This window comes from Carassius auratus, unplaced genomic scaffold, assembly GCF_003368295.1.
Source record: "Carassius auratus strain Wakin unplaced genomic scaffold, ASM336829v1 scaf_tig00041487, whole genome shotgun sequence".
Lineage (NCBI taxonomy): Eukaryota > Metazoa > Chordata > Actinopteri > Cypriniformes > Cyprinidae > Carassius > Carassius auratus.
Genome location: NW_020526652.1, coordinates 1 through 72,089, shown reverse-complemented (window position 1 = coordinate 72,089; position 72,089 = coordinate 1). Strand labels below are relative to the sequence as shown.

The 72,089-nt window shown below is 36.5% G+C and overlaps 3 protein-coding genes across 3 annotated transcripts in view; all 3 read right to left on the bottom strand.

Annotated features, from left to right (window-relative positions):
* The window catches only part of LOC113085423 (beta-1,4 N-acetylgalactosaminyltransferase 2-like), a 22,497-nt gene extending 5,898 nt beyond the window's left edge, over positions 1–16,599 (bottom strand). Inside the window, exons 1-7 of the mRNA XM_026255126.1 lie at positions 16,595–16,599; positions 12,665–12,715; positions 12,437–12,574; positions 12,257–12,363; positions 11,862–11,899; positions 11,218–11,398; positions 3,422–3,508 (exon numbers count right to left, since the gene is read on the bottom strand). Of these exons, the coding sequence (XP_026110911.1) occupies positions 3,422–3,508; positions 11,218–11,398; positions 11,862–11,899; positions 12,257–12,363; positions 12,437–12,574; positions 12,665–12,715; positions 16,595–16,599 (607 nt within the window). The remainder of the gene's footprint in view (positions 1–3,421; positions 3,509–11,217; positions 11,399–11,861; positions 11,900–12,256; positions 12,364–12,436; positions 12,575–12,664; positions 12,716–16,594) is intronic.
* Positions 16,600–44,420: 27,821 nt separating this feature from the next.
* On the bottom strand, positions 44,421–47,429 carry LOC113085422 (sialic acid synthase-like). Its single transcript, XM_026255124.1, has 6 exons — positions 47,273–47,429; positions 46,171–46,386; positions 45,942–46,041; positions 45,403–45,557; positions 44,719–44,985; positions 44,421–44,624 (listed from the first exon to the last, which is right to left on the bottom strand). The coding sequence occupies exons 1-6, from the start codon at positions 47,402–47,404 to the stop codon at positions 44,436–44,438; spliced, it is 1,059 nt and encodes a 352-aa protein (XP_026110909.1). The 5' UTR covers positions 47,405–47,429; the 3' UTR covers positions 44,421–44,435.
* A 6,752-nt stretch (positions 47,430–54,181) lies between these two features.
* Positions 54,182–57,076, bottom strand: LOC113085421 (N-acylneuraminate cytidylyltransferase B-like; the record flags this gene model as incomplete). The annotated part of the gene is made up of 6 exons (XM_026255123.1): positions 54,182–54,539; positions 54,983–55,148; positions 55,735–55,906; positions 55,981–56,075; positions 56,515–56,648; positions 56,902–57,076. Coding segments are annotated over 6 exons (957 nt in total), but the record flags the coding sequence as incomplete, so codon positions are not given.
* Positions 57,077–72,089: the final 15,013 nt, after the last annotated feature.

The following is a 72,089-nucleotide window of genomic DNA, read 5'->3' as shown; positions in this document are numbered from 1 at the left end:
TCGTGCCCAAGACTGGCCGGGATCTATTCTTTTCCCTCACAGACACTGCTACCGCTCGCTCTCTTTGCTTGACAACACACGCACTGACGTCACTCACTTTACTTTCACTTAACTTTTTTTCCAAAGCGCTCGGGCACTTGCGGGAAAGGATGAAGCTGATTTGTTAGTTCTTGTCACATGACCCGTGGTGCGCTTGCGGCATTCTGAAAAGTTTAGATGTTTTTTAACTCAATGCGGTGCGGACGCGCCTGGATGCTGCCGTTATGAGCGCGCATACGCTTCCATTATGAGCGTGCATACCGCGCGCCTACAGTACATTGGACATAACGAACTTGAGCGTGCAAAAGACGTGATATTTGAACGGCCCTTATACGTTGCTTTCTGACCATGCGCGTGCCGTCACACACACACATTCACTTGAAAACATACAAACGCACTCACGCTAAATCACTCGGTCACTCACACACAAATGCTCTCTCTCTCTCTCTCTCTCACACACACACACACACACACACAGTCATTGTAATATGCACGTTTCTTTTTTTCGCCGAGTGTATTTCTGTAATACACTGTTAAAGGATTAATTCACACAAAAATGAAAATTTCCTAATCATTTACTCCTCCCAATGCCATCCAGGATATCCATGGCGTTTTTTCTTAAATTATGTTTTTTTAAGGAAAACATTTCATGATGTTTTTTTCATATAATGGACTTCAATGCCTACCAACTCAGTTGGTTGCTATTGTTTCCTCAAAAAAGAAAAAAAAAAAAAAAATTCCAATTGGGGACTCGAGACTCGACTCGGACTCGAACTCTGGTGATGGTGACTCGACTTGGACTCGACTCGGACTCTTCTTTGGTGACTCGGACTTGGACTCGGACTCGAACACTGAGACTCGAGACTCGACTCGGACTCGACAGTTGGTGATTCGACTACAACACTGCCCAGCATACACCAATTCTTCCATTTTCTGTGAGAAGCACAGAATTGGAGATGCTTGAGAGAGGGATAATGTGTCTGGTGAGATGGGCTGTGTCTCTGGTGTTTCCGGTGGCTGTGATGTGTTGTCCTGGCTTCCCTGGCTGTTTTCATCACAGTCTGTCTGTGAGGAGCTCTGTGGGCCGGGCTCAGCAGGGATAGTGTCCATGAGCAGTGCTTGTTTTGGCTGCGTGGTGTTATCAGTGTCCTTGTGGGATATGTCGACCACATGATGACTCGGACCCGGTGTGTGTGTGCTGAATGGATTGACACACTTTGATGACAGAGGGAGAAGTAGATATTGTCCTTAAACACTCTAACACCAAGTTTGTTTGGGTGGAGGCCATCCGGTTTAAACAGTTGTCTATGGCCCCAGAAAAGATTGAAGTTGTCGATGAAATTCACTACTTTTATATTACAAGATCTTTGTAGCCATGTGTTCAGTCCAAGCATCCATGAAAACATATTTGTTCCCCTTGCTGGGAGTGGTGCACTGATGAATGATTGAACTTTGAGTCTTTGAAGTGTTTCAAAGAGTTCACTGAAGTCCTTCTTAAGGAGTTCTGACTGCTCTTTCCGAATATCATTCTTTCCCACATGGATGATGATTCGATTTGCAGTCTTGTGCTTCATCAGAATGTTCTTAAGTTCCTTGTTCACATCAGAGACCATTGCTTGAGGAAGGTGGCATGTTGTTGTAGTCCTGCTACTAATGTTTCTGATAACAGAGTCACCCACTATCAGAGTCCTGGGCTCGGCTGCGCTCTGAGCTGAATATCGCTGTCTGCTCGACCTTGAGCGCCTGTTAGTAGCGATTTTAGCTGCTGGCTGATCCGATCCATATTCAATCACATTTGGGGATTCATCACCCATATTTATTAATGATTCAAATCTGTTCTCCAGATGTATAGGGGGTGGTAGAATACCAGTATTTACAAGCCTTGTCATAGTCGAATCTGGGGTAGAGGAAGCTATGGCAGCAATATGAGAAACTCGTGACAATCTGATATCTCGTGTTCCTTTGGGTCTTGCTCCCTGTTTGTGCCATCGATTAGTGTTGCGATCAGTTTCAGCTTGTTCCGCTACACTTGGTATAAACTGTTTAGATTCAGAAGATTCATGGGACTCACCGGCTGTATGCTGAGGGGGTCCATGACTACGGTCTGCTGAGTGTTCCATCTGTTTCGGAAGTCCAGAAAGTAACTTTGTTTCAAGAATCACAATCCTTTGTATAAGTTTGAAGCAGTTCATGCAACAAGTAGATCCAACAGGAGGCATTTTCTCTCTCTTCTGTTTGAATGTAGGCAGTTGTTATTCCGTCTCAGGAATGTAAGCTGCTGGCAGTGGGAGGCAAAGTCTTCTTTTTGTAGTATTATTCCAGTCCCAATGTTTTTAGTTTTAGCGTTTGTGCCAAAAATCTGTTGTTTGAGCACTGTGCTGATCTGCTGAAGTAAAAATCTTAGAAAAATCAGAGAAAATTACAGAAATAAGAAGCAAAGCGCAGAGCAGTAAGCTAGAACGTCCGAACAGTAGCAAAGCCGGAAGCAGAGTAATTGGAACCATTTAATCCAAGGGGTGGAAATGGGATCCAGGGTGTGGAGATGGGAAGGTTTAGGGGTGGAAATAGGATCCGGGGGGTGGGAATGGGTAGGTTTAGGGATATGTAAAGTAAGAGGAGTTGGATCTCGAGTTGGAGTTGGTGCACCACTGTAATACCAGTGTACTTGCATGATAACTCCTCATGAACTGTACACTTAATATAAAATGTAACAGTTTGGACACCAACCACAATTTCTATGTAAAACATAACTTACTGGCCGCTACTCTGTAACATCGGAGTAATTACATGATAAACCTAATGTAAAGTCTTTACCAAAAAGTGCTGTTAGTCCTGTTACACATTTGTTCTTTCATTACCAAAAAGTGTTGTTACCAATGTCCTGTTACACATCTGTACTTACACATACCATTCAGTGGCTTGTTACATGATATGTGTAGTTAGACAAACATTACAGCTATGTACCAATTTGTACTTACACTGTGGTTACATAATATGAAGACATCTAGTTACTATGTAAGTACATAGGTATTAGGGACACAATATAAAATAAAGATCATGTTCCATGAAGATATTTTGTAAATTTCCTACTGTAAATATATCAAAACTTAATTTTTTATTTAAAATATGCAATACTAAGAATTCATTTGGACAACTTCAAAGGCAATTTTCTCAGGTTTTTTTTTTTTTTTTTTTGCACCCTCAGATTCCAGATTTTCAAGTAGTTGTATCTGTGCCAAATATTGTCCTATCATAACAAACCATACATCAGCTTTCAGATGATGTATAAATATAAAAGAAAATACACATAAGACTGATGAAAACCTGATGAAAGTGCTCTAGTTATTTTTTTTTGTTCTAAAGTGTAAGTATTTGAGCTCACCTTTTCCTGGGTCAAACAGAACAGGAACTGACAAACGTCTGATCTCAATCGGGAATATGACCTCGTGATTCTCAAAAGAGAAGTACGCTAAGGACATGAATGCATTTGTAAAGTCAGTACATTCAGATTAATGTTTAATGAAATGTTTTATGAAACTTAGTAGTATCATAAAAGTTTTCCTTGTGTGAATCATTATATTCCAAGGGCTTGTCGAAAAACCAAACTTTTGGTCTTGGCCATTTAAGAGCATGCGCATGCAACTGGAAGTAAAACAACAAAGTGCAGCAGCCTTAATGCATGCTAAATCTACACTTGAATCTTGAATACTTCTCTGGAGCGGTATTTGAGTCTAAGAGTATCATATCGTGCATCATGTTCTGGAAATAAATCATGAGACTTTTGCAGAGATCTCAGAAGGTTTTTGCGGAAATCTTTACAGTTAAATGTGAATGATAATTAGATATTAATTTGGTAGTAAAACAAAGTATTGCACATTTTAGGATGAGTATGTTTATTTTGTACAACATTTGCAACTGCTTTTTATCACTTAATTAGAAGTACCACTATTACTAAACTGAAAAGACATTTATAGGTGCTGGTCATATAATTAGAATATCATCAAAAAGTGGATTTATTTCACTAATTCCATTCAAAAAGTGAAACTTGTATATTATATTAATTTATTACACACAAACTGATATATTTCAAGTTTATTTCTTTTAATTTTGATGACTGATTTAACTGACAACTAAGGAAATTCCCGAATTCAGTATCTCAGAAAATTTGAATATTGTGAAAAGGTTCAATATTGAAGACACCTGGTGCCACACTCTAATCAGCTAATTAACTCAAAACCTTTAAATGGTCTCTCAGTCTAGCTCTGTAGGCTACACAATCATGGGGAAGACTGCTGACTTGACAGTTGTCAAAAAATGACCACTGACACCTTGCACAAGGAGGGCAAGACACAAAAGGTCATTGCAAAAGAGGCTGGCTGTTCACAGAGCTCTGTGTCCAAGCACATTAATAAAGAGGCAAAGGGAAGGAAAAGATGTGGTAGAAAAAAAGTGTACAAGCAATAAGGATTACCGCACCCTGGAGAGGATTGTATACTCCCTGACTGCTGGTGTTGCTGTTGGACAGTGTTTTCTCTACTTCCTGTTGGCCTTCTGTAGCTAATCGTAGCTCCGTGTGGCCGTTTTTTTTTCTCTCTAGAATATTTATCTTACTATCACTCTCTGTTTTTTAAAGTGATAAAATATAACTTAATTCACACCATATTTCTGATATTATTGATCAATCTTATCAGATTAATTTTGATCGTTCACTTTTATTTTATATCCATGAGTGCAGTACACCTGCAAAGCGTTAGCACTCGTTAGCTTGTCATTAGCGTTTTCATTCGAACCTATCGCTGTTTTCTTTTCTCCTCTCCTCTCTCTCGCTCCAGTTTTTCACAAGTTCATCAAACAACCGCAGTAAGAATATTTCATCAAGCACGGTGAGTAATGGCTTCTCCTGCTATTGTTATTTGCACTTCTTGCCACATGTACAGTTTATCTATCTCTGTCGCAGATGAGGGATTCACATGTGATAAATGCAGGGAAATAGTTAGGCTAACAGAGAAGATTTCAGAATTAGAGACACGCATCCAAACTTTAATTGAGTTAACAGTAAGAATGTTAGGGCTCTAGATATGGCTTTAGATGCGTCTAGCTCAGGGATTCCTGTACATTGTTCGGTTCCGGCAACAGAGCCCCTGCAGCAGGGCAACTGGGTGACGGTGAGGCAGCGTAGTCGTGGGTCAAAACACTGCTCTTCTGTTCCGATCAAAACATTAAACAGGTTCTCCCCACTCAGTGATGCACCCACTTAGAAACCTGATGAAAGTGCTCTAGTTATTGGTGATTCTATTGTACGGAACGTGAATATAGAGACACCAACCACCTTAGTCAAATGTTTATCGGGAGCCAGAGCGCCTGACATCTTGGCAAATTTAAAAGTGCTGGCTAATGTTAAATGTAAAAACAGTAAGATTGTTATTCATGCTGGCGCTAATGATATTCGACTTTGCCAGTCGGAGATCACTAAAAATAACATTAAAGAGGTGTGTGAACTTGCAAGCACGATGTCAGACCCTGTAATATGCTCTGGTCTGCTCCCTGCTTACCGTGGTGATGAGATGCATAGCAGATTGTCATCACTCAATGGCTGGAAGTCTAAGTAGTGTCCACAGAATAACATAGGTTTCATAGACAATTGGACGAGCTTCTGGGGCAGACCTGACCTGTTGAAAAGAGATGGTCTTCATCCCTCCTGGGGTGGTGCCACTCTTCTCTCTAGAAATATGGCAAATAGTCTTAGTGTTTATACTTGACTAACTGGAGCCCAGGTCAGGAAGCAGACAGACTGGCTAAACCGACCGTCTGCTAGCTGCCTCATGTCACAGACGTCAGCTAATTCTCAGCACATAGAGACTCTTTCACCTAGATATCACACTATAGAGACTGTGTCTGTTCCCGAACTAGAAAATACAAAAAATGTCCAAACCAAGTTAAGATTAACAATTTAATTGAGATTCAACAAATAAAAGACAGATACATATCAGATCCCTTTCTATGAAAACACTTTTTGTAAATAATATGATCACTGATCATAATATAGATGTGCTCTGTTTCACAGAAACCTGGCTAAAACCTGATTATTACATTATTTTAAATGAGTCCACCCCCCAAGAATACTGTTATAAACATGAGCTGCTTCTAAAAGGCAAAGGGGGAGGTGTTGCCTCAATTTATACCAATGTTTTCAGGATTTCTCAGAGGGCAGGCTTCAAGTATAACTCGTTTGAAGTAATGGTGCTTCATATAACATTATCCAGAGAAACAAATGTTAATGATAAATCCCCTGTTATGTTTGTACTGGCTACTGTATACAGGCCACCAGGGCACCATACAGACTTTATTAAAGACTTTGGTGATTTTACATCCGAGTTAGTTGTGGCTGCAGATAAAGTTTTAATAGTTGGTGATTTTAATATCCATGTTGATAATGTAAAAAGATGCATTGGGATCAGCATTTATAGACATTCTGAACTCTATTGGGGTTAGACAACACGTTTCAGGACCTACTCATTGTCGAAATCATACTCTAGATTTAATACTGTCACATGGACCTGATGTTGATAGTGTTGAAATTATGCAGCCAAGTGATGATATCTCAGATCATTATTTAGTTTTGTGCAAACTTCATGTAGCCAAAATTGTAAATTCTACTTCTTGTTACAAGTATGGAAGAACCATAATTTCTACCACAAAAGACTGCTTTTTAAAGTTATCTTCCTGATGTATCCAAATTCCTTAGCATATCCAAAACCTCAGAACAACAGGTTGACACCATGGTATAATGAGCATACTTGCACCCTAAAGAGAACAGCCCGAAAAATTGAGCGCAGCTGGAGGAAAACAAAACTAGAGGTATTTCATATTGCTTGGCAGGAAAGTAACCTATCTTACAGAAAAACATTAAAAAGTGCTAGATCTGATTACTTTTCTTCTCTTTTAGAAGAAACCAAACATAACCCCAGGTATTTATTCAATACAGTGGCTAAATTAATTGAAAAATAAAGCCTCAACAAGTGTTGACATTTCCCAAAACCACAGCAGTAATGATTTTATGAACTACTTTACTTCTAAAATCGATACTATTAGAGATAAAATTGCAACCATTCAGTCGTCAGCTACAGTATCGCATCAGACAGTGCACTATAGACCCCATGAAGAACAGTTCCACTCATTCTCTACTATAGGAGAGGAAGAATTGTATAAACTTGTTAAATCAACCAACATGTATGTTAGACCCTTTACCATCTAAGCTCCTAAAAGAGGTGCTTCCAGAAGATTATTAATTCCTCATTGTCATTAGGATATGTCCCCAAAACCTTCAAACTGGCTGTTATTAAGCCTCTCATCAAAAAATCACAACTTGACCCCAAATAACTAGTTAATTCTAGACCAATCTCGAATCTCCCTTTTCTGTCCAAGATACTAGAAAAGGTAGTATCCTCCCAATTATATTCCTTTTTAGAGAAAAATGGTGTATGTGAGGATTTCCAGTCAGGATTTAGACCGTATCATAGTACTGAGACTGCTCTCCTTAGAGTTACAAATGATCTGCTCTTATCATCTGATCATGGCTGTATCTCTGTTATTTTTATTGGATCTTAGTGACACTATTGACAACAACATTTTTTGCATAGACTTGAACACTTTGTTGGCATTAATGGAAGTGCATTAGCATGGTTACGCCATCAGTTCGTAGCAGTGAATGAAGATGTATCATATCGATGTGACGATCGTGACCCAGTGAAACACAGGGAGAGAGAGAACCAATTGCAGGTGTGTTTATTTAGGGTAATCCAAACGTAATCCAAACAAGCCAGGGTCAAAACCGGAAACAATCCAAATAAACAAACAAGGAAGGAACAGGAACGGAAAGGGGAACAGGAACTCGGAATTCGAGGAACTTGGGAGACGAGAAGACTGGGTACGGCAGGAAACGTAAGGAAAGGACTCCATGCAGACAACAGGAAAAGACAGGTTAATATAGGGAGGCTAATGACTAATAAGTGAAGACACCTGGTGCAATTAACAGGAGTGCAATTACTGTAATGAAGGGACAAGGCTAGTGGGAATTGTAGTGCCTACAGTGAGGTGCCTAAGGGGAAGTGAGCCCACTAGTGGACACCCAGGGAAACAGAGACCAGACAGCGTGACAATCGATCACAAGTGCAGTATGGAGTACCTCAAGGCTCAGTACTAGGGCCGCTACTCTTCACGCTTTATATGTTACCCTTGGGAGATATCATCAGGAAACATGGTGTTAGCTTTCACTGTTATGCTGATGATACTCAGCTCTATATTTCTTCACGGCCCGGTGAAACACACCAATTTGAAAAAATAATGGAATGCATAGTCGATATAAAAAACTGGATGACGAGTAATTTCTTACTGCTAAATTCTGAAAAAAAAACAGAGGTGTTAATTATAGGACCTAAAAACTCTGCTTGTAATAACCTAGAACACTGACTAAGACTTGATGGTTGCTCCGTCAATTCTTTGTCCTCCGTTAGGAACCTAGGTGTGCTATTTGACTGCAATCTTTCCTTAGAAAGCCACGTTTCTAGCATTTGTAAAACTGCATTTTTCCATCTCAAAAATATATCTAAATTACTGCTTTGCTCTCAATGTCAAATGCAGAAATCTAAATCCAATGCATTTATGACCTCAAGGTTAGATTATTGTAATGCTTTATTGGGTGGTTGTTCTGCATGCTTAGTAAACAAACTACAGCTAGTCCAAAATGCAGCAGCAAGAGTTCTTACTAGAACCAGGAAGTATGACCATATTAGCCCGGTCCTGTCAACACTGCACTGGCTCCCTATCAAACATTGTATAGATTTTAAAATATTGCTTATTACTTATAAAGCCCTGAATGGTTTAGCACCTCAGTATTTGAATGAGCTCCTTCTACATTATAATCCTCTACGTCCGCTACGTTCTCAAAACTCAGGAAATTTGATAATACCTAGAATATCAAAATCAACTGCAGGCGGCAGATCCTTTTCCTATTTGGCGCCTAAACTCTGGAATAACCTACCTAACATTGTTCGGGAGGCAGACACACTCTTGCAGTATAAATCTAGATTAAAGACCCATCTCTTTAACCTGGCTTACAAATAAAATACTAATATGCTTTTAATATCCAAATCCGTTAAAGGATTTTTAGGCTGCATTAATTAGGTAAACCGGAACAGGGAACACTTCCCATAACACCCTATGTACTTGCTACATCATTAGAAGAATAGCATCTACGCTAATATTTGTCTGTTTCTCTCTTATTCCAAGGTCACCGTAGCCACCAGATCCAGTCTGTACCCAGATCAGAGGGTCACTGCAGTCACCCGGATCCAGTACGTATCCAGACCAGATGGTGGATCGGCACCTAGAAAGGACCTCTACTGCCCTGAAAGACAGCGGAGACCAGGACAACTAGAGCCCCAGATACAGATCCCCGTAAAGACCTTGTCTCAGAGGACCACCAGGACAAGACCACAGGAAACAGATACTTCTGCACAATCTGACTTTGCTGCAGCCTGGAATTGAACTACTGGTTTCGTCTGGTCAGAGGAGAACTGGCTCCCCAACTGAGCCTGGTTTCTCCCAAGGTTTTTTTCTCCATTCTGTCACCGATGGAGTTTCGGTTCCTTGCCGCAGTCACCTCTGGCTTGCTTAGGTGGGGTCACTTCATCTATAGCGATATCGTTGTCTTGATTGCAAATAAATGCACAGACACTATTTAACTGAACAGAGATGACATCAATGATGAACTGCCTTTAACTAAAATTTTGCATTATTGACACACTGTTTTCCTAATGAATGTTGTTCAGTTGCTTTGACGCAATGTATTTTGTTTAAAGCACTATATAAATAAAGTTGACTTGACTTGACCTGATTGTGAAACAAAACCCATTCAAAAATGTGGGGGAGATTCACAAAGAGTGGACGGCAGCTGGAGTCAGTGCTCCAAGAACCACTACGCACAGAGGTACGCAAGACATGGGTTTCAGCTGTTGCATTCCTTGTGTCAAGCCTCTCTTGAACAACAGACAGCGTCAGAAGCGTCTCTCAGACAAAAAGGACTGGACTGCTTCTGAGTTGTCCAAAGTTATGTTCTCTGATGAAAGTAAATTTTGCATTTCCTTTGGAAATCAGGGTCCCAGAGCCTGGAGGAAGAGAGGCACACAATCCATGTTGCTTGAGGTCCAGTGTAAAGTTTCCACAGTCAGTGATGGTTTATGGTGCCATGTCATCTGCTGGTGTTGGTCCAAGGTGTTTTCTGAGGTCCAAGGTCAATGCAGCCATATACCAGGAAGATTTAGAGCACTTCATGCTTCCTGCTGCTGACCAACTTTATGGAGATGCAGATTTCATTTTTAAACAGGACTTGGCACCTGCACACAGTGCCAAAGCTACCAGTACCTGGTTTAAGGACCATGGTATGTTCTTAACTGGCCAGCAAACTCGCCCGACCTTAACCCCATAGAAGATATATGGGGTATTGTGAAGAGGAAGATGTGATATGCCAGACCCAACAATGCAGAAGAGCTGAAGGCCACTATAAGAGCAACCTTGGCTCTCTTAACACCTGAGCAGTGCCAAAGACTGATCGACTCCATGCCACGCCGCATTGCTGCAGTAATTCAGGCAAAAGGAGCCCCAACTAAGTATTGAGTGCTGTACATGCTCATACTTTTAATGTGCATACTTTTCAGCTGGCCAATATTTTTTTTAAATCCTTTCTTTGTATTGGTCTTAAGTAATATTCTAATTTTCTGAGATAATGAATTTTGGATTTTCCTTCGTTGTCAGTTATAATCATGAAAATTAAAAGAAATAAACATTTGAAATATCAGTCTGTGTGTAATGAATGAATATAATATACAAGTTTCACTTTCTGAATGGAATTAGTGAAATAAATCAACTTTTTGATGATATTCTAATTATATGACCAACACCTGTAGAATGCAAAGTCAAAAAATCAAAATAAAGTTCTGTTAACACTTGCATATTTGTAAACACTTAAAGATTGACCCATCGGGTAATGAAATGTTCTACACACATGTCTGGTCTTCATGCTCACTTGAACACTTGAACGTCTAAACAGGTATAGAATGACATGACAATAAACAATGATAAAATTCAGGTGAACTATTCTTTAAGTCACAGGTTACGTACCGAGGTCTTCCGTCTTGATGTGGTAGATGGTGCTGGTGTAGGTCAGTCTGCTCAGCAGGTCGTTGAGCTGTTGGAGGCTGCTGGATGAGATGCTCAGATGTTGCTCATTCTGGCCCTCCACCTGCTCTCCTTCCTGGACATTCATCACTGAAAGCACTCCTTTATGCACCCTTAGAGAAACCTGGAGAGGTTCAATATAATTTGACCTCATTTTATACATTTCACGCGTGATGAATCCTTTTAAAAAACACCCAAGATAAAGGCAGAGTAGGTGATTTGGTTCCAAAACATGCTGGTTGAAAGTCTCTTCACGTCCCAATAGCAATTAATAAGTTAAGTGGTCTAAATGTTTTTATATGTTTTCATATTGTCTGCGGAATATATATAATCTGATTGTGATTCTGATTTGCAGAGAGGGTGGGATCTTATGCTTTCACAGCTAGCTTGCTATTGCAAGCCTCTACAAAATCACCTACCCTACCTTTAACAGCTTTAGATCAAAAGCTCACAAAGCATCAATTAAAAGACAGTAAAACAGAACAGCAGACCCCCATTCAGAGACCGTCTGAAACAAACCTATGATTACGATCAATATAACAAAACCCACCACCTTTAGTGAGAACACCATATTCAGCAGGACAAACCTTGTAAACCGCTCTCTTTTGTGTTTGCAGGGCTAGACCTTTAATAGTGATACATTTCTTGAATTAATGAAATTGTTAAAAATGAATAAAACAACTCACAGTCTTATATAAACAGAACATTCAAAAAAGCAGCATTTATTTTAAATAGGCATCTTTTTTAACATCATAAATGTTGTTACTTTCACTTTTTATTCATCAATTTAATTATTTTTTAAACTTGCTTAGCCTAAACTATTTATTGGCAGCAAATCAGAATGATTTCTGAAGGATCATTTGAATAAGAATAAGAGACTGTATTAATTTTTTTTTTTTTTATCTGTAACCTTCTGGAGATGCATTTAAGAAACCTGAGATCATTAGCAATCAAATAAAGGACGGACAGAAATCAGACTCACCAGGAATGAGTGTTTTATTCATGGGAGTCACTCTGAATCCTCTCATCGGATACTGGAGCGGTGTGTTGGCCGGGACGAGAAGAAGAACATCATTTTCTTTACCTGATCTGAAAGACAGTTCATTCAGTCAAAGGAATAAGTGTGTGCCACACTAAAGAGATCTGAGGAATTGTGGGTAACCTGATCTGGTGTTGTCTGAACTCTTCTGCCCGGCGTTTCTGCAGGTCATCCATATCGTCTTCTGACACAAACTGGTTTGCTGGATTAGTGTTTTGGCAAGTACAGGGTGCTGGATTCTCATTGCGAAAAGGCCCGATACTGAGATGTGTAACAAGCAAAAGGTGAAAATCAGAGACAAGGAATTCACTGCTTCAGGGTCACTCATAAAAATAAATTGAATCTACTTACTTTGGTTTGGGAAAGTCTGGGATCTCTGGATCACGGTTGCAGTTTGAGAGTCTTGAGAAAGTTGTGTGAGTGGGGGAAAAAATAAATACAATTGAGTACAGTTTGTATGGACTTATTTTCTACAAGTAAATAAACCTTAAACAGCAGTGAATTTTATAAAATATCTTCCCACACCAGAATTAAATCACTTTTGTGGTATGTTAAAGATGTTAAGGGTTACATGTAAGAGTTAACATTTTAGTTAACGAGTAACATTTTTATTTGTAGCCTTTACACTCTTAAATCTCCTGGGTTAAAACTGCCTAATTTGGGTTGTTTTTAGCCCAGAGGCTCGGTAAATATGATACAGAATGCATGGTGGGCTAACCCAAAAACTTTAAATATACAAAGATGATATACATCTTTGTATATTTAATATACCCCCCCCCCCCCAATCAGGTCTCCTCTGTAAGAATAGAGTTAGCTAGGTGGCACTGTCACAAAAAATAGGGTCCTAGAAGTGCAATCCTGCAAGTCTCCGGTATTGCAGGAATACCCTACTTGTTCATTCAGAATACGTGTGCTTAAAACTGCTTATGCATATTGGCTGGACTGAGGTGTTGCAAATATGGCTTTCGAGTGAACAGACTTTCTTTTAAAGGGCATTTGGTTTCACTCAAAGCCAGAAGTAGCTGTGACCGACACTGATACCCACTGCCCATAAATAAACCTTGCAGCTAATCAATGGAGATGAGTTGCTATCTCCTGAAGAGGATGCAAAATACCTGCACTCAACCTGCTGGATTACATACGGGTGGAGGAAGGGTGAATTTGTTTTCAGCTGTCTGACCAAGAATTTGTTTTCGAGACTGACCAAGCAGCTGACTAACACAAAAACTAACCAACACTGAAAAAAAAACTGCCCCAAGAATGACCCAACAGGCTCAACCCAGTGTTTGGGTTGAAAAATAACCCAGAATTTTGAGAGCATAATATGGTGCCTGTATACTGTAAAATAAAAATAAAAATCCATAAAATTTACAGTAAAAAACTGGCAGCTGTGGTTGCCAGAGTTTTAGCTTAAAAAAATACAGAATGCACTTGTGGGTGTTGCAAGTCCTGCGTGAGAAGGTTCAGTCAAACACTCCCAAATATGAATGAGAAAAGAGAAGAACTGCCAAAAAAAGAAAAGAAAAAAAAAGTGGAAAGTCGGTAAAATTTGTTGAAGAACAAAAACAAAACAACAACATTATAATAATAAAATAAAATAAAATGACAAAAATATATTTCATCATTATTAAAAATATAAAATATTAGTAAAAGAAATCAAATGTGATACAAACTAGTTGTACCAGTTAGACTAGTTGTACGTGTCTGCTTTTATATGACACAGCTTTTACATTCGCATCGCTAACAAAATTCATGGTTTAGTTTCAAACATCAATGTAATGTTACAATTCATCCTATAGTTCAGGTTAGTTGTAACTACACAGGGTGAAATGTTACATTATGAAATAATAATAATTAAATAAATAGATTAAATAGATTAAAGTTGTATATATGCGTATGCAACCATGTTTCTGTCATTAATGGCAACTGGCCATAATAAAAGTGAAGTTTGTTTGGGAGCATGTTTGCTACTTTCATTTAAAATTCAAAATGCTGAGAGACATCACTCAGTTTGTTTTTCTCTTCCAAGACTTAACCATACTGAAATTTAAAGAAAACCTACTAATCACATTAAAACTTGCTTGGGGTAGGTGGCAAATTGTTTCATTGATGTTACAACTAACCCCAAGCCCTGTAGCAATGAAATAGCTCACCTTAAAGCTAACTACATTAGCATTAACAACTTGCATTAAAAATAACTACAGACACTCAAAACATAATTTGGCTTTGATGAGTTCAACTAAAAAGCAGGCTTTCCAGTCACAAAATAAGAACTAAACTTAGCATGAGTCGAGTGAATCTGATTTATGACTTGTAGAAAAATGGGAAGTTTTACAACTGATCCTCATTAAAACCATCCCCCAAACGGTTGTATTTAAAACCATAGCATTCTGAATAACCCTTTGTGTCTGTACACAACGTTATATCAGGGATCTTTTGATAGTGCCATGCCACCCATAGTTGACTGTTTGCTCCAGTTGCACTACCAAGGATTGAAATGCTCTGGGAAAGCTCTTTTCATGCTGAGCTTATCAAAATGAGCACAGCTGATCACAGTTAAAAGTCAAATGGCTTTGTGTGTCATTGAAATGGTGATTAACTGCACCTGATTGAGTTTATAAGTCATTTTTAGAAGGTGGGTTATACTATTTCTAAATTACTACTATTTATATATATACAGTACAGACCAAAAGTTTGGACACACCTTCTCATTCAAAGAGTTTTCTTTATTTTCATGACTATGAAAATTGTAGAGTCACACTGAAGGCATCAAGGGCTATTTGACCAAGAAGGAGAGTGATGGGGTGCTGTGCCAGATGACCTGGCCTCCACAGTCAATTTCTATGTTAATTCATAGTTTTAATGCCTTCAGTGTGAATCTATTATTTTCATAGTCATGAAAATAAAGAAAACTCTTTGAATGAGAAGGTGTGTCCAAACTTTTGGTCTGTACTGTATATTTATATGGAAATAAGTACAGTGCATAAGTATTCATACCCTTAAATCAGTACTAAGTTCAAGCACCTTTACAGCCTAAAGTCTTTTTGGATATGATTTTGCACATTGGCATTTGGCAATTATCTGCCAATCTTGACTTCACCACTCACGCACATTTTCAGGTTTCTCCAGAAATGTTTGATTAGGTTAAAGCTCAGACTGTGGCTGCATGGGCCACTTAAGGACATTCACAGAGATAAGCCACTCTTGCTGTGTGCTTAGGGTAATTTTCCTATTGGAAGGTGAACCTTCTGCCCAGTCTGAGATTCTGAATGCTCTGGACTGGGATTTCATTAAGGCCATCTCTATGTTTTGGTGTATTGAGCTTTCCTTCTACTCTGACGAGTCCCTCAGTCCCTGCCACTGAAAAACAGTGCCTCAGCATGAGGCTTCTACCACCACACTTTACTTTTGAGATGAGCAGAGCTGGTTTCCTCTAACATTATACATGGATTTGCATTTCATCAGACCAGAAAATCTTGTTTCACTACTGTATGGAGTGTAAATTGATGTGGAAAAAAGTAATTTAAAGCATTATAACATAAGGCAGCAGAATAACAAAATGTGAAGAAAAAAATGAAGGTGCAGAATACTTTCTTAAGGCACTGTAGGCAATGTTTAGTATAAGTAAAATACTTAAATACTGTTAAAATCAGATACTCTAAGACTTTTACTCAATTTGTTTTGGAGTTGTAACTTGTAATGGAGTCGTTTTCACTGTAAGGTATCTGAACTCAATTATGGTTTTCAGGTACCAGGCAGAACTTATCCCTCATGAGCTCATCAATGTTAAGTTGTTCTGGGTTTCCTGTCATTAAAAGGATGCCACGTCACTGTAATGGAAAACAATTTTTTTGCCTTTGTCTAACCACTTGTGCGTTACGTTTTCTTTGTGCTTTAGCTTCGCAGGGCGTTGTTCATTCGTCGTGCACTGTTACCTTTCAAAGCTGGAATGAATATGAAATCTATTAAATAGCCTAGTATGAAAAACATCTATAGTATTCTGATAATGACGAGGAAAAAAGGTACACTGTTTTATATATCCATATAGGCTACACAAAATATTTCTAAGTTATATTAAGCATTAAAAAATGTCCTTCATCATTATTGGATTCATCTAATTCAGAAGTAGGCTATGACTGTATTTGACAGAATCAATCGAAATAGTACAAGTGAGATACCTATATGATTTTATTTGGCTGAATACATCAAAATACATTTGGTCACGACAAATAAATAAATAAATAAATAAATAAAGTTTATACTGATGTACAAGGCACTTACCTCATTATCGGTAGTGAAGTTTTACTCCAAAAAACCATGCCAATATAAAATAAGGCGAAAAGGGAGCCACTTAAAATAATGACGAGGAATAAAGTTCTGCGGGATCCGTACATGATTAAATCTGTCGCGATTAAAAAATAATGTAATATATTTAATTATAGGCGGTCTATATCTACATCAAAATGAAACTTTGAAACTCAAATTACGCTAATAAGCGTCTAAATAAAGACAGGACTATTACAGATACTGTATCGGATGCTACCTGTTGAAGAGTAACAGGTGAATGAGTGACAGAGCCTAGAGGACGGATATGTGACTGTTTGGAGCTACATAAGCGATCGCTTTTATTAATAAGAAAAGATTTTCACATAGAATTTCTGTAAATTGCTTAATGTCAAGCAGTTTGCTTCGTGCATCCTCTTTAACGGCATTCAAGAGGTCCAATTTATTATTACGAACTGTGTATGCATTTTAAACACCTACATTATGATATATATACTTCCTCCTTCCACATCTCTAAATGAGCGCCGTTTTATAAAAGCACATTTAATGCTCAGTGGTAGCCTATGACCCGTTTCAGGGGTGACCAATTACTATTCAAAATCATTGAGAAAATCAGTTCCACCTTGTTTCGACATCCTCCAATGAGGTCAATCCATACAATTAATTATATTTGAATTAATTCTCTAGGACCACAAACATAAAAGCATAACATGAAAGATATAGGCTAAATAATTTTTTGTCAACTGGGTTAAAATGTTGTCATTATAAGAACATGACATATAGGAGAATATCTGGCTTAAAAAAAAAAAAAAAAAAAAACCTTAAGGAAGAGGGTTACTTCCAGCCTTGACACATGTACTTCACATGTGGGAACTTACAAAAAATAGATTATATGTGTATATAATGTATGGATATTTTTTTTAGGAATCTGTTAAATACAAAAAAAATAAAAAAAATAAAAAATAAATAAATAAATATACTGTAGCACCAGCCCTAAACCAGAATTTGCACCCATTTTGTCCAGAATGACATTTAATAAAAGACGTATTTAAAACATTCTGATGAAGTTAATGCAAAACCATGCATATCAATAACCTGTCAGACCTGTCCTTCTCTACTATCCATCTGTGACTAATGCATCATAAAAACGCTTCCCAAAGAAAAAAACATCTAAGGCTTTGACTGTTAAATACATGACAAGTTTGGTGCTTTTTATTTTATTATTAATTATTAATGCCATAACCAAGAACAATACAAATGAGAATTATTCATTGCAAAACAGACAAAGACCGAGACCAAAAAACAAAACAAACAAACAAAAAATACAATAAACCAGTGCCCGTTTCTTCTTAATTAAATGTTCCATATCAGTCCAGACTATTTTTGTATATAAGCAATGAAAAACTAGATGAAAAATAGTTTCCTTTTCACCTTTACATAAATGAAATATATATATAAGTATAATAATTACACTTTAATACACATCAGGAATTAAATCTTCCTCAGTCATTTTACCTTCATCTGAAATATTGTTTAAAAAGTCATTCATATCAGAATTTACAGAATTTGAAGTGTATAAACACTGTAAAACTGAGTAACAGTGTGATATCTTTTTAACATTCTCTGTGATTTTATTATTAATTAACAATTTACTTATAGAGGTTAATTCACCATTTCTATATTAATGTTCACGTGCAATATTATCATTCTATCCACGGCTTAGTCAGGACCTGACACATTAAATCTCCTTTTAATATAGCGACCCCTGCAGATCCAGTATTGCAATGTGAAAACCATATAATTTCCCATCGACTCCTCCAGAACTTTATATCTTCTTTACAAGCATGTACATGCATTTTCATGCGCAAAGTAAAAATCAACACCCCTTTTTTAAAGTAATTTCTGTTGCATAACTATTTTGTATACAATGTTCTACAATATACATTTGAAATGTAAAAACCTATGAGCACACAATATTTGTAGTATTCGCTGAGATCAGTTCGTGGATTCAGCAGATTGTCTAGGGCTATTTTCAGATCTGAGTGATGGGACTGGGACTGGTTGCAACGGAGGTGCAGCAAGGACTGGCTGGTATACTGGACATGTGGGGGCTGCCATATTTGGAATGGTGGGTACCACTGGATGAGGATGTCAGTTCTGCATACAGCGTCTATATTGCTCCCACTGACAGGACCTGGTGGAGAAAACCTAACTTGGAAGTTTTTAGAATTGCATGGAAAAACAGTATGTCCAGCTATAGACAGGCTCTAAAAACTGCTAGGGCAGAGCATATACACAAACTCATAGAAAATAACCAAAACAATCCAAGGTTTTTATTTAGCACAGTGGCTAAATTAACAAATTACCAGACGCCACCTGATTCAAATGTTCCACCAATGTTTAATAGTAATGAATTTCTTCACTGATAAAATAGATAACATTAGAAATACAACAGCAAATGTAGATTCTACAGCGTCTAACACTTCAGTTTCATCCATTGCAACCAAAGATAAACTGCACTGCTTTACAAATATAGGACAGGAAGAGCTAAATAAACGTATTACTGTATCTAAACCAACAACATGTTTATTAGATCCTGTACCCACTAAATTACTGAAAGAGTTGTTAACTGTAGCCGAAGAACCGCTTCTCAATATAATTTAACTCATCTTTATCTTTAGGACATGTCCCAAAACTATTTAAGCTGGCGGTTATTAAGCCTCTTATTAAGAAACCAAAACTAGATCCTAGTGTACTGGCAAATTATAGACCTATTTCAAATCTTCCATTTATGTCTAAAATTTTAGAAAAAGTTGTGTCTGCTCAATTGAGCACCTTCCTGCATAAAAATGATCTGTATGAAGAATTTCAGTCAGGTTTCAGGCCCCACCATAGCACAGAAACTGCACTTGTTAAAATTACAAATGACCTGCTTCTAGCGTCAGATCAAGGCTGCATCTCATTTCTAGTCTTACTTGATCTTAGTGCTGTGTTCGACACCATAGATCATGACATACTCATAGATAGATTACAAAACTATACAGGTATTCAAGGGCAGGCTCTAAGATGGTTTAGGTCCTACCTGTCCGATCGCTACCATTTTGTTTATTTAAATGGGGAGTCATCTCATTTATCATCAGTAAAATATGGAGTGCCACAAGGATCCGTCCTAGGTCCCCTTCTATTTTCAATATACATGTTGCCCCTTGGTAATATTATTAGAAAATACGGAATTAGCTTCCACTCTTATGCTGATGATACTCAGCTATATATCTCAACGGGACCATATGAAACTTCTAAATTATCTAAGCTAACAGCTAGAGTGTGTTAAAAATGTAAAAGATTGGATGACAAATAATTTTCTCCAATTAAATTTGGATAAGACAGAGATATTAATTATTGGACCAAAAAAACACTACACAGAATCTTGTAGATTACAATCTGCAACTAGACGGATGTACTGTTACTTTCTCTACAGTCAAAAATCTGGGTGTTATATTAGACAGCAACTTGTCTTTTGAAAATCATATTTCCCATGTTAAAAAAAACTGCATTCTTCCATCTTAGAAACATTGCCAAGCTACAAAACATGTTATCTGTTTCTGATGCAGAAAAGCTAGTTCATGCATTCATGACCTCTAGACTGGACTATTGTAATGCACTTCTAGGTGGTTGTCCTGCTTCGTCAATAAACAAGCTACAGGTAGTCCAAAATGCAGCAGCTGGAGTCCTTACAAGGTCAAGAAAATATGATCATATTACCCCAATTTTACAGTCTCTGCACTGGCTACCTATTAAGTTCTGTATCAGTTACAAATTATCATTACTTACCTATAAGGCCCTTAATGGTTTAGCTCCTGCGTACCTAACTAGCCTTCTACCACGTTACAATCCATCAAGCTCCCTAAGGTCACAAAACTCTGGACTTTTGGTAGTTCCTAGGATAGCAAAGTCCACTAAAGGAGGTAGAGCTTTCTCACATTTGGCTCCCAAACTCTGGAATAGCCTTCCTGATAATGTTCGGGGTTCAGACACACTCTCTCTGTTTAGATTAAAAACGCATCTCTTTTGCCAAGCATTCGAATAATGTATCTCTTAAATTGTGAGTGTAGTTGCATCTGATCAAATGTGCATTCTTATTCTTTAGCTTGGGTTAAACTACATAATTTTACTTTGTTGGATCAGCAGCTATGCTAATGATGTCTCTATTTGTTTCTATGTTTTGCCGTAACTAGGATTTACACAAGCTCCAGTCTGGATCCAGAACACCAGAGAAAAGATGAGTCTGACCCTCAGAGGACCCCAGATGATGCTAACCCTGAATCAACAAACAGAACTAACAAATATTGCTACAAGTGTGACTGCATCATATAATAATTATTAATTATGAATAATATTAATAATGTTCATCGTCTGGCTGACTACGTCTTGTATTATTTTTTCTAAAAATCCTGTCAAACGTGCACAAACTGACAGTCACCACTTACTACTAAAGCTACTACTAAATATTGTAGAAACATAATTTTCTGTAAAGTTGCTTTGTAACGATTTGTATTGTAAAAAGCGATATACAAATAAACTTGAATTTAATTTAATTTAATTGTAAAGTTCTTAAATTAAGAGAGGTGGCAAATGTGGTTTAGTCTGAAATAAACAAATGAGATATCAGAATCCGTCTGTATACAGTAAAGTATATAAAAAAAATCAGACATGCTGTGGCAACAGTATTGCAATATGACAGATAAAGAAAGATACATTAACTTACATTCATGCACGCACATTACCCAATCATAGAAAATAGAGGCAGAGAAAATGAAACCAAAAGTAAACTGCAACCGCTCTGACGGACTGCCTTCTCGATACAAACGACCAACTCTGGCTTCGCCTTCGATGCATGCATATGCGGTCATCGTTTTGTCTCACTGTATACATATGTCTGTCAACAACAATAAACTAATTACTAAAACCGCAATATATAACGCAAAGGAAAAAGTATGATCGTATGGTAACAATCTTTCATATACATATTTGTGGTAGGCTATATAAAGTATAGATAAACGTATGATGAATAATTACCTTACGTCTTATCGCCGCCACCTTCTCTTGTCTAAAGGAAATTAAGTAAATTTATTTTTACCGCTGATTGGCCAATACAGTAAAACTCCTTTCACCAATGAGAAACCTTTTGGCACGCCCATTGCTCCAGGTTGCAGCTACCGTCTAATTATGAATGGATTTCTGTAGCTGCTTTTTGCAGAGGTGTCAAGTAACGAAGTACAAATACTTCGTTACTGTACTTAAGTAGACATTTGGGGTATCTATACTTTACTTGAGTAATTTTTTTTCAGCCGACTTTTTACTTCTACTCCTTACATTTTCACGCAAGTATCTGTACTTTCTACTCCTTAATTTTTAAAAATAGCTGCGTTACTGCTATTTCATTTCGCCTTGTTTTCATTCCGGCTTGTCATCATTCAAAAAAAAATATATATATATCCAGATAAATCGCGCCATCCGGATGGAGTGAATTTGATTGTGGTTGGATGAGAAGTATAAACAGATACCATCCCGACACCCTATTGGTTTGTAACTTACGCGATCCATCGCACATGCACGTGACACAAATCACATCACACTCCAGCAAGGACATAGCCAGTTTTGGGTTCGTTTATCAAAAAATCTATTTCTTAAAAGAAGGGTTGGGTATGGAACCGGTATCCGATCGCATCACAGTCAGTCCGCTTAAATTTCATATGAAACCGGCGTCAGACCGGACTCCTCCCCGTCTTTCAGCGCGCTCTTCAATCCGCAGACCGCGGCGGAGCAGCGCGAGCTCAAACAGAGACAGAGGACACAAGGTGTGTGTTTATCAATAGATTGTTATTATCGGTATCTGTGCAGTTATTTGTCATAAATACAGTTTAAAAAGGTCACGAAGAAGCTGTCGCTTTCCCATCTACTGTACAGTTTTCGCTTGTCACAGCCGTTTCCTCCAGCGAAAATCTAGCCCTTAACACATGACCGAACACATACTTTAATTACACTTATTTAAATATACTTAATATACTAAATATACTTGTTAATTTAATCATACGTACTTTATACATACTCTAACTACTGTACAAAAGTCTTAGGCACGTTAGTATTTTCACTTAAAAGAATGGTGTTCGGCTATTTATATATTTTGCTGTAGTGTGTCAGAAGAAAATATCAATTTGCATTTCCAAACATTCATTTTGCCGTTGTCAAACTGCTTGTGCATTCAAAATCGCATTAGATTATTATTAAAATTAATGGCAAACTGATATTTCCTATGGACTTACTACAGCAAAAGATATCAATAACTGGCTTAAAACCCTTTTTTGGGGTGAAAATACTAATGTGCCTAAGACTTTTGCACAGTACTGTACTTTACAAACGACATTGTTGCTACTTTATAAAGAATGAGCATACAGTAATTCACAGAACTGATTTAAGACAGTGACAGACAGCACTCATCTTAACTAAATATCAGAGTGAGTGACAGAGATATAGTAGTAACATTATTTGTGGTTTTGTATTAAATAATGACCCAGATTGTGAAATACATTTATTAGCCTTAGATTAAGGGAAGCACAACTTGGGAAATGAGAGCATCCAATGTGAAAGCTATGGATTTATTTAAAATATTTGTAATCTTCTTTAAAGTTATCCATAGTTTTTTTTTTTTAGGTTCTTTTTTTTAAAGTATCGGTTCAGGCACCGTTTAGGCGCCTGTACTGTTTTAAAAGTATCGAAAAGGCACTGGACCCTATTTAAAAGTTATTATTTCTCAGTACTGGCTCATTTACCAAATGAGTGCTTTCTCTTCGTCCTCCACAAATAAAGCTACTGTAGGTAGTTCGGTAGCGAGACGTTTTAATAAATTATCGTTTGCGATTGACGACGCGATTGACAATGTTGTCATATCTAGGCTATACCAACTTTGTAACTGAACATAGCATACGTATGTACCGAATACAGGAAGCTATCAATCAAGAAGGTATCGGGATTATGAGTTAATTTTCATTTTTAGTTATTGATTAATCACTTGGATTAATCATTAATTTTGACAGCACTATAATGTTTATTGTAAATAGACAACGATACAAGAGTATTGTTACTAAGCCTGCACCAATGTTCTTGTCTATTGCCCTCGCAGATTCCTGCAGCTAAGCTTGGATGTACATTTACATTCCATTAAAACTTATTGATGACATGCCTCTAAAGTTTGACTTTTTGCACCATAACAATACTTATTGGCAACTAGTAATCATATCTCTAGTCCTTTAATGTATTTGCATTGTACTAAAATGTGTTCATTTTCAATGGGCATATATGTTGCTGAAACATGTAGCCTAGTGCATCCCAAATTTTTCAACATGAACATTTTAATATAACATTATAGTCATCATGGCCTTTAGAAAATTGTATTTTTTAGGAAGTGGGGTAGTTCACAATAGGCCCCTGTGGCATGGCCCAAGCTTTTGTTCTTAATGGCATTTGTTCCCTTACATTACTTTCTACTTTTATACTTTAAGTAGTTTTTTAAACCAGTACTTTTACACTTTTACTTGAGTAAAAACCTTGAGTTGATACTTCAACTTCTACAAAAGTCTTTTTAAGCCCTAGTATCTTATACTTCTACTTGAGTAATGAAAGCCAATACTTTTGACACCACTGGCTTTTTGTCACATCTCTTAATTATAAAAGAACAAGTAAGTCCCAGAATCCCTTCTAAGACATTTCACAATTAATGGTTTTTGATTGAGACAATTGTTTTTTAATTTTTGTATTTTGTATTTTTTAATTTTCTGTTAGGGCTTTTGTTGTTAAATTGGACCCTTTTTACATTAAGTGTCCCTACCTGTGTACCTGTAACTGCATGTGTAGGTAGTATGTAACCATAGTGTAAGTACACATAGCTACATAGCATATACAGCTGTTATATTTCTGTAACAACACACATGTAACCATCCTTGGATGGTTTGTATAAAGACAAATGTGTAACAGGAAATTGGTCACAACACTTTTTTTTCACTTAACTAAGTACTTGTGTAACAGGAACTAAAGGTGTTGGTCATATAATTAGATTATTATCATCAAAGAGTTGGTTTATTGCACTAATTCCATTCAAAAAGTTAAACTTGTGTATTATATTCATTCCTTACATACAGACTGATATATTTCAAATGTTTATTTCTTTATTGACAACTAAGGATAATCCCAAACTCATTATCTCAGAAAATTAGAACATTACTTAAGACCAATACAAAGAAAGGATTTTTAGAAATCTTTTAGAAATCAATACTTAGTTGGGGCTCCTTTTGCCTGAATTACTGCAGCAATGCGGCGTGGCATGGAGTCGATCAGTCTTTGGCACTGCTCAGGTGTTATGAGAGCCCAGGTTGCTCTGATAGTGGTCTTCAGCTCTTCTGCATTGTTGGGTCTGGCATATCGCATCTTCCTCTTCACAGTACCCCATATATTTTCTATGGGGTTAATGTCAGGCGAGTTTGCTGGCCAATTAAGAACAGGGATGGTCCTTAAACCAGGTAATGGTAAATTTGGCACTGTGTACAGGTGCCAAGTCCTGTTGGAAAATGAAATCTGCATCTCCATAAAGTTGGTCAGCAGCAGGAAGCATGAAGTGCTCTAAAACTTCCTGGTATACGGCTGCGTTGACCTTAGAACTCAAAAACACAGTTGACCAACACCAGCAGATGACATGGCACTGGAAACCATCACTGACTGTGGAAACTTTACACTGGACCTCAAGTGACATGGATTGTGTGCCTCTCCTCTCTTCCCCAAGACTCTGGGACCCTGATTTCCAAAGGAAATGCAAAATTTACTTTCATCAGAGAACATAACTTTGGAACACTCAGCAGCAGTCCAGTCCTTTTCATCTTTAGTCGCTTCTGACGCTCTCTGTTGTTCAAGAGTGGCTTGACACCAGGAATGCGAAGCTGAAACCCATGTCTTACATACGTCTGTGTGTAGTGGTTCTTGAAGCACTGACTCCAGCTGCAGTCCACTCTTTGTGAATTTCCCCCACATTTTTGAATGGGTTTTGTTTCACAATCCTCTCCAGGGTGCGGTTATCCCTAATAACCGCTTGTATCCCCGCTTGTATACTTTTTTTTTATACCACATCTTTTCCTTCCCTTCAACCTCTCTATTAATGTGCTTGGACACAGAACTCTGTGAACAGCCAGCCGCTTTTGCAATGACCTTTTGTGTATTTCCCTCCTTGTGCAAGGTGTCAATGGTCGTCTTTTGGACAACTGTCAAGTCAGCAGTCTTCCCCATGATTGTGTAGCCTACAGAACTAGACTGAGAGACCATTTAAATAATTTTGCAGGTGTTTTGAGTTAATTAACTGATTAGAGTGTGACACCAGGTGTCTTCAATATTGAACCTTTTCACAATATTCACATTTTCTGAGATACTGCATTTGGGATTTTCCTTAGTTGTCAGTTATAATAATCTCAATTAAAATAAATAAATATATGAAATATATCAGTCTGTGTGTAATGGATTAAAATAATATAAAAGTTTTGATGATATTTTAATGATATTCGATTTCGAGTCCGACTCTCTAACCATTAGGCCACGACTCCCCCAAACATGTGAGCATGTTTGCTACTTTCATTTATAATTAAAAGTGCTGAGAGACATCACTCAGTTAGTCTTTCTCTTCCAAGCCTTAACCATACTGAAATTCAAAGAAAACATAATAATTAAACAAAAATTTGCTTGGGGTAGGTGGCAAATCGTTTAATTGATGTTACAACTAACCCTGAGTCCTGTAGCCATGAACTAGCTCACCTTAAAGCTAACAACCAAAACATTAGCATTAACAACTTGCATTAAAAATAACTTCAGACACTTTATCATAATTTAGTGTTGAGGAATTCAACTACAAAGCAGGATTCCAGTCACAGAAATTAAGTTAAAAACATCCAAATAAATGTTCCCCTCTAAAATCTACTGTGTCTGCCCCCGGGATCTTCATCATATGTGGAATAAGGACTAAACTAAGCATGAGTTGAGTGAATCGGATTTGTGACTTTTTCCTGATTAGAGAGATAGGAAGTTTTACAAATGATCCACATTAAAACCATCCCCAAACGGTTGTATTTAAAACCATAGCATTCTGAATAACCCTTTTATGCTGACTTGTGTCTCTACACAATGTTATCTCAGAGATCTTTTGATAGTGCCTCGCCACCCATAGCTGACTGTTTGCTCAACCTGCACTACCAAGAACTGAAATGCTCGGGGAAAGCTATTCTCATGCTGAGCTAATCAAAATGAGCACAGCTGATCACAGTTGAAAGTCAAATGTCTTTGTGTGTCATTAAGATGGGGATTAGCTGCACCTGATTGAGTTTATAAGTCATTTTTAGAAGGTGGGTGATACTATTTCTAACTCAGTGATTCGGTTTTATTATTATTATTATTATTTTTATCTGACATGCTTGGATGTTATAAGTTGCACTGAGTAAATACAGCTAGATAAACAAAAACTGTGTCCATCTTCATTTCATTTAATCATACATTTCTCAATGTTATTTTTTTTTAATGATCATTTCGCATCCTCTGTCTGTCTCTTGTCAACAAAAAAAAGGTCTTCAGACAAGACTTTAAAATTAACTGGTTTCAGACTTAATTCTGACAGCTTTTGGATCTGATAAAAAACTTGAACAGTTTTTCAGAGGTGTGAAGTATTTGAGTAAATGTAATTAATTACTGTACTTGAGTATCTTTTTGGAGACTAGTTGTACAGAGTATCAAAGATATTAGCAACTTTTACTCTCTACCTCACTACACTTTTAAATAAGAATCTGTTCTGTCTAGTGTAGATATAGTCTACTACTATATTTATAATGAGACTTGCAGTTGAATTCTGAGAATATACACGGAAACTGTATACTGGAAATATACACGGAAATATACATTGCATAAGTATTAATACCATTAAATTAGTACTTAGTTGAAGTGCCTTTACAGCCTCAAGTCTTTTTGGATATGATTTTGCACTTGAATTTTCAGAAAACTTAATACAAGACATAGTCAACATTATCATTTGGAGAGGAGAAAAAAATGCAAGCAACCCTAAACCAATTTAGAAGTGCCACCCATTTTTTCAGAATGTTAATTAAATTAAATTAAATTCAATATTATTTGTATAGCGCTTTTTACAATACAAATAATTGCAAAGCAACTTTACAGAAAATTAAGTCTACAATATTAAGTAGTAGCTTAAAAGTTGTGACTGTCAGTTTATGTGCATATGACAGGATTTTTAAGAAAAATTAATACAAGACATAGTCAACCAGACGATGAACACTAGTAACAACAATTATAATGTGATTGCATAGTAAGAAGCAATATTTGTTAGTTCTGTTTGTTGATTCAGGGTAAGCATCATCTGGCGTCCTCTGAGGGGTCAACATCATCTCTTCTCAGGTGTTCTGGATCCAGAATGGAGCTTGTGTTAATCCTGTGGCAAAACATAAAAACAAATAAAGACATAATTCGCATAACTGCTGTTCCAACAAAGTAAATAAAGTCTTTGTTAGTTTATCAAAGACTTTATAAATGTCTGTTTATAAAAGACTACACATTCTGATTAAGTTTCCACTTCACTGGAAAACCAGGCATATCAATAACCTGACAGACCTGTCCTTCTCCTCTGTGCATCTGTGTCTAATGGAGCAGAAAAAATGCTTCCACAGCTTCTACAGCTTTGACTGTAAAATACATGGCACATGACAACTAACTGTGATTGGCTGCCATCAAATAATGAAGTCATTTTACCGTCATCTGAAACTAATTATTTAAACTATTTTATTTATGATATTAGAATTTACACAATTTGAAGTTAATAAACATTGTAAAAAGTAACATAGTGTGATATCTTTTTATATTATCATTATATCCATAGTCTGCGTCTGACATCTGAAATTTCCTTTTAATATAGCGACCCCTGCAGATCCAGTATTGCAATGTGAAAACCATGTCATTTCCCCATTAACTCCTCCAGAACCTTTCAAATTCGTTAACGGCATGTATTTCCTGCACGAAGTACAAATCAGCAGCCTTTCCTTTTACAATAGAAAAATTAAGACTTAATTTTCAAAAGACTTCGCAAACCTCTAGTATCTGTAAAAACCTATGTATACAAGCATGGCATCATTTTAATCTGAAAAAGAGGTGATATAACAAAACTCTTTCAACGATAACACAATTAGTTCAGGTATATAGTTCAGGACCCGTATTCATAAAGATTCTAAGAATCCTCTCAGAAAACTCTTAATTTAGTTTAAAAACGTTTACGTAGGAGTCTTAGCTCGATCTGAGATCAACTCTGAGTAAGGAAAAGACAAAAACTTTCATCTCAGTGAGGAGGTGGGGTTGACCCCGTTGCTATGTATGACACAATCTTTTGAAAACGGTGATTGGTTGGATGTCCAAGAAGGAAAAAACAAGAGAGTGATTTTAAGTATAGGGTCTATTCTAATTCTCACTTTGAATTTACATGCGTAATTTTTCCTATTTGACCATTCTCTCTCTCTCTCTCTCTCTCTCTCTCACACACAAACACACATTATATGTGTGTATCTAAATCCTTTTTTTTTAATTTACCATGCTTTTAAATTTCCTATAAGGTATTTGATTGGCTTAGAATGATAAAAATTGTTCCACTCTTTCCAATTACAGTGATTGCTGTCCTATTTAAGTGGCAGTTTGAATGTTGTTTTAATATTTCAGACATGGACTCAAAACCAAGAATGGCGAGAAAGCCAAACTGCAGAGGAACAGTGTTTACTGTTAGTCCAGTTAGTGGATGAACACAAGACCATTCTTGTGTAAAGGAAAAGTCGGGCTGGGTGTCACAGCAAGGCACAAGAAGCAGACATGGGAGCGTATAGCACAAACTATTAACGGTTCATTCCCCCTGCTTGTGCGCACCTATAAGCCTGCTATATTCATAAATGCAGTTTTTTGAGCCTGCAAGGTGGGAATGTCCAGTGAAACTAAATGAACTGTGACACAATAAGATGTTCTGAAAGTGCTGTAATTGTTTGTGTGATCACTCTGCTTACAGAAGGTTGTGACAGACCCAAATCATCACTATTGCATTGTTGCATTTTCCCAGTTGCCAATTATCGTAATGTAGTGATTACTTTAATTTATATATTGAATTATAAATTATTATATAATCTATAACTTCTTATTAACTCATCCATTGTCTGCAACACATTTCTTCTGCCTCTTCATCTTTCTGCCATTTTCTCCTCTCTTAAGCCTCTTAAAAGTCCTCATCTGTGCTCCTAACATATTTGACCTTAAGACCTCTTTTAAGGGTTAAGATGCTTTCTGAATTACTTTTGTCTTTACTAGGTTTTTTTTCTTTAATTTTAAGAGTAAACGCCCACATTTCTAAGAATTTTCTTAGAATTGTGTCACTAGGAGCTACGGGCTGCTTCACTGCGTTATGTGAGAAAGTGGAGTTCTTTATAAAATAATCTCTTCAGAAATTGCATAGATTCTAGATTCGGGATAACTGCTTTGATTTCGGAACACCCATAGATTCAGGCCCACCTCGACTTAATCCAGGCCCACCCATCTGTCACTTTCTGCATCTGCCACTGCGCAGCACTGCGCAAACTGATCGCAGTCTCACTCTTCCCATCCTGTAATGAAACGTTTGTCATACACTTGTGGTCTGTATCCTCACTTGAACACTTGGACTAAATATAGGACATGCGTCATACAAGTGGTCAAGAGCAAAGAAGCAAGTGTGGGTATTTTTCAAACCTTGTGACACCACGTGACTGAATGAAATTGGAAATCATAACTGTAAGTGATGAATTGGACTGGTTGTTAATTAGCCTTGCTGGACTTTGCAGACCCCATTGGATATGTTTAATTTATGTATGTACTTTATTTATTTATGTATAATTTATTTATGTGTATATTTGTATGTGTTGTCTGTAACTGCAAATGTTGTCAACAATAATAATAATAATAAAAAAAAACAAGTGTTGGTATATTTGAGCAATGCAAATGAATCAATTGCCGAATGTATCACTCCTTTTGATTGGATCGATTTAGTCTCAATGACTCGCTCATCAACAGTGACTTGCTGCCATCTACTGGCGGCTTTAATTTCACTTTTCAGGTATCTTTCCATGTTTTAAACCTTTTCAAATATGAATATTCAACGTTTTATGTAAGCGTATTTAAGCTATGCATTTGTTTTTGCAGGTTAAAAAGATCTGCGTTACCTCTGAGCTGCATTAGACAATCTGAATGAATCTAAATGCCATTCCAGATGCAGAATTGCGAGAAATTATTTATTATTTTGTAATAAAAGAGACTAAGTAGCAGATTATGTGGCACTTATGGTGAACCAAATATACAAAATGTAAGAAAGCGTTAAACACACAATACTTAGTCTGTGTGTAGAACAATTTTTTATATTTTATATTTTGAATTCACTTGTACTTTTACTTTCAATACGTAAGAACTGCAGCAAGAAATGCGACAGGAGACAGATGGTTGTTCAATGGTTTATATATTCAAGATGTGTCTCTTTATATCATCAAGCATTAGTTCTTAAATTAACAGAGGTGGCAAATTTGGTTTGAGTCTGAAATAAACAAATGAGATATCAGAATCCGCCTGTAAACAATAAACAAACATTTACTAGGCTACAGTATAAATCTTCTGTATACATTGATATTAAATACTACACGATAAATGGCGCTAAATATATGCATTTAAATAACGCGCGCATCACTTCTCCACATTCTATATAAACTGAACTACAATATGCACTGATGATAATAATCAGACACGCTGTGGCAACATTATTGTCATATGATAAATAGCGAAAGATAAATTAACTTACGTTCATACACGCATTTTATGTTAACCACTCACTGAAAATAGCGTAAGAGAAAATGAAACCGAAAGTAAACTGGAACCGCTCTGACGGACTGACGTCAGTGCGCTGTACACACAACTACGTCACACGCACGTTGACGAGACTACTCTTACAAACGAATAAGGAATTTAGTACACAAGTAAAATTCTAAAAAAAAAGTTTTATTGGTCTGTGTTCAAATTGCATTTACGCAGTTTTGACCAGCAGGTGTCACCACCGTGTAGTGTTTTTGCACGGGGGTTACGGGGGTCATGACCCCCTCAAAAATCATATCCAGCTAATATAACCCCCCCCCCAATATCATTACATCATTCAGATTAAAATAAATATGTAATATTCCGAATGAATACTTTTGTTCGTTTTCTTTACTCATTTCATTTGCCTGCAAGAAAGATAGTATCATATTTTAAATAATCTACTTACCCAACCCATAGACATATAAATACCTAGACGCCTCATTGGCCGCTTTGAGCCGTTGCCGCGATACGTCAATGCGTCCGCCATGTTAGTGAGGGCAAGACTGCCTTAAAACAAATGAAAGTAAACGGGGGAGCTGCAGTTTTTACTGAATAAAAACACAATAACGTTCACATTTATCAACCAATTTCAGAGGTTTGTGATCTACGTGCAGTTAAAAAAACTTTGTCTCCAGTTATTTAGTTAGGTTTGGAAATGTATTAATTGAAAGCTTACATTTGTTCTAAATGTTGATTTCGTAGATTTTTTCTGTTTACAAATCTGTTAATTTATTATAACTGTGACATATTCATGTAATGTAATTTGAATGTACATTACATGATACGTAGTTGTTTTATTGCTTTCTCTGTGTTCAATCCCAACATTTTTCTTTCTTTTTTTTTCTCTTTCTTGTGTCTCAGGTCAGAACACAGTTCATTCCCTTGGAAATACTGGGATAAAATCTAAATAATTACATCTTTAATAATTTACTATCGTTAGATTTATCGTTAAGAAAATGTAATAAAAAAAGTAAATACAAATCAAAAAGTGACACACTTGTAGTCTGCTTTTCATTTTGATAACACTATAGCCTACAGACGAACTCCACAACAAATAATAACACATGTAACGGATGAGGATCCAGTGAAAATGAAAATATGCACTGATACAGTGCACAGTAGAAATATAGTAAGTGATATGTTATATTAAAAAGTATATGTAGTACAACTTAAAGTAAAGTGAATAATATGAAAAGCAAGTACAACAGTACAATAACATACCGGTATGTGATATAATAGATTTATAATAGCATAAAATTATATGTATAATAAGAATAATACCATAATAAATAACTGAACAACAATAGGTTAATAATAGCAAGAAGAATATGTAATCTCAATGGTGGAATAATACAGAATAGACAAAAATGAAGAATAAATTAATAGTAAATTAAGGAGTAAAATAAAAAACAATATAAAAATATAAAAAATATAAAAAATATAAAAACAATAAAACACAAACACACACACACACACACACACACACACATACATATATATATATATATATATATATATAATACAAAATCCTCTGAATCAATCTCAGCTCAAGAAACACATTTTATTTAAGTTGTCATTTCTATCTTTCTCTGGGAATAGAGTGGTTTAGTTGTGAAGACAAAACCTGACTAATAAAGATTAATTCCCCGCCGCTTCCCTCAAGATTTTCTATTTATTAAATTAATGAGTCAAATAATGTAAAAAACTTGACGATGCTTGACATTTTGTTCTATGATGCACATTACACACACTCAAAACACACACATTTTGAAACAGTGGTTTATTTTTCCATGCATGTTAACCAGTGTTGGGCATTATTAGTAACACGTTACTGTAATGCAGGTCCATTTGACAGTAACTAATACTGTAACGCATTACTTTTTAAATAAATTAACTCCGTTACCGTTACCATATGGTGCATTGTCCATACCTTTTTTTTTATTAATTAATTTTGACTGAAGTGCAGCCTAACCTGTTTGCAGCAGCGACGCATTGTAGGATTGGTGGATTCATAATCTGCGCGCACATTTTCGCAATCTGTTCCCATGGATTTGTAAACTGTAACCTACTGACAGAGCAAGCTCCTACGTGTTAACATACAGTTTTAATGAATATTATTATGTGGGTCTACAGCAAAGTGTCTTAAGGGATTCTCTGTATGTTTTTCTGAAAACATGCAGCCTGTCTCTACTGTGGAGCTCCTTAGCATGATAACATAGATTTCATTTTTAAACAGCATTTATATATATATATATATATATATATATATATATGTGTGTGTGTGTGTGTGTGTGTGTGTGTGTGTGTGTGTGTGTGTGTGTGTGTGTGTGTGTGTATGTTTCTCGAAATTGATTCTGAATAATTCAGATTGCTTTCATTTAGGACTGCACGATATTGGGAAAAAATGACATTGCGATAGTTTATTTTTCTGCGATATATATTGCGATATGAAATCTAATCTAATTTTTTCTTACAAACAAAAATGGGGTGAGCAGATTTACATTCTCATTTTTATTTAAACATTGACACCATCGTGTCAATTGATTAATATGCGCAAGGGAGAGAGAGCAAGCTTACATTGCAGATCCTGCGATGCGACTATCGTGGATCCATACATCGCGATATGATGCTTAAACTACACATTGTGCAGCCCTACTTTCATTTATTTAGTTATGTTGTCCATTGTTGATTTAATGCTTAAAGCTGCGGTAGGTAACTTTTGACGCTCTAGCGGTTAATAAACAGAACTGCTTGCGTCTTGCGGAAGAACATTGTAGCCGGAGCTACTTCTCTCTGTTTATGTCTATGAAGAATCACAAAGGTACTGTGTTACTCCGCCGTGGTACCCATGAAGCAATCTGAAATAGTCAGAATATAAACACTTATTATAGGTGCACCCTAGTGATTCAGGACAAGCTAAAAACACAGTTTGGAAAATGGATTCATGGTGTACTCGCTTATTATATACATTTTTCTACATTTTGAACACAAACAAAGTTACGGACCGCAGCTCTGATTGGTTATTTTTTTACCGGGAGCGATGGAGTTTCTGCAAATGGCAATAGGACACTGGGAGGAGCCAGAGGAGCTTGATTTTTTCACAGATCATCTGTCTCATATTCTACTGTCAGGACATAATGACAGGTTTAACAAATATGTAAAAAATATATTTTTACAAAAGTTACCTACTGCAGCTTTAAGCTGTGAAAGGAACATTTTTAAGGGCTCAACACAACAGCTTTTATGATGCAGAAGCCACTTTAGTTTTTGATTCTGAATATATTATTCAAGTGTTTTGTTATTTATTTCAGAAATCCTTCTGATATACAATATTCAGTTTGTGCTGGTCTGACTTAATCAAAATAGTGTTTAAAAATTACTTTCTGTTTTACTTTGTGTTTGTATAGACCATAAGGCATAAAAGCGCATTAATGGGAACATTAAAGGTCCCCTTCTTCGTGATCCCATGTTTTAAACTTTAGTTAGCGTGTAATGTCATTGTTAGAGTTAGAGCTGTAGTCAAGTCCAGCTTTGTCGAGTCCAAGTCAAGTCCAAGTCCAGGACTAGTCGAGACCGAGTCAAGACCGAGTCCAAAGAGGTTCGAGTCCAAGTCAAGTCCAAGTCCAAAAGTTTCGAGTCCAAGTCCAAGACCGAGTCCAAATGAAAGAAAAAAGGGTCCTATTCAAGCCACATACTAAACTACTGATAATGTTTGTGATGCGAGAGAAAGCATATCTCCTATTCTAAGAAAATCATTTTACATTATTATTTGTAATGATCAAAAAGCAGGTGCAAAGTAACAACTCTGTAGGACAGGGGTCTCCAAACTACATCCTGGATGGCCAATGTCCTGAAAAGTTTAGCTCCAACTTGCCTTAAAACACCTGGAAGATTAGTGTGTCTAGTAAGAGCTTGATTAGGTTCAAGTGTGTATAATTAGGGTTAAAGCTAACAGGGGCATTAAACAAGATCCCGGGCCCTATAGGCAGTCCTGATGGGTCCCCATGCACCCCACCCATGAAAATATCCAGGTAAAAAATATATATTTCAGATTCATACTTTTCAAGGGCCCTCTCTTCCTTTGGGGCCTTGCTAATGAGTACTGGTTTTACCCCCAGTCCGACCCTGGGAGCTAAACTTGGATAAACAAACAAAGTTTGGAACTGTAAGGTCAAATCATTTTTATGTACTTTATTTTTTGTTGACATTATATCTGTGGTCAAAAATGTATATGACTATGCCTAATTGGCACAGTGCACAGACACACGCAAAGCTCGGGATATGACAAATGCGCGCAGCAAGGCTAGAATGGATATGTTTGGCTCTACTGGGCATGCGCACATAAATACAGCGACATTTTTGTCATACTGTGCTAGGGCTCGCATAGATTAGTCGAGCTCTGTCGGAAACAATCGACTACTCCAGCATGCATTAACCATAATGCATACAAAGTGTTTGCAAGTACGACGTGAATTTTAGAATTACAATATTGCGTGGAGCTGTTACTATATGACCTTATCTATGTTGCATGTAAAAATAAAATATGTAATGTAATAATTAGGGTTGTGCCTGAAGCCGAATACCTTATTCGGAATGGCAAGGATAATGGCTTAAAAAACGAATAACGCTCAAGGAATAATTCTGCCTGAATACTCGGCTAAAGCTGACAGAGTCTGGTGTTTGCTAGATAACAGGTGAGCCAGGGCATCAGCGCCAGAAGTGAATGAATGTAAACTTTATGAGTGAAAAGAGAGCAAATCAAACACCGCATTGTTGTCGCCTCTCTGTTTATCTCTCAGAAATCAGAGCGTTGCAAGAGTAATTTTACCTATAATAATACATCATAGCTACACCTTATATTATTTGTATATATTTAAAAGGCAAATATTGAAAGCTTAGGCTACCATGATACGAATGAATGGAATAAGCACAGCGCGCTCACCAATCAAACAGCCGCGCTGCGCGTCTCAGTCTCTCAAAAACCAAATCAGTTCTCTCTCAAGAGTAGGCTAATAATCAGCTTCGATACGGATACATTGTCTACTTGTCCTACATGTTTGCATCTTTACCTTTTGCTGGTTTGCGCGGAACACACACATCTGTTTAGTGAAGTTCATTAACATTAAGACTCGCTCAAAGTTTTCTGCGTAATGACAATGTGTGCATTGAATGGATTCAGTCGTGTTCAAATGATCACTAAACGTTTGTCATGACATCTCTCTGCTTGCATGATAAATATTATTTTAGAAATTAATAATTATTTCAGTTTAACACGACATACTTGTTCAGTGATAACTACGAAAAATATATAAAAAGTCATAATAGTCTTATCAAGTAACTGTACGATGTTGTATCCGAATGCAGATAGGAAAAATTTTGTGATTGTTACAGATACAAATACTGGCTGTTACATGAAAATGTAAATATGTAATGTCATATATATTTTAAAGTTTTTAAAATTTACATATGTAATTGTTGCATAAGGCTATGCATTAATACGCGTTTATTGATTAAAAAAAGGCTATCTAGGTGTAGACGTAAATAAAACACAATCTAACAGGTAGAAAATTAAATTAGAAACATCTAAACTTTTCAGGTCGCAGTAAGTGCACCACTGGTCATGCACATCCTTTCCCGGAACAATATGAAAGCTAAGGCAAGATGGAGAAACAGATGATCATAGTTGTACAAGGATAGCCATTTTTTAAATGAATCTATTAGCAGAGCTACTGCAAGTGATTTTAAGTGAATTCCATTTATTCTTTGCTGAAACTTCTGCGTCATCATGGAGAGCGGGTCATGGTTGCCCAGCAACAGCAGACGCCACTGGAGCGCGAGCGCAGGCTACAGAGTGCTTTGGAAATAAGGAGAGCGGCGCGCCTAGCGTTTTCCACACGTTTTCAGTCGCGACATCATGCAAATGTGGTTTTGTTTTGAGGGAGACATTTTTTATTTTATTTTTTTGCTGGACTCGGTCGAGACCAACTAGAAGACTTGGCGAGTCCAATGGCCAAGTCCGAGACAAGTCCGAGTGCAAATTCAACGAGTCCGAGACAAGTCCGAGACGACAGAAAAATGTCTCGAGTCCGGACTCGAGTCCAAGACCGGACTCGAGTACTACAGCCCTAGTTAGAGTATAAATAATATCTGTAAAATCTAAAGCTCAAAGTTCAATGCCAAGCGAGATATTTTATTTAACAGAATTCGCCTACAAAAAACGACCCGTTTGGACTATATCCCTCTAGTTCCTGCAGTAATGATGTCACTAGAACAGTTTTTTGACTAACCTCCGCCCACATGAATTCACAAAAAGGGGGTCGTGGTCTTGTTGTGCTCTGACGGAGAAGAAGGAAAAGCTGGTTTGTGTTTACCATGTCGTTGAAACGCTGTTATTTTCATCTCGGAGTCCAATCATCTTTGTCTGGGCTTCCCAGGGACGCTGTACTTGGAGATTAATGGTTACAATTTATGTTTAACTCGGTTCCCAAAAATTATAATCCACATGTAAAACTATGTGCAGCACATTTTGCTGAGGACAGATTCCTAAATCTCAATCAGTTTAATGCCGGATTCGCACAAATATTATTCTTGAAAGATGGAGCAGTTCCCTTTTTGTCTGGAGAAGGCGTTGTTTATGGACCACAACCGGTAAGTGTATTTTATTATTTAAGTTGGTGCATTTAACAGTTTCTGTAACTTATTACACAAAGGGCAACGCTGTTTAGCTTTGTGAACTAGATGGTAGGGCTGTGCAAAAAAAAATGAATGTGATTTTCATGCGCATCTCAACGCTCCTGTGATTAGAAGTACATCTCCAGCACATGCTCCTGCCCACTTGCTTCTCAAAACTACTCCAAAACTAGCCCAATCATGTTTCCAGGAGGTCAGCCTGCGCTCAGCTGCTGTCGAATCACAACACAGGAACCGCTGGCCCAATCAGAACTCGTTACGTATTTCTTAAGGAGGGACTTTATAGAACATGGAAGTCATCAGCCCGTTTTTGTGACAGTGAAAACAGCGGTATACAGATAGGTGAATTGTTTGAAAAATACTGTTTTTTTTACCCTCGAAACATGAACACATGTTATATGGCACATTGTAAACAATCAAAGCTTCAAAAAAGCTTGAAAAATGGGAACTTTAAAGAAAGTTGTCCTGTCAGAATAAGGAATGCTAAAATATTTTTACTGTAAAGTGTATGTTATTTCCGTGTCTGCAGGTAGGTATAAATAAAAGGTATAGAAAATTCAGAAATAATTACATGCTGTATGTTTTGCCTCTCCTATTTATGCACTATTATTCTAAAAGGAATTTTAATGTCATACCAAAATAAATGTCACACACATTACACACAAACCATTGGCCATTATAGAATAGCCATTATAGAATTTTGACTGATAGTTATTCAGGAGGTGTATAAACATATTGTTAAAATACTAATGGCATCAAATTTGAAAGCATAACAACTGAACGTGTATGAAACGTCAACGTCATTCAATAGAGCATTTTGTTTAAAGGGGGGGTGAAATGCTATTTCATGCATACTGAGTTTTTTACACTGTTAAAGAGTTGGATTCCCATGCTAAACATGGACAAAGTTTCAAAAATTAAGTTGTACGTTTGAAGGAGTATTTTTGTTCCAAAAAAACCTCTTCCGGTTTGTCACAAGTTTCGGAAAGTTTTTTTCGAGTATGGCTCTGTGTGACGTTAGATGGAGCGGAATTTCCTTATATGGGTCCTAAGGCACTTCTGCCGGAAAAGCGCGCGCTCCCGTATAGCAGAGCACTGAGAGCACAGACATTCACTGATCAGAGCGAGAGCGTCGCGCAAAGTCACAAAAGAAGTGTTTTTTGGTTGCCAGGGCAAGACAACCCTGCAAAGATTACCAAAAGAGAAACAGCATTAAGGGACCAGTGGATGGAGTTTATTTTTACAGAGCATCAACGGAGTTGTGCAAGTGTTTTTGTTTGTTCCCTGCATTTCGAAGATCCTTGTTTTACAAACAAAGGCCCAGTTTGACGCCGGATTTGCACATCGTTTATTTCTTAAGGATAATGCAGTCCCAACGAAAAAGGGTCACGATCGTGTGTTGGAACCGCATGCGGTGAGTAAAACTGCTTCAAATATCTCTGTGTTGTTAACTTAGCTATCAGCGCGTAAGCACATCAAGTAAACAACATGCGATGTTGTCATCAAACTGCACTTTCCACATGTACAGCTTAAAAAAAAAAAAAAAAAAAGACGACATAAAGTGGAACTTAGTCATTTTCCAAAACCGCTAAGCAAATATATACAGTTTCAGTACATACCACATAGAGACGCCTTTGCTGATGCTGCTCTTGTTAAATTTCAGCCTCTGGATCTGTGTCACAGCTTCCACATGCTCTCAACGCAAAAGCCTACTGGCGCTCGTGATTCTTTAGCTCCGCCCACACGTCACGCCTCCAGGCGCTCGTGTTTTTCCGGGAAAAATCAGTACAGACTATCTTTCTCTTATAAATATAATAAAAATAAAGACTTTTTGGAGTTGGATGCAGTACTACTCTATAGGTACTTAGAGTACTAGTAAAACTAGCATTTCACCCCCCCTTTAAAAAAGTAACTAAAAATTACTTTTAACAGAAATGCATATTTCTTAGTAACTAGAACAACACTGGTATTGTCATAACGTTCACCTTGGTGATTGAAAATGTTTCTTTTTTGAGACCCCAGGAGCCCAAATTCAGACCAAGAACAATAAAACCCAAAGAAGAGGTGGGAGTTCAAAGGAGGAATCTTTATATTACCAAACTGCAGGGAGAGGAAGAGTAGATATAAGTCATGATCTGCAAGATTAACCACAATCTGATGTGATCCAACCACCTCAGAGAAAACCAGTGTTGAGCTGCTGCAAGAGCTTTTGAAGCACAGCAGCTGTGTTCAAAGAGTTCTCGTGTGTTGGGAGTGGGATCGCGAATCATTTTAGTCAGAGTTCAGAGCAGGATCACGAATCATTTGAATCAGTTCTGGAGTTTCGGAGCGCGAATCATTTGAGTCCGTTCGGGAGTTCGAAGTGGGTTCGCGAATCATTTGAGTCAGTATGGGGATCGCGAATCATTTGTTTGGGAGTTCGGAGCGTGAATCATTTTAATCAGTTCGGGAGCTCGGAGCGGGATCGCGAATCATTTGAGTCAGTTTGGGAGTTTGGAGAGGGATCACGAATCATTTGTATTAGTTCGGGATTTCGGAGCGGGTTCGCGATAGCCTGGTAATACCAGACTCTGCTACTTCACTTTGCTTCGTAGACAGAGTCTGGAATGGCATAATAGAGAAGTGTTTTCTCTCTCGCTAGGGGGCGCTTGTCTGAAGTTTAAAATCATTGGTTACCCGTAAGCCAATCAGATACGTTTAGTTATGACGTATGTTATTCGCCTGTACAGCCGCATCGAAGCACAGACATCATGCATCGAACTCAAATCTATGATTGAACTTCCACTGTAAACCTGTTGTAAACACATGATGATGTGAGCGAAATACCGGAGTGAACATGGCTGTAAACGACTTTTGCAGTTTGAAAAAGAGTTGAATGTTCTCCATAACAGAGCGAATTGCATCCCGTGTCTCGTTTCCCATTTCCGCGGTCGTTTCGGTTTTCGATTTCTCTAACCTACAATGTAAAACTCGGCGCTTAGCATCTACGCCACGGCTCTCAGCCCGCCCTCTGTTCGTTGATTGGCCTGGCTGTTTCCAGACCGGTGGCAAACAGAAAGCTCTGACGCTGTATCAGACTGAGTACAGAAGCAAAGTGAAATTGAGCGGAAGTAGGAAGTCTGACGTAGTCAGGCTAGGTTCGCGAATCATTTCAGTCAGTTTGGGGATCGCGAATCATTTGAATCAATTCGGGAGTTCGGAGCGGGTTCGTGAATCATTTGAATAAGTTCGGGAGTTAAAAGCGGGTTCGCGAATCATCTATTACAGTTTCTTTCAATTGCTAAACGACAGTGGGCACAACTGAAGTCACATGTGCAAAACTCTTAACTACAGTCTGCACAGCTGCAGTTCATATGGACCAAACTCTAGTTCGTTTTACATTGCTTGAACACAGTTTTCAAAACTCTACACACTTATCCCATGACTTTAACCACAACACTGTGGATTTACAGCACTTTGTTCAAATGCTAACACACTGCTGTCAAAACTGTGAACCACACATTCAAAACAGAATAGATTTCGAACACTGCTGATTGCAATTTCAGGATTAGCCCCTCAATTATTTGTTCGAATTACAGTATGTACTTTTAGCTTCTACCTTTTTTTTTTCATCACTGTAATTCTGTAAATTACAGACTATTGAAGCAAAGTGCTAATGTTCATTTACCTTAAAGAAATGTTATGTTCTAAAAAAATAAGTAAATAATGTGAAAGAATGTCCCTCTTTGAAGAAAATATTACTTTGTATGAAGTCACTGAAATTGTTCAAACTGTAAAGATGAAAAGCTTGTATTTTCTGTACTGGTGTTTGATGCTAGTGTTTTTCCTCTCAGTGTGTTCTGAGTGACAGTGTGTGTTATCTCAGTGAGGGTTGTGTGTGTTTGGCTGCACTGAGCCTGTTTTGAGCCATGTGTTAAGAGTTGTGTTGCTTGGAATGAGTTTTGCAGATGATGTGAACTGTTTAGCTCAGGTGACTGTTGCTAGTGCAGACTGTAGTTAGTTTGCACATGTAGCTCCAGTTGTGCTCACTGTCGTTTAGCAATCTAAAAAACTGTAATAGTCTGACACTGGTGGTTAATTAAGCTGTCAACATAATGTTAAAAATGACCAAAAAACATCGAGAAAGAACAGCTGAGTCTTACCTGTGAAAGATAACACCCCGAGATCTGTTTTTATTATCGTGTGACGGTTTGTAGTTTTCCAATCTGTCGATGAGTCAGGTACGTTTTCTTCTGTCCTGATGTGAGAGTTATGAGAGTTGCCCGCTCCAATATGGCGGCGACGTTGACGTGCGGTCGAGCGGCCAATGAGGCGTCTAGGTATATGTCTATGACCCAACCCGCTTTCTCATCCAAGTTAGTTCACTATTTCGCGCAGTTGCTGGGATGAATGGTTGGCGAAAGCTGACGAAAAGATGAAAAGGACTCTGAAAGGCAGCCAGACTACGATTTGTCATTGTTGGTGGACACCAGCCAAAAAAGAAAAAGAAAAATCATGACCAAACGGAGGTACCCCTATTGCTAAGTTAACTGTTAAATTAGCTCAGCGTTTCTCAAACTGGTGGGGGAATCTATGTGGGGAATAGAGACATGACAAGTGGGGCTGACAAACAGGTTTTGTGCCCATCATTTTAATTCCTTTATTTATTGACCATACACTCAAAACAAAACAAAGACAGATTTAAATGTAAGTCTTTTTTAACCTTTTCACATAAGTTTAAAAGTTTTTTCAAGGCGACCGTTATTGATCATAGTATCGCTTTATGGTCCCCATGGAGACGGGTCATTCATTGCTTGTCACACCGCAGCAACAATAGCGCTGAATGACTGATGATCTGCTTTTATTTCATTTTTTATTCAAAATTTCACAAATTTGTTAGCTATAGCAGGATATATCTGATATTCCGATTGTCGAATATGTGCAAGTGGATGTTTTGTTGTTCAAACACCTTTATAACGATCGCACTAGTTGAGCTGTATGCGCAACGTATTTTAGGTATCTATCTTATTAAAATTATTTAAAAAAATACGTACATTATTAGGAATTACCACCTCTGGCTCAATTTGAGATTGTTATTATTTTTATACAGTGTTGTGTAATGTATTGAGAGTTGAATTGTGCATAATTTGCTGCATGTAGGTGCCAATACAGTGATGCAATTGATTAATCTTTAAGCTCTTTTTTGTTCTCCATAAGATATTGAACACAAAACAACAAAAAATTAAGTGGAAGCTGCCACTTCTGGCTAGTGCTTAAAAATTTAATTTAACTACTGTGTCATTATGGCATAAATAGTCAAGTGAACAGCTGCATTTACGTTAAGTAGCCTAAATCAGTAAAAGTATCACAATGTATTTCTAATACAGGAATGCAAAATTAGAATGTTACCTTTTACACAAGAAAATTATTAACTAAATTAATTAATTAATAAATATGCCGCAAGTTTAGTTCTTGACCCCCCCCCCAATGGTACACCCAAAGTTACGCCCTTGAGTGTTTTAAGTGCGAAGTGAATTATTGTACACTGTACACTGCAGTCGATCAATTGAAAAAAGTTAAGTTTCTCCAATTTCCAAAATACACTTAATGACGCCTATTTCTGTATAATAGCGATATAGTCTGCAGTAGATCTCTCAATTAGAGTATTCATTATGATGTCACACATACAATTATTGTACGTAAAACAAAAACACAGTCATATATTAGTGGCTTGAATATGTTTTCCATTGCACCTATACCATTAACCCACGTTTACATACACATTAGATAATGATATATGTTTCATGAAGGAGTTCTCTGCATTCACAGAGTCAAAGTTAAGTTGAAATCAACTGAGAGAGATTTTATTTTATAAAGTCTTCATTCTTCACAATTACAATGACCATAAATTTGGAAAGTGAAAGTAAAAAAAGAAAAGTGAGAGTGAAGTTTCAAGAAGTAGCAAACACATAACAGACAGTCTATGTAAAATCAATACAAGACAACAACTTTACATATTTGTGATGCCAAATAATAAGAATATAATAAAAATCAATCCCTCCCTAAATATTGAATAGTGATTTAAATTCTGCCATATATATATATATATATACTGTTACTAATATTTAATATTTTAAGACCCCTTGGGAGTGTACAATGGAGTGTACAATCATCAGCCATCTATCATGGCATCAGTGATGGTGGCATCTTTTTCCAGGTTCTCTGTGATTTTCTTGCCAACCAGTTTGAAGATGTTCTCTGGTCTCACACCCTGCGGTTCGGCCACTTTTACTGTCAGCATGTCGAGAGTTAATATCTCGCCCTTCAGCAATGGTTTCCGGGCCACTACCGACTTACCCAACTGCAAGAAAGTACACACACTGTTATATAAACACATCTGATCACTTCAAACGCCTCCTGCTGCTAAATCTGTCACAATGAGGGTTGTGTCTGACCTTGCTGTGACAGGAAGCCTCACAGGGCAGCATCTGTTTGATTGGCGAGCCCATTGCCATCTCAACCGTCCTGATGGCTCTCACCAGCTCCGCCAGCTCAGCCGGCTCCAGTGATGCTGCGTGGTCACTGCCTTTCCAGGTCTTATCCAGGGTCACATGACGCTCCAGGACCTTCGCCCCGAGTGCCACAGCAGCCACAGACACATGGATGCCCGTCTCATGTCCAGAGTATCCAATGGGAATGTCCGGAAACTCCTTATGGAATTTCTGCAATAGGAAATGTGAAATAGAAAGATTCCAAACTACTCATTAATTAGATAGAATTCTTGCTATATAAGGACTCGATCAGTGGGTCAGTACTCAAGATCAAGACAAATATTGCAAAATAAATGGCAAAATAAATAAATTGTATGAACGTTTGTGCTATAGATGATATAGAGTGAGATGCAGGGAATGTAATAGTATAGAGGTGGTAACATCTAAATATAAGGATATAAGTGGGGAACATTTAACTGTTCATGAGGTAGGTTGCCTGGGGGAAGAAACTGATCTTGTGCTTGGTTCTCCTGGTTATTGATAAAAAATATTCTTTAAATTTAGTCAATATCTGATTTTACTAAATTAAACCAAATATTAAAACATTTAAAAAATTCAATTTGCATATAATTTTTTTTTCTGTCTTACAGGGATCAGACTGAGGTTGACGTGCTCTATCGGCAGTGGATAAGCGCTGGTGCACTGCAGGAAAGTAAAATTGGGATTGTGTTTCTTAACGGTTTGGTAAACACAGTGCATGGTCTCCATCGACTGCATTCCACTAGATATCACCATGGGACGACCTACAAAAAACAAGCCAAAAAATATCAGTTTGGTTAACATTAAAAATAAATTATCTGCAGACTTTTTATATGCAGGCATCTGCAGAAACTAACTGCAAGAATGAAAATCCAGAAAGTCCACGTCAGGATTTGTAGGTTTCATTCTCTCAGCTCTCTGGCCAATCAGCACTAAGAGATTTTGCTGGTAGCCTTCTCCAGAATAACTGACTTCAAATGCACATGGGAAGCTACTGTTATTCAGTTCTCTGTTCTGCTTGAACTTTTCTTATATTCGCACAGTTTGGATAGCTTCTTGTGACATTTAACTCATCTGAGGAACATCAACTTCTGAAAATCTCTACTGATTTTTCATTACAAAAGGCTGTCAGCTTCAGCGAGTTTTACCTTTTTTGGCCGTTTTCTCCAGGTAAGGGATGTTGTTGGTGTCTGCTGAGGCAACTTTGAAAAACGGCACATTGATTTCATGAAGAAATTCAATTGCCATCTGACAGAGATAGGGAGAGGAAAAGTTAAGAGATGCATTTGAGTCTACTTGGTTTTGGAGGGACATTTGCAAATAACCACATGCATATATTCTCTCGCTTTAAATTTGAAATGTTCTGCATTTGTTCACCTCATCCATCCCTGATGCTGTAAAGAAGATGCCAATGTCATTGGCGTACTGCTGCAGTTCTCTGTACTGCTGGTGACTGAACTCCAGATGATGCTTGTGAGCCCCGTAGGTTGGCCCCCAGGCGTGAGGGGACGTGTAGGGACGCTCCAGAGCGTGTTTGGTGAATCTGTGTTCGATCTCACTCTTTTGAAACTTGGCACAATCAGCTCCACAGTCCTGCGTGGAGACAAAATGAGAAGTAGAGGTGGATTTGGTGATTATGGTGATCAGACATCCTCATTTTTTCCCAGATGTGTCCTGAACGGGATTTCTAAAATGCCTTGAATGTCCAAATTTTGGCTTTGTTTCCTATCGACATGCTCTGTATAGTTAGGGTCTGTATAGCTTACATGTTTTTACTCTTACTTTGCATTGCTTTGACAGTTCTCTGTAAATCTGTAAATGATATACAATGCCTGCACGCTATTGGTCAAAACTACTTTTCAGTCATTGAGAATATAGGGAAGCAAGTCGAAACCGAAGCATATTAGACAGTTTAAAAATCCTGGCACTGAAAAAGAGAACGCATATTCACCTAATTGACTATAACCTTAAAAATAAAGGTTCTTCACTGGCATTGAGGGTTACACGAAGAAACTTTAACATACATGGAACCTTTCAATCCAACAAAAAGTACTTTAAAGTGAAACAAGAGGTTCTTTAGATTTGTTATTAAAACCATTTTAATAAAATGGTTCTTTTAAGAACTGTTCAATGAACGGTTCTTTGGGGAAGCAAAAATGGCTCTTTTATGGCATCACTGCAAAAACCCACTTTTGGTACCTTTCTCTTTTAGTGTATAAGAAGTGGAGTCTCCCATCTAAAATTGAAAAGTTTTAAATTTGATGTGTGACTTGTGTGACTTTTACAGCTCAAGTCATTGATCTGTTTAGGGAATATAAATATTTAGATAACAGAGCATAAACAAAAAATTAAGAAAAAAAAAATCCTTACTATTTCCTAACTTTAGTTTCCCTTTTTACCCTTCCCTTTATTTTGAAACTTGCGAAGAACTGTTATTAACCCGCTATCAGACTGCACATCTGATAAAGCATTACTTTACCTTTGCCATTCTGATCATTTTTTTGGCGATTTCTATGTCCCCTTGATGGTTCTGTCCAATCTCAGCGATGATAAAACAAGGGTTGGAGCCTCCAATTTTTCTTCCAGGACAAAGTTCAAACTCAGCAGCCATTTTATGCTTAACTGATTTATGATTGAGAGCCTGGAGATGTGATCACTAGTGCGCTGGCATCAAGCAAAAGGGGCCACAAAGGAGGGCACGCTATAATTTAAAGAGATACAAGTGCTCCTCCCTAACCAACACCAACCCCTGTCCACACATAGAGTCACACACGATCACGCTGTTGTTGAACTTTGAGCACACAAGGCTGTAAAATATAAAGTAGCAAATTAGTATGTATCAGTTCCACACCTGCCAATTTATATAGCATTGTACCCACAGATGACTTTAAATGAAATTTAATTTTAAATTTTAAATGTTCACTTTATGAAATAAACATACAGTTTTATTGATATTATTCTAAATGATTTGTAACTGCACATCATATGGTTGGATTGGAAATTTTGGACATTAAATCTAAATTTACCAGAAGGTATTTATGGAAGCCTTTATTAAAAATATAAAAAATTAATATGAAAATTATTTTTCTAAGTTCTAAATAAGACAATGATTACTGAAGTGATTTTTACTTTTTTTTTTTAAATGTAGGTTTAATTTAATGTTACTTGTCTTTTTTTTTGGAATTTAACCTTTTGAAAAACTGATTCTACACCAGTTGTTTTCAGTGTAGGTTTCTCTCTCCTCTCCGCTTCTATTCGTAATCTTTTATTTTCATACAGATAAGCAAAGTGGTATCAGCACACTGCCATTTCTGCTTGCGTGACATGAAATCCATGCTCTCTTTTACTTTATTTTTGAGTAAATCCTATGACGGTTGAGAGCGCTCAAAGCGCTGCATGCAAAATAGAAAAAGCAAATAGAAAAAGCACCAGCAAATCCAGAAAACATCTTCATCAGTTTTACAGCAGGTGCTGCAAATGCTTACTACGCAAACAAAAAAAGAATATTATTTGCATCGTGTTTCTTTCTTTGGTTTTGTTGTTAGTATTTGCAGTGTGTTTGTTGTCAAATTGATGAAGTAGTTTTCTTAATGTTGAGCTCTCTCGACACGATATACCTCATTCAAGCAGTGACCAGTGACAGAAGGTGTGACCAAACCAAATTAGCTAGTTACAAAAATTTGTATTGTAAATATGGGAGTGAGTTGAGCCCATAAATTCAGATGAAGCCACCTGTCGACTTGTAATGTTGACTTTGAAAGACTGATCCACAGTAAAAGGCAAATTTGCTTTAACTCTCCTGTTGTGTTGAAATCCAGGTACAAGCCATTCATTTTCATGTAATTTAATTTGCAAATAAAAAAAAAAAATGCAGAAAACCTTTGTTGTAGCTTTTCAGAGAAAGGAACTCCTATTGTATAAAAAAAAGGGACAGTTTAACTGAGAAAAACAACTAGATGAAGGAACAGCAGAAGACAAGTCTTTTTTTTTTCAAGTAAAGTTTGAGTCTCAAAATTCATAATTTTCATAGTTTTTGCAAATTGCATGAAACCAGTGAAGAATGAAAACCAATGCATGCATGCAATTCACAAAAGTTGTAACCATTTTTGTACAGACTTTTCTAAAATGCATCCATGTGTGAAAACTTTGCATACACAGTCATGACCCTAAATGAGAAACAGTCACACAATTTCAAGAAGAAATTATTTGTTTAACCATTTTTAAAAAATATTTCTCAATTCTGCACATGCATCAATTTTCTCCCATCAACATTTTCACAACATATTTTCATATTTTATATTTACACAGTTACCTTTACATCAAACATATTTTAATAGAAAACACAGGCTACAAAAAGATAATCCTAAATAGCTAATTGTAAAAATAATGACTGGCCTCCCTATACTGGATGATCTGGACCATAGGGATTATCATAACGCAATGTCATATCTGTAGTAGTCAACATCCAACTTGAAGGACATGTTCTAAATGAAAAGATGCATGCTAGTTTGATGTGAGCTAACCACTGCACTGTTCCTATTAGAGAACCTGGAGTCATATATAGATTATATGTAGCTTTGAGGTAGGGTAGCTGATTTCAGAGATGCTAGCAATAGCAAGCTAGCTGTACTTTATAGCCACTTAAAGCGAAAGCATTCACACTCTCAAAATGGACCGGGTGTCACTGCTGGTAACACGGTATATTGTAAAAAATATTTTTCAAATCCTTATTGGAGTATGTTTCACAAGAAAATACTATTTCTGTCTTTCTACTTAAAATGCATGTTTATTCAATGTCCTACTTGCTGTTTCTTTGTAACTATTTATTAAATTTACTAGAAATTTTGGAGTGAACATTTATTTAATGTATTAAATGTATTGCTAGATTTTGTACTTGCAACCCCAATTAGGCATTTGACCACTGCAGCTGATATTATTATTGATTCTGTGCTATAAGTGTCTGGCCAGCAGAGCTGGGAATAGCACATTAGTGTAATATACATAGACTGTATCATTTTTTTTTTTTTTACTCAACTAAGCTCAACTCACTTTATTTCTAGAGCACTTTCAAAAACCACAATGGGCACCAAAGTGCTGTACATGAAAGAGAGAAAAAAAAAAAAAAAAAGTAAATACAATACTTATACATACAAATTACAAGACATTATTGAAAGCCAAAGAAAATAAATGTTTTTAACATCCTCTGAAAAGACCCTAGAGTAGGAGTTGTTTTTAAGGAAAAGGGAAGCTCATTCCATAGTCTATAGGGGCAGCCATGGAAAAAGCTCCTTTACATTTCAAATGTGATCGAGGAATCATCAGGGACAGTTGATCCTTAGAGCGAAGAGATCTCAAAGGTTGATGTAGACAAATTAAATCAGAAACATACTCTGTAGCCAAGCCATGGAGATATTTGAAAACATATAATAAAACTTTATTTTGAATTCTTTATTGAATCATAATCAATACGTTTTTTTAAGTATTTGTAACTTGAAAGTAAACTAATTAGTAATCTGATTACATTTTACATGCAGTAATCAGTAATGTAATCAAATTACAATTTTCAAGTATTAATCAGTAATTTTTAATCTATTACTTTTCACTTAACCAACACTGCTGGCCAGCCAAAATCATGAGTTCAGCTTTACATATACAGTACAGGAAAGTCAAGTCAATTCACCTTTATTTATATAGTGCTTCATATGAAACCAGCATGGCATGGTTTTATTTCAGACTGCAACACAGATGCAGACGACTTGTCTGTTTCCAGTGGTCTTGTTCTGATGGCTGTCTAGTTGATGAGGTCTTCGCAGGGGAACTGTTTCTGGGGCTCATCTAGTTGACGTGGTTTCTGCTAACACTGAGGGTTGTAGAGGTTGTCTGTGGTCTGGAAATGGACTGGATCCGTATGGCTATGGTGACCTCAGAATAAGAATGAAACAGACTAATAGTAGCATAGATGCCATTCTTTTTATGATGTAACGAGTACATTGGTGTTATGGGAAGTGTTCCCAGTTCCAGTTAGCCTAATTAATGCAGCCCAACAATCCTTTAATGGATTTGGATTATAGAAATGTGATTTCTTTAATCTAGATTTAAACTGACAACTCCCGAACAACACTAGGCAGATTGTTCCAGAGTTTGGATGCTGAATAGGAAAAGGATCTGGTGCCCGCAGTTGATTTTGATATTCTAGGTTTTATCAAATGGACCAGCTGGAGTTTGTTTCTAAAGCGTGCAGAGCAACCACCCAATAAAGCATTACAATAATCTAACCTTGAGATCATGAACGCATGAATAAACATCGTAATTAAGATAAGTCTTTGAGATAGGACAATGTAAACTATACATAAAAAGTGTGTGCCAGTCCCAAAATGTATACTAAATGAGTACTGTAACAACATAAAAGCTCTCTTTTTTATTTTCCAAGCCATAAAATGGATCACAAGGTGGACAGAAATATGCTCTTTGTTTGCCAACCGTGTTCTTGGTTGCACATCAACAGTACACACAAAAGATGTCTCTCCTGAGGAGATAAAACAGGTGTGTTTGATAAGGAACAATTAGATAACTCACTGTGACGGTTATTCGATCAAGTGCTATAGGATTTGTTCTCAATAGTCCACATGTCTAAGATAGGAATAGAAAGTTGAAGGAAGTTGATAAACAACATGTCCATTGAGACCTGTTCTCACACCATAACAATAAGTGTGAAGTTTTAAAACATTTTATCCTTCCTTAACCCTCTAACTGTAAATTAGAATTTGAAAGCTATTTATTTCTTCTTGAAATTGTGTGGCTGTTTCTCATTTAGGCTTATGAATGTGCATTCAAAGTTCTGACACATGTATTTTGACACATGTATTTTGGCGCTGCACAAAAACTGCATAATAACTAATTTATGCTCTTAAAATAAACATAATATTATCATTATAGTTTTCAAATTAATTAATTAACATTTTTAAAAAGATAGTCAAAAACTTCAAATTCACCTCTTCTTGCTCTCGTACCAACAAATACAGTTGCAATCAAAATTACTCAACCCCCTAGAGACTGCAGTACTTTACAAATACAAGCTTTTCTGAAGATTCAGGATAAAATAAAAATTGCATCTATAACAGTTCACTGGCATATTAAAAGTGATATTGTCAATATATAATGTAATACTTTTGAGTTATAAGATTTGTTTTTTATAATACTGCTATGTCATAATTATTCAACCCCTATTCAACATTGCTGTTTTTAAATCACTTATTTGCATGGAGGGGAATAAAACAGTCTCAAAACACAATTAAGCCTTTAGAAACTCTATTAAAAACAGAATTAGCTTGAGCCGTTACACATACAGTTAGCCCTTGCATGTGTTGAAGTTGAGTAGCAAAAATGTCAACAGAGATCTCACAAAAGCTAAAGAGAATAAATATCGTAGTACTTTAGAAAGGCTAAGGCTATATGAAGATTTCCAAGACATTGAAAGTTCCTAGAGACACAGCTCTCAGCCTTATTCCTTAGCTTAAAGTGTGTTTTACCTGAAAACATTTGAGGGTGTGGATGAAAAAGCACAATATCATAAAATGTTTAATCAGCACAACTGAGAAAAATCTGCAATGTTTAGCCTTGCAAGATGACCCGATGAAAGGAGGGAAACCATTTCAATGCATTGTGTAAGAAGAACACTAGACAAGTATTGCCTTTTTGTTGAGACATCTTGTAGAATACCACTCTTGATCAAGAAGAACAAAGGACAACTTGAACTTGATAAAATTCATTTGTGTGGACCTGTGTGTAGCTCTGGAGGAATGTTATATGAAGTGATGTGACCAAACTGGAACTTTTTGGACCCATGGATCAGCGGTATGTCTGCTGCAAAAAGGGCAAAGCTCATAAGCAGAAGAACACCATATCCATCCTCAAACTTGGATCAGTCCTGTTATGGGGTTTCTTTACCGTAGAAGGAAATGGAAATCATGACTGTATGAAGGACATCATGGATTCTTTAAAGTGTCAGGCCATTTTGACAAGAATTGTGATGCCTTTGGTGCAAAAACTGAAGCTGATGATCAATGGACTTTCCTGCAGGACAGTCATACCAAAGTACACATCCAAATCTACTTCTGCTTGGTTCAGGGATCAGTCATAGAATGTACTTGAGTGACCTGTTCAGTCTCCAGGCTTAATTCTCATTTCAAATATCTTGAATTTGAAGAAAGCAGTGGCAATGTGAAAACCAAAGATTATCAGTGATCTGAAAGCTTTTTCAGGTGTGAAATGGGCCAAAACTGTAGTAGAGAGGTGACAGAAACTTCTAAACACTTACAGACAGCGTTTATTGGAGATTTTAAAGAATAAAAGATTCTGCACAATAATTGAATAATTTTGAACATGAATGTTTAGAGGCAATTCGAATTTTATCATGATTCATCAATGTTCCATTCCAAGAATCACTCAAAAGTGTATTAACAAACTTTCTCTAATACTTTACTGATGCCTTTGTTAAATTGATTTCATAAAATGTCTTGCAAGTCAAGGGGGTTGAATAATTTTGATTAAATTAAATTAAGTTTATGCATTTAGCAGACACTTTTATCCAAAGCGACTTACAGTGCATTCAGGCTATCAATTTTTACCTATCATGTGTTCCCGGGGAATCGAACCCCCAACCTTGCACTAGCTTGCTTGCTAATGCAACGCTCTACCAGTTGAGCTACAGGAACACTGTACATATTGATTGCAACTGTATATACAAAATTATGTTGAAATACCCGTCTTGTAAAGTATCCTTGAAAAATTTTAGTTTATGTCTCAAGTGAAAGTAAACAGTGGGGAAAGAAATCGGATGAGTATCATTATAATGGATGCGTTGTCTCTTAAAGTGACTGCGCCTAATTTACCATCTGAAGTAATGTTAATCCAAGAAAATGAAAGAAAGAAAATCACTCACTGCTCTTGACTGAATTACTTTGAGGTTTTAACAAGAATTAATCCACAGTCAAACCAACAAATTATTCAGACTCTTGACATCATTTTTGATATTATTATTTATTTTTTTATTAGTGGGTGCAGGACACTATAGTTCATTTATGTATGTGATTATAGCAAAATAAACTGTGACATATTATACCCCAAAATTCTTACAGTAAAGAAGACTACCAGTAAACCAAGCTTGGTAATTGGTCAACAAAGTATTGATAGTTGAGATGGAGAACTGCTGCACAATGCTGTCCTTGATAAGAAATAAGGATGTTCCCTTATCACTCAGTGACTTGTGAGGACAAAGCATAAGATTAAACATTGATAGCTACATAATGATCAGTTAGGATAAGGAGTATTGAATACTGAATTTGAAAGAACATGTAAATATATAAAGATCAAATGAAGAGATAAAGCGACAACAGTAAGTATTTGCTCATAGACACACACACACACAGGTGTTTTATTAACTTAAGATAGATTCACTGTCATGTGATCACAGTGACCCAAACTGACTGTTAGGGTTATTTTGAAAAGAAATAGGAAAACATTAACTGGAATCTAGAAATTGGCCCTGTCAATGTTCTCCTGGTGCACCGGCATCAAGCTCTTTTTCTTCAGCATCAGAATGTACTCGGCAAATTCACGAACTGCTCCGTTTCCGGCGGGTCTCTGACACATGTATTTGGCCGCGATGAGATCCGCCACGGGTGCATCAGACGGGACGCCGTTCAGTCCCACCTGAGACAGGATCTCTCTGTCTTCAGACTCTGAACCTGTGAGGGACAATAACACACGCTGCTCACCAAAAATCTTGATCATAAAATACTATTATAGAAAATCTTTCTACTTTACAATTTTATGTTTAATTCAATACTTGTTGTTTCTTTGTAATTAACTATGAACTTTACTAGCAAATTCCCACCATTCTGGAATTTTCAATGCTTCTGAAAAAAAAAGACCAACCATTCTTTTTCAAGTTGTATTTTTATTATTCTTTATTTATTTTATTATAATTTTATTTTATTCATTTATTTGGACTTTGAATTAATGCGTAATCCTGGGGGGAACAAAATCACAAATAACTGCTAATGTCATAAGTGGTATACCAGATTGAAGGTACAAGATGTTTTGGAGTACATGAAAATCTGAAACCTGAAACACAGTAGACATATCAAGCTTAGACCAGCTTTAGCTGGATTTTTCATAACATTCTCACCCATGAAGGCCACTTCATCCCACCGCAGCTTCTTCTCTTTCATTAGCCACTGCACCTCAAGCCCATCCAGCTGCTCTCCAAACCTAAGGCCACAGCCGGCGAGCTGGGCAACCTTCTCCAGCAGAGCCCTGGACAGCAGCTCATTCACGCTGGTCATCAGGATCACCTAAACACACACAAGAAAAACAAACATCAGATCAAAACTTTAATATTGCATGCCATTTAAACAGACAATACATTACTCCAGTCAAATTACAAAAATGTAATCCCAGCACTCCGGATGTATGTAAAAATGTCAAGAAGAGAAGGAAACTTTTGTACATTCCCACATATGGAATGGAGTCGATTGTTTTATGAACAATAATAAAGGAGATAATAAGTAATATTATTATAAAAGAAACACCTCTTGACCCTAAGCTGTGTATTTTGCACGTGTCCTCTGAATGCTCTTTTCACAAAATACTGTATAAGGTACTGAATTGAAAATAACTACAACATTACAAATTGTGTGTGTCTATGCATTATATATTTGTATTTATTATGTAATGATAAATTCCTGATAACTGTTCATACTTTGTTTTCAAAATAAAAAATGTTGCATGTTACAGAAAATAAAGGATTTATGAATAAATATAATTGATTGTAAATGGTAACAGGTTTTGCTACTTAATAATAATGAAAAGAAGGAGTTTGACTCATCACAAAAGATAGCAACTATATTATATTAACTGTAGCAGCCCACACAACTGTACCTCTATATTGTCTCTCTGCAGCATCTGTATGCCTGCCACGTCTCGAGCATTGATGGCCACATGGTCCTCGCCTGAAACCGATGTGAATATTTGTCCGTTCGTCAAACAGCCAGACACTTTACACAGAAACAGCCTGACCACCGCTTTCTCCTCTCGGCCAAAGTAGCCAAACCTGCAGGAAAGGGCAGCATTTCTATCTTCATTGATGCTTTCTGTCTGGCCACAGAGTTTGTCTTAACAGCTCACCTCAGAACTCTCTGTTCAGCGACAGGCCAGTCGATGTCCACATCGATATCAACGCTGTACTCAGGCAGCATTTCATAGTAGGCCATCTTCTCCAACTAACACACAGAGAACAGATCAAAATATCTGACGAGGTTTCACACACAAGTCAGTCTTTAAATTGTAGTTCAGGTAATTCCTCCATTGATGGTTCCTTTAACATCAATGTAATCTTTCCATTCCATAAATGGTAGTGGAAATTATTTTCAAGAGTGTGTTTATGCATATCCTGACATATGATTTTTGTACTTTATTTCACAAAAAATTTAAATCCTCAAGGGCACCTCAGTCGTAGTATTGCCGGCTCAAGACTTGAACCTACAACCTTAGGGTTAGGATATGTTTATATTTACTTTAAATGTGTTAAATATACTAATTATATAGTAATATATATTATATATAATATAAATATACTAAATATTTAAATATACTTTAAATATGTTTCAGAACTCAAAAATCTAGGTACAGGTTTGTCAGCATATTTTCACAATGCCCCACCTGTTTAAGCCCATTTTCCCAAGCCTTTCTTGTACTAAAATAGAAAGAGCCGTTTTCATAGAGTTCTCCACGCCAATCTTGTCGTCGAGGCCTGCATGCCACGTTAAGGTTTGGAGACGTCGGATTCTTATCATCTAATTAAAATGAAGAGACATCAGTGAAAGACGTGTGAACCTTCAAACGTAGTTCCTGTTAATGTAATGGCTGTTCCTAAACATTACACAGCAACAGGGTTGAGAGCCATAAAGATTCAAGATATAAAAGTGACCTACTTTTGATTTTATGATATGCTTTTAAGTGAAAGATTGTGTCATAAACATCAAGTGAAATTAACCATCAAGTGACCAAGTTACAAAATAAACACATTTTGAGATGTTTTCGTGGTACCTTTCTTATCCACCTCTTCCCAGCGAAACTGGTGTCTGCGAACCACCGAAAACACATAGTCACAGCCCTGTTCAGTGATCATCTGCAGGGCTTCTCTGATGTGATGAGGATGAAGACATGGAGACGTGGCCTGAATATGACAGACGATGTCCACCTCTAAAACACCACCAGAACATAAAGATCCAAGACATTAAAAATGTAGACCTTACTGGGCCCTTACTGTTGTTGTCTCACATGTTACTATTTTAAAATGATGAAGAGAATAAAAAAAAGATATATTTGTAATTGCTTTATATTCTTGTTCTCCCTCTTTAAGTTACACATATTTATACTATTTACTTACAAAAACATCTCAACATACGCTGTAAAAACGTTTGTGTCTTTTGTGAATATATATACTAGTGCTGGGCAACGATTACATTTTTGTAATCGTGGTTATCACATTATTGTCTGTGATTAATCGCTTTGTTATGCACAAAACTAATAATGCATTTAGAAGAAGTGTATTGTGCACTTTTTCCATTTAAAAGTAGGCCTACTGCTATATGAACAAAAGTGCAATAACATTTGAATTGCAAACACTTACAGCAGTGTTCTTTTACATAGCAGCAGGTGTATCTCATAACATTAATGTAATGAAAAAAAAAAAATATATATATATATATATATATAGCTATTTGCCACTACCAGGAGATTAACGTTTTTATAAAAAATACATTTTATATTTCGTTATAGAAAAACAAGTTACGCTCAGAGTCCAGAGCCCCGATCATAACATTGTAACAGACACCTTCCTATCAGAGACCTGCACGATGGCGGGACATATCGCAGCAGAGTGCGGCGCAGGACAACACTTGACGGGGTAGAGACTCGAGTGTGTGCGGGATGCGGGAGAATAATTAGGGTGTCCTCACACTAGGCAATTTTAACCGTGCCGGAGCGCGTTTGATGCCCAAAGCCTGGTTTGTTTGACTAGTGTGAGCCTTCTGTTTAGCAGTGCCTGCATGGCTCGGTTGGAAGAGATATACATCAGTGAGTGTGAACGCTTACCGCGCCGGAGCGCAGATCTTCTGATACGTGCTGCATGATTGTGTGAATATTTCTGAGTGGAATAAGCAATAGATCTTTAAAGCAAATATATAAAGCAGATATTGTGAGCATGGGCGTAGGTTTGGTCTCAGCTTTGGTGGGGACACCCCCCATACCCCCCAGAATATCACAATACAGAAGTGAATACTTAATCTCATTATATTGTATCCTGACCCCGATTTACCATCCTGTATACTGTCCCTAAAGAGCTAGTATAACTGTATAATCTCAAAAATGCACTCTCAAAAAATAGAAATAAAAACCTGAGACTGTGTAATGCTGGACAGCCAAAGGTTTTATTAACATAAATTATTAGGTACATTAGTATTTACACTAACAAAAAATACTCTGTCACAAGGAAAAAAATCTAAATAAATAAAAATAATAACCTTTTCTATTATAAACACTATTTACCCTCCAGTACACTCACTACTAGCATGCATTCAATACATCATGTTTATATTTAAGAGCAATTTAAATATGAAGGGGACCAGGTTTTTAAAACTTTTAACATGCGTGATTTCCTTTAATCACGCTTTAATAATTAATAGTTCATGAAGACCTCACCTGAAGCCCTGAAGGTCCAGCTACTTCTTCCTCAACATGCTCTATGACATCTTCACAAGATGTCTGAGTTTCCTATATGAACTAATGAATAAAATACACACGTTGTATGCATTAAACACATCATGTTTATTTTTCAGAGCCATTTTTAAATATGAAGGGGACATGGTTTTGTGTATTAATGTGTTGAAATTTATGTTAATCTATGTGTTAGTTTGTCTGTATGAGACTAGCAGTAAGCTAGATCAACATGAGAATAAAATACAGATCATATTCTAACATTTTATCATTGTTGAACTATATAACATTGATTATTATATCAAAAATAAAAAATAGTGCATTAGATTAAACTGGGAAAGGTCATAACACTTGCATATTGTTGTCCTAGATTTACTGCTTCTATTTTTCTCAATTGTAAGTCGCTTTGAATAAAAGTGTCTGCTAAATGAATAAATGTAATTGTAAATCTGTTGTGGTTTGATGCTGTCTTTCCTGTATACAAAATGGGTAATTAATTTTGTAGTCTATCCTATGGCTAGCAAGTTTAACCCTCCTAGTCCTACCAGATTCTATTGGTGGGGACAAATTTGTCTTCTTAAAATATTGATAGGGACTACCTAGCGTGACGTGTGTTACCGGGTGTAACGACTGTGCTGACCGAGAGAGCTTCTTGTACACTGTAAAAAATTTCACGTAAAATCAACAGTAACTTACTGGCAACAAATAGCCAGCAAGCTTCAGTATTTTATTCCACGGTAATATTACTGTAAACCTGACTACAGTAGTTCACAACATACTGTATAATAACTTACAGTATATTTATACTGTAAAATTAATTACAGTTCATGTTTTTGCACTGTATTTTAAAATACTGTAAAGTTACTATGCAGTATAATTGATTACGGTAGTTTTTATATTCACATATACTCATCTATACACAACATATAACTAACTACAACCAGTTACATGCTTAAATTAAAGCTGCAAGCAGCGATGAACGGGCCCTCGCACCCGGCTCACCGCAATCGTGTGGCTTTAGTAAAAAGGTGAAGGTGAGAAATATGCATTTCAAATCGCAAATATAAGTAGAATATGTCAAAGTCATTTATATGTGGCAATTTTCCTGTTGCCAATAGGTGGCGCTATCATTATAATGGAATATTGGCCTTCAGATGTGTTCAGGCCAGGAGTCTTATCGAACATGTGATGTTTGGGGAATATCGAACATTTCATGCCTGAGTTACAACAACAACTTTTCCTATGGCGAGACATCAAATTTTGTCATGGCGCCATGGACATGCCCTTTAACAAAATCTAAAGATCTCCACAATTTAACATTGCAAAGACCTTTAGATTAGAATGACCAAAATAAAATGTTGATGTCATAAAATTTATTGGAGTACTTCATTGCAGTGTAAAACATGACACTTCCTGTTGCCAGCAGGTGGCGCTATGACTATGACTGAATATGGGCATGTAGATCTGTTTAGGGCAGAATTCTTATCTAACATGTGATGTTTGAGGCAGATTGGACATTGTATGTCTGAGTAACAGCAACTTCCTTTTTCATGGCGAAACATCAAAATTTGTCAGGCCGCCATGGACACACCCTTTAACGAAACCTCAAGATCTTCGCAATTTAACATTGCAAAGGGCTTAAGATTACACTGACCAAGTTTGGTGTTGATCTGAATAAATCTCTAGGAGGAGTTCGTTAAAGTACAACCCCTGAAAATGGCAAAAACAACACCAATTTTGGAAGGAAAATTCAAAATAACCAACTTCCTGTTGGGATTCGGATTTCGTACCAAGAGACTTTTTTTTAGATATTGGTGTGTTACATATGTGTACCGATTTTCGTACATGTACGTGACACGTAGCTCGAGGCGCACTCCATTGAAAGTGTATAGGTGGCGCTATCGAGCCATTTTGCCACACCCAATGGAATATTGGCCTCCAGATGTGTGCAGGTCAGTACTCTTATCAAACATGTGAAGTTTGGGCAAGATCTGATATTTTATGCCTGAGTTACAACAACTTCTACTCCCATGGCGAGACATCGAACTTTGTCACGGCGCCATGGACACGCCCTTTAACGAAAACTCAAGATCTTCACAATTTAACATTGCACAGGCCTTTAGATTAGACTGACCACAAAAAGACATTGATGTCATAAAATTTCTAGGAGTAGTTCTTCGCAGCATAAAATATGACACTTCCTGTTGCCAATAGGTGGCGCTATGACTATAAGTGAATATGGTCATGTCAAACTGTTCAGGTCAGGAGTCTCATCAAACATGTGAAGTTTGGGGCAGATTGGTCATTGTATGTCTGAGTTATAGCAACTTCCTGTTTCATGGCGAATCATCGAAATTCGCCAGGCCGCCACACACAGGCCCTTCAACGAAAACTCAAAAGCTTCGCAATTTAACATCGCAAAGGCCTTTAGATTATGCATGCCAAATTTGGTGTTGATCTGAATGAATCTCTAGGAGGAGTTCGTTAAAATACAACGCATGGAAATGACAAAAATGACACAAAATTTGCTCATAATATTAGAAATAACCGACTTCCTGTTGGGTTTCGGATTTTGCTCCAAGAGACTTTTTTGTAGGTATTGGAGAGTTACATGTGTACACCGATTTTCATACATGTACATTAAACATAGCTCGAGGCGCACACCGTTGAACGTGTATAGGTGGCGCTGTTGAGGCATTTTGCCACACCCACTTCCGAAACCCATATCAGACGTAAATTTTCGCCAGTTCTGAGGTGTGTGCAAAGTTTCATGACTTTTCGAGCATGTTTAGGCCCTCAAAAATGCGATTCATTTTGGAGAAGAAGAATAATAATAATAAATATAGCTGCAAGCAGCGATGGCGGGCTCAAGCCACCAATGCCATCGCCACCCCGGTGGCATCAAGTAAACTGTGCCCAGCGGGCACATGCATTCACAATATCCCTCTGGCAGTGAGGTTTTAAAGGATATGGCAGTTAAAGGGTTAATCCGAATCATCTAGACTTTAAAATCACATTCACAGAACAATATATATATATATAACTTTAGTAAGACTTTACAATAAGATTTCATTTATAAACATTATGTTAACATGAACAATATTTATATAGCATTCATTCATGTCAGTTAATATTCCAAACTTAAACATTAAAACAATGTTTTATTGTGATTTTTTTCCAAGCACATTTTACCAATTCCAAACCATAGCAATCTTAATAACTACCATTATTTTTTATTTAATCATTTATAAGTGCTATACAATAGTCCAGGAAAGCTGGAAGAGAAAAACAGGTCAAGAAGAACTGACAAAAGAATTGCAAAATAATTAGGAATTAATATGAAGATAAATTTTTAGTCAATTCTGCAAGACAGACTTTCAGGAAAGGAGGTGGAATAAAAATGAGCTCCTAAATCTTAATCCCAGATTCTGGAAGATATATTCCTCAAACCATCGAACAAGAGGAGGTGGTGCTGGTCCTTCACGAGTCACTCTAATCTGTTCATTAAGCCTATATATAAAGTCTTAATATATAGTATTTCACAGTACTTCATGGTATTCTAATTAAATAATTTTTTGGAATCTTAGATCTCTCAGAACCTGACACATTGTAATTCTGAGACTCCAGGAAAGTGGCAGTTCTGTAAAATGTTGGCGCTGGAGACTAAATGCTCCCTGATAGTTTCACACCTAATTCACTTAACACACACACAAACACACACACACACACACACACACACACATTAACCACAGTGACAGAGGGACAAAGTGACATCAGATGTATGGTAGTTTTTTTAATTTTCTATCATCCATATAATGTTGTCTAGTCATAAAACTATGCATATTTTCCTTTTTTGAAGTGTTTAGAAGCTGCACTTTAAAAAAAGAAAAGACATTTACTGGTTACTTTTTTACTGTTATTTCAAAAAATCACCACGACAAAACCATTCTAGCTATCCAAAATTCATTCACACCTGTTCTGTAAGATAAATTCTTTAAACAGTGGTAAAAGAGGATGTGGTGCTGAACCTTCAAGAGTCACTCAAAACGTATCTGTCCATAAAGCCTATAAAGAATTATTCTTAATATACAGTTCACAATACTTCAGCTTGTTATTCTAATTAAGTGAGGGTCATTTTATCAGTAAAATACATAAAATACATATTATTATTATCTTTGAAAGATTTCTATAAATGATTTAAATCATACTTGTTTCTACAATAATTATTTAAAAGTAATCCTATAGCTCCATCTGGTGGCCATTATTGGTACTAAGTATTGCAAGCTTGATTTATAAGTTATGATAGTTTTAATTTTATGCTGGCTCTTGAAAATGATAAAGCTATGAAACTTACTGTGCTTCCTTCAAATGATGACTTCTACGTATATAAAAAATTATGAAGAGTTGGAATGAAAAATTTTAAAGATATAGTAAAATAACGATTGTATTTTTTTTAATGTTACTTTAATAAATCGCTATGGCCACACCATTTAAGGTATCCTAAACCCATTCGCAATTTAACATCTTCAGTATATTAGCTTCATGTTAATAAAGTTTGGTGTGAACTACTTGTGTCTTCTTGGAGGAGTATGAAATCATTTACAGGCTGATTTTATCATAAATCCACAATAAAATTTCTGAGTTCTGTATCAATCTGTGTTGTTGTTTGTTTATTTTTATTTTTTTATTTTTCATAGGACGATAACTGACCCTTTACTCTCCTTTTTAATAAATGTGCTTATAAACCAAGAACACGCTTTTTATAGCTGTATTTATAAACTGCTTACTACTGACTATCAATAATGGGACAAGGCTTTATAAAGCATGAACTGAATATTTACTTTTTGAGTTTGAAATTATTATTTGCAGCACAAATAAGGTTTTTTAGGATTTTTAAAAATCCCTAAAACTGTCAGAAAACGATAAGGCCTATAAGATTTCTATGTGAGTGGCTAAATTTATTTGTTTTTATAACTATAATGCATAAACTATGAAATTATACAAAATGTATAAAAATGTACAACAGTTATTGTTTTCCAATGTTTTTTATTTATTTAATTTTTTTTATTTTTTATTTACATTTAAAAAAATTAGCCTACTGCAATCATTCTAAACAGCTTGAATAAAACCTGTCCATATTTATTATAGACCACTGTAACTGTGTATAATCTAACAAACAAGTTTATTATGAAAATAAAAGTGGGTAAACCAGATAAATTGGACGATAAAGAAATTGCTAACAATAGTATAATAGAGCATGTTTTAGGTTTTTAGGCGTTTAGATGCAGAAATGGACAAATCAAATGTAAAATAAAATGTAATTGATTTAATTAAATATAGATTATTTCTTGTTAGAGCAAAATAATAAATAAATACGTACACACATTAAAAAAGCAGCCAAGATGAATGAGTTTCATTTTTTATATAGATTAAAATTGAAGACAGAAGCAGCTGGTATATGCGGTCACTTAATATTAAAATCCAGTACATCCACTTCAGATATATTTCTCAACAGTTTATGTTCACGTGGCTGTTTTCGTTTATAGTCGCCAAGCTATTATGTATTTTGAAATAATCTTGTCCGTGATGTGTTCGTTCGTACGACGAAAGCCAGAATCCTGCAGCTCGAGAGATATATGTTATTCTGTCAGTCGCGCTTTCAAATAGTCTTGCACACTTAAACGGGTCACAAACACCTGCATTTAGCTCTTGTTGTGTTACAATGGGTTTATTGTGTGCATTTGTGGTAATATTTTATTTAAAAAAGCTCTTAAACAAGAATAAATTCGTTTGTTTTGAGCTCGACACTGTACGCGCTGATCGGAGCGGTGATTTCAGATAGGCAGCCACAAATATTTCATTTTCACACAAACAGTTCAAAAACATCTGAATTTAGCTCTTGGTGTGTTCTAATTGGTTGATTGTGTGATATCGCTGTAATAATTTATTTTTAAAAGCTTTAAAACAGGAATAAATTCGTTTTTTTCTGAGCTCTTTCCTCCAGACGCTCGTGATCACAGAGGTGATTCATCTCTCCTATTTCTCACGTATCTCTGGCCAGAAATAATTTATCCATGAGCCCTGAACCGGTAATAATCAGATATGTTGGTTTAGCTTGTCAGTGTGAATTAAATCTAAGTATTTATTTGTATTTTTAACCGATTTAAAAGTGAAAGTAAAAGTCCGGGAATTGAACCTGTAGGGGCGCTATTTCTCTCAGACAATGGAAGTCTGAAGCACATATACTCAAACAGAGGGACAGAGTGAGATGAGATGTCTGACAGTTTTTTAATTTTCTGTTATCCATACAGTGTTGTAAAGTCGTTAAACTATGCATATTTCCTCAGAATGACTTTTTCATCTGTATGAAAAAATTATTTGACGTGTTTGGAAGCTGCAATTTAAAGATACAATAATGATTCCCTTTGTAAGGTCATTTAAAAAAATCACCACGGCAAAACCATTCAAGCTATCCAAAATCCATTCACAATTTAAGTTCCTATCAGAAATACTGATGTGTGTTCAGAGTTTTGTGAAATTCTAAGTATGTTATTTGCCTCAAAATCACCTGAGAAGTATTCCAGTTTGACATGTTGCCACGCCAACAATTTTTTAGATATCAATATCCCCCTTGCAGATTTATATCGGCTGTGTTTTAACATTAGTCTGATGAAGTTTGAAGCAAATCGAGTAATAATAAGATGCTGAATTCAAATCATTTTGAAAATGACACACTTCCTTCTGCCAGTTGGTGGCGCTATAACTTTGACTCCTAATAGTCACATATATGCGATCGACATCATACAACGAATAATCTGATGAAGTTTTTTTAAAATCAGGAAATGTATGTGGACGGTATTAGACACTTCCTGTTTCTCATTTCTCGCCATAATTTCAACGCCTCGCCACGAGCAAACCGTTCGAGATATCAAAAATCCCCTGGCAATTTTTCATCCCCAGTGTCTTGAGATCATGTTGACCGAGTTTGGCCGCAATCGAGAAAAAAACCTATGACAAGTATTTCAAATTCCAGAGCATGCGCTTTTTACATAACTCTAAATAGCTGACTTCCTGTTGGGTGGAGCCTATGACATGCAATACGAAAGTTGTTCGGCACGATGAGATCTATATGTGTACTGAGTTTCATATGAATATGTGCAAGTATGTGTGAGCTATACATCAACATTTCTGACTCTGTTCCAGGGGGCGCCGTAGAGCCCCTGTGCCACGCCCGGGTCCCAGCCTCTGCAGGCTCCTAAAGGCCACAGATTCCAAAGTGTGCGCAAATTTTCAAGAGTTTTTGAGTATGTTAAGGACCCCAAAAGCCCCCACAACTTTGACTAAAAATTTGAATACTAAACCCTAAATAGCCAACTTCCTGTTGGGCGGAGCCTATGATATGCAATACAAAAGTTGTTTGGATTGATGAGATTTATATGTGTACCGAGTTTCATACGTCTACGAGCAAGAATGTATGATATATGGCCCTCCATATTCCAGGGGGCGCTGTAGAGCCCCTGTGCCACGCCCGTGTATCAGTCTCTGCCCGGCCCTAATGGCCGCAGGTTCCAATCTGTGTGCCAATTTTCAAGACTTTTTAAGCACGTTAAGGGCCCCAAAAGCCCCCGAGACGTTGGAAAAAAATAATAATAATAATAATAATAATAATAATAAAAAATAATCCTAAGGAAAACAATAGGCCTCTCGCCCTTTGGGCTTGAGCCCTAAATATAGCTGCAAGCAGCGATGGCGGGCTCAAGCCACCAATGCCATCGCTACCCCGGTGGCATCAGGTAAACTGTGCCCAGCGGGCACATGCATTCACAATATCCCTCTGGCAGTGAGGTTTTAAAGGATATGGCGGTTAAAGGGTTAATCCGAATCATCTAGACTTTAAAATCACATTCACAGAACAATATATATATATATATATATATATATATATATATATAGTAACACTTTACAATAAGATTTCATTTATAAACATTATGTTAACATGAACAATATTTATATAGCATTCATTCATGTCAGTTAATATTCCAAACTTAAACATTAAAACATTGTTTTATTGTGATTTTTTTCCAAGCACATTTTACCAATTCCAAACCATATCAATCTTAATAACTACCATTATTTTTTTATTTAATCATTTATGAGTGCTATACAATAGTCCAGGAAAGCTGGAAGAGAAAAACTCCTTGTATTCATGTGTGCAGAATTATTAGGCATGTTTTCTTTTACAGATGAAATGCGCTAAAAAAGAGTTTTAACTCAAACTGTTTTAACTCAAAGTCGAAAATTATGTAATACCCTTGAGAAATATCAAACACAAATGCAATACAGAAATGGATAAGTTAAGACTTGACCATTGTACAAAAATGCTGACTGGGTCATGAGGTCAGAAAAGAAGAAGAAAAAAAACAGGTCAAGAAGAACTGACAAAAATAATTGCAAAATAATTAGGAATTAATGTGAAGATTAATTTTTAGTCAATTCTGCAAGACAGACTTTCAGGAAAGGAGGTGGAATAAAAATGAGCTCCTAAATCTTAATCCCGGATTCTGGAAGATATATTCCTCAAACCATCGGACAAGAGGAGGTGGTGCTGGTCCTTCACAAGTCACTCTAATCTGTTCATAAAGCCTATATATAAAGTCTTAATATATAGTATTTCACAATACTTCATGGTATTCTAATTAAATCATTTTTTGGAATCTTAGATCTCTCAGAACCTGACACATTGTAATTCTGAGACTCCAGGAAAGTGGCAGTTCTGTAAAATGTTGGCACTGGAGACTAAATGCTCCCTGATAGTTTCACACCTAATTCACTTAACACACACACACTCACAGACACACATTACCCACAGTGACAGGGGGACAGAGTGACATCAGATGTATGATAGTTTTTTAATTTTCTATCATCCATATAGTGTTGTATAGTCATGAAACTATGCATATTTCCTCAGAATGACTTTTCTTCTATGTGTACATTTTTTTGAAGTGTTTAGAAGCTGCACTTAAAAAAATAAAAGACATTAACTGGTTACTTTTTTACTGTTATTTCAAAAAATCACCACGACAAAACCATTCAAGCCATTCAAAATTCATCCGCACCTGTACTGTAAGATACATTCTTTAAACAGTGGTAAAAGAGGATGTGGTGCTGATCTTTCAAGAGTCACTCAAAACGTATCTGTCCATAAAGCCTATAAAGAATTATTCTTAATATACAGTTCACAATACTTCAGCTTGTTATTCTAATTAAGTGAGGGTCATTTTATCAGTAAAATACATAAAATTCATATTATTTTTCTTTGAAAGATTTCTATAAATGATTTAAATCATACTTGTTTCTACAATAATTATTTAAAAGTAATCCTATCGCTCCATCTGGTGGCCATTATTGGTACTAAGAATTGCAAGCTTGATTTATATGTTATGATAGTTTTAATTTTATGCTGGCTCTTGAAAATGATAAAGCTATGAAACTTACTGTGCTTCCTTCAAATGATGACTTCTTCGTATATAAAAAATTATGAAGAGTTGGAATTAAAAATTTTAAAGATATAGTAAAATAACTATTGTATTTTTTTATGTTACTTTAATAAATCGCTATGGCCACACCATTTAAGGTATCCTAAACCCATTCGAAATTTAACATCTTCAGTATATTGGCTTCATGTTAAAAAAGTTTGGTGTGAACTACTTGTGTCTTCTTGGAGGAGTATGAATTCATTTACAGGCTGAGTTTATCATAAATCCACAATAACGTTTCTGAGTTCTGTATCAATCAGTGTTGTTGTTTGTTTATTTTATTTATTTATTTTTTTCATAGGAAGATAACTCTCCTTTTTAATAAATGTGCTTATAAACCAAGAACAAGCTATTTATAGCTGTATTTATAAACTGCTTACTACTGACTATTAATATTTGGACAAGGCTTTATGAAGCATGAACTGACTATTTACTAATGAGTGCAGTTATTATAAAGTGTTATCAATGCATTTGCTAATGTTAACAAATTAAACATTATTTTACAGTGTTATCAAATCCCTTAAATGATTTGTAAGTGTTTTGTAATGATTTTATTGACCTACAAGCATTTGTGAAAGTTCTGCTTGCATTACAGCTTAGTCTTCATCTGTGAGCTGAACAGATTTACTGTTACATCCATGAGATTATGTATATTCAAATAAATATCATGTCACAGGATGTCAGAGGTCAGTATCAAATTAGTTTGAAATTATTATTTGCAGCACAAATAAGGTTTTTTAGGATTTTTAAAAATCCCTAAAACTGTCAGAAAAGGATAAGGCCCAAGATTTCTATGTGAGTGGCTAAATTTGTTTGTTTTTATAACTATAATGCATAAACTATGAAACTATACAAAATGTATAAAAAAGTACAAGTTATTCTTTTCCAATGTTTTTTATTTATTAAATTTTTTTTTCTTTTTTGGATTTACATTTTAAAAAATTAGCCTTCGGAAATCATTCTAAACAGCTTGAATAAAACCTGTCAATATTTATTATAGACCACTATAACTGTGTATAATCTAACAAACAAGTTTATTATGAAATAAAAGCGTGTACACCAGATAAATTGGACGATAAAGAAATTGCTAACAATAGTATAATAGAGCATGTTTTAGGTTTTTAGGCGTTTAGATGCAGAAATGGAAAAATCAAATGTAAAATAAAATGTAATTGATTTAATTAAATATAGATTAAGTCTTGTTAGAGCAAAATAATAAATAAATACGTACACACATTAAAAAAGCAGCCAAGATGAATGAGTTTAATTTTTTATATAGATTAAAATTGAAGACAGAAGCAGCTGGTATATGAGGTCACTTAATATTAAAATCCAGTATATCCACTTCAGATTTATTTCTCAACAGTTTATGTTCACGTGGCTGTTTTCGTTTATATTCGCCAAGCTATTATGTATTTTGAAATAATCTTGTCCGTGATGTGTTCGTTCTTACGACGAAAGCCAGAATCCTGCAGCTCGAGAGATCAATGTTATTCTGCCAGTCGCGCTTTCAAATAGTCTTGCGCACATAAACGGGTCACAAACACCTGTATTTAGCTCGTGTTGTGTTATAATGGATGTATTGTGTGCATTTATGGCAACTATTTATTTTAAAAAGCTCTTAAACAAGAATAAATTCGTTTGTTTTGAACTTGTGGCACTGTGCGCGCTGATCGGAGGCAGTGATTTCAGATAGGCAGCCGCGAATATTTCATTTTCACACAAACAGTTCAAAAACATCTTAATTTAGCTCTTGGTGTGCTCTAATTGGTGAATTTTGTGATATCGCTGCAATACTTTATTTTTAATAGCTATAAAACAAGAATAAACTCGTTTTTTTCTGAGCTCATCATTCCACACGCTCCTGCTCAGAGCGGTGATTCATCTCTCGTGTTTCTCACGTATCACTGACCACACATCAATTATTAATGAGCCCTGACCTGATTATAATCATATATGTTGGTTTAGCTTGTCAGTGTGAATTAAATCCAAGTATTTATTTGTATTTTAACCGATTTAAAAGTGAAACCAAAAGACAGTCTCCTCCCTTTTTTAGTCCGGTAACTGCACCTGTAGGGGCGCATTTTCTCTCAGACAATGGAAGTCTAAGAACACTCACTCAAACAGAGGGACAGAGTGAGATGAGATGTCTGACAGTTTTTTAATTTTCTGTTATCCACACAGTGTTGTAAAGTCATGAAACTATGCATATTTACTCAGAATAACTTTTTTTTCTGTATGAAAAAAGGTTTTGAAGTGTTTGGAATTTAAAAATGCAGGAAAATTAATAATTCCATCTTTACTGTCATTTAAAAAAATCACCACGACAAAACCATCCAAGCTATCCAAAACCCATTCACAATTTAAGTTCCTCAATGTTTTTTCAACATGTAGACAAAGTTTGGTGTGTATAGTGTTACTCTCCTCTGAGCAGTATGCATTAATTCACAGCTAATGTAAAAAACAATCCACATTCAAATCAAAATAGCCGACTTCCTGTTGGTTGTAGCTGATGACTGTGAATTAGAAAGTTGTCCGTCTTGATAAGAACAATTTTTGTACTGAGTTTGGTGTCTGTAGCTAAAACTAACCCCCCCACTTTTGACAAAAGGTGGCGCTATAGAGTGCCTCTTCCACGCCCTCTTATGAACTTTTGCCAGTGTCTAGCTGTCACTAATACTGATATGTGTTCTGAGTTTGATGAAATTCTAAGCAAGTTATATGCCTCAAAATCACCTGAGAACTATTCCAGTTTGACATGTTGCCACGGCAACAATATTTTTAGATATCAATATCCCCCCAGCAGATTTATATCGGCTGTGTTTTAACATTATTCTGATGAAGTTTGAAGCAAATCGAGTAAAAATAAGATGCTGAATTCAAAGCATTTTGAAAATGACACACTTCCTGCTGCCAGTTGGTGGCGCTATAATTTTGACTCCTAATAGTCACATATATGCGATCGACATCATACAACGAATAATCTGATGAAGTTTGATTAAAATAAGGAAATGTATGTGGATGGTATTAGACACTTCCTGTTTCTCATTTCTCGCCATAATTTCAACACCTCACCATGAGCAAACCGTTAGAGATATCAAAAATCCCCTGGCCAATTTTTCATCCCCAATGTCTTGAGATCATGTTGACCGAGTTTGGTGGCAATCGGCAAAAAAACCTATGACAAGTATTTCAAATTCCAGAGCATGCGCTTTTTACATAACTCTAAATAGCTGACTTCCTGTTGGGCGGAGCCTATGACATGCAATACGAAAGTTGTTCGGCACGTGAGATCTATATGTGTACTGAGTTTCATATGAATATGTGCAAGTATGTGTGAGCTATACATCAACATTTCTGACTGTGATCCAGGGGGCGCCGTAGAGCCCCTGTGCCACGCCCGGGTCCCAGCCTCTGCAGGCTCCGAAAGGCCACAGATTCCAAAGTGTGCGGCAAATTTTCAAGAGTTTTTGAGTATGTTAAGGACCCCAAAAGCCCCCACAACTTTTGACGAAAAATATGAATACTAAACCCTAAATATCCAACTTCCTGTTGGGCGGGCCTATGACATGCAGTACTGAAAGTTGTTTGGTTTTGATGAAATCTACATGTGTACCGAGTTTCGTGTGTCTACGTGCAAGTATGTATGATATATGGCCCTCAGTATTCCAGGGGGCGCTGTAGACGCCCTGTGCCACGCCCGTGTATCAGTCTCTGCCCGGCCCTAATGGCCGCAGGTTCCAATGTGTGTGCCAATTTTCAAGACTTTTTAAGCAGTTAAGGGCCCCAAAAGCCCCCGAAACCTTGAAAAAAAAATAATAATAATAATAATAACAAATAATCCTAAGGAAACAATAGGCTCTCGCCCTCCAGGCTTGAGCCTGAATAATAAATATAGCTGCAAGCAGCGATGGCGGCCAAAGCCCCAGTGCCATCGCCACCCGGTGCATCAGGTAAACTGTGCCCAGCGGCACATGCATT

What these genes read in the sequence shown, in the direction of transcription:
- LOC113085422 (XM_026255124.1), bottom strand. Translation starts at nt 47,404, where the DNA reads ATGGCTGCTGAGTTTGAACTTTGTCCTGGAAGAAAAATTGGAGGCTCC. An exon ending in TCAACCTCAGTCTGATCCCT is followed by an intron (nt 44,986 to 45,402) that starts GTAAGACAGAAA and finishes TTCCTATTGCAG; the next exon opens with AAATTCCATAAGGAGTTTCC. An exon ending in AGGCTTCCTGTCACAGCAAG is followed by an intron (nt 44,625 to 44,718) that starts GTCAGACACAAC and finishes ACTTTCTTGCAG; the next exon opens with TTGGGTAAGTCGGTAGTGGC.